The sequence below is a fragment of the Hyaena hyaena genome, unplaced genomic scaffold, assembly GCF_003009895.1.
Source record: "Hyaena hyaena isolate Hyena2069 unplaced genomic scaffold, ASM300989v1 scaffold_927, whole genome shotgun sequence".
Lineage (NCBI taxonomy): Eukaryota > Metazoa > Chordata > Mammalia > Carnivora > Hyaenidae > Hyaena > Hyaena hyaena.
The window spans coordinates 493,651-565,739 of record NW_024081558.1 but is presented as its reverse complement, the minus strand read 5'-3'; the positions used below and the strand labels follow the sequence as shown (position 1 = coordinate 565,739).

Below are 72,089 nucleotides of genomic sequence, written 5' to 3'. Positions count from 1 at the left end.
GGTTCAGATCTATGGTATATGAGTTTATACCATGTTATACCAGTATAATAACCTTGAGCAAGTCATTAAATTTGCTGCACCTCAGTATCCTCACTCTAAAATGGTGATAACAAATAGTATTTAGCTCAACAAGACTATGTGAAGACTATATGATAAGCTATGCAAAGCACTTGGAGCCATAGGTGACAAGAATCAGTTATTATGTATATATTATGTGCATGTATCAGTATACTAATATATCATATCTAATACAGAATATAAAGACATATACAATCATTTTCAAAGCAACTCATAATAATAGGTGTAAAAAGGTTCTAATATTTTCTTTCCTAACCCAGTGGATTTTTTTTTTTTTTGTATGCCTTGAGTGCTATGCACTGTTCTTTGAAGATTTATGATTTTAGGAGCACACTGAGGATAGATTAGGGATTGACATTCTTCATGGCCAGGAAGCTGCTTACTGAAGGCCCCTGTGGAGACAGACTGGGTTCTGTGATTTTGGCAGTTACATCTGGTGGGCCAGCTTCATATTAAGTTCTTTGTTTACACTCCCATCTGCCACCCTAAAGTTTATGTTTAAACATTACATCCTGCTTTTTACCTCTGATCCATGGAAATTAAGGAATTAAGGAAAAGTTCTGTGTCCAAAATTGCATTCAAGAATTTACAAGGTAGATAGAAGCAGAGGTTATTATTCAAATGTTTACCCATTCATCTGACAGACATTTATGAGCATTTAATGTGCCAATCTTGTTATGGAAGTTGAGAATTATCCTGGAATAAAGCATTCAAAAGTGGCTGCCCTCTCAAAGCTTACATTATGGTGACAGAAGAGCACTTCAGGGAAGGAGAGCAACAGGTCAGAGGCTATGATACAGGAACATGCTTAGTGCGTCGGGGAACCACCGAGAAACCATGGTGCCTGGAGCCATGTGAGCTTGAGTAAGAAGAAGGACCAGAGGCTGGAGAAGTGAAGGGTGAGGTGTGGAGGAGGAGGGTCACAGATTGTACAGGGCTATGTTGTCATTATAAGAAATTCAGCTTTTACCTCAAGGGAGTTAGGAAATCATTGAAATATTTTTTTTTTATGTTTTATTTATTTCTAGGAGAGAGAGAGAGAGACAGCATGAGCAGGGGAGGGTCAGAGAGAGAGGGAGTCACAGACTGAAACAGGCTCCATGCTCTGAGCTGGCAGTCAGCACAGAGCCCGACGCGGGGCTCGAATCCACGAACATCGAGATCATGACCTAAGCGAAAGTCGGACGCTTAACCGACTAAGCCACCCAGGCGCCCCGGAAATCATTGAAATATTTTTATCAGACAAATGATACCACCTGAAGGCCCTTTAACTGGATCATTCAGCCTGCTGGGTTCAGAATAGACTGAGGCAAGGGTAGTGTACAAGGGCAGAAGCATGAAGACCAGTCAGGATTCTCCTATAAAGTACTAAAGTAAAATAGTACAAATGAGAGAAATGATGTTGGCCCATGCTACATGGACAGCAATGGTCAAATTCTGTATGTATTTTGGAGGCAATACACTTAGGCTTTGCTAACTAATGAGCCAACTGATATGGCCATTAAGAAAGAGGGAAGTCAAGGATGATGCTAAGACATTTTTTTGACCTGAGCAACTTTTGACCTGACTTTTGAAGAATGGAGCTACCTGCTTTTAAGTAAGAGTGTGACAGAGTGGAATGTCAGGAAGTCAGTTTAGACATGTTAAGTGGAATACGCCATTAGAATCTATAGACAACTAGATATACTTGTCTGGAGTTCAGGACAGAAGACCAGATTAGAGCTCTCAATTTTGGAGTTGATAGCATATGGATAACCTAAAGCCATGGGACTGAATGAGATCACCCAGAAGGGAATATGGATAGGGGAAGAAATCAAGTGAATTCTGTATATATTTTATAGTTAGGGTTAACAGGATTTGCTGGCAATTTAAATGTAGGTATAAAAGATAAGGTTCAAGGATGACTCCAAGGACTTAGGGTGGCAGGAAGTGAAGTTATTGATGGACCGACCCTGGGGCTCTCCAATACTAGAGATAAAGAGGAATCAGCAAACCGAGAAGGAATTGTTAGAAAGGAAGAAATCAAACCAGGGACGTGTGATATCTTAGAAGCCAAGTGAAGACAGTGTTCAGGGAGCAAGTAATGGTCCTTGAAACCTGTGTCAAATGCTACTGGATTAATGTAAAAACTGAGCAATGACAATGGGATTTTACATGATAGAGATCATGGTCAATCATACTTAAAGCAGAGTCCGTTGAGAGGGATGGTAACAAAAGAAAGGTTGGTAAGAGAGTGAATCTTAAAAGTTCTTATCACAAGAAAAAAGGTGTGTTTTTTTTTAACTTTGATGACATAATAAGTTGTGTTGATCATTTTGCAGTATATACAGATATTGTTGCAGGATTTTTTACCTTAACACTCCATTGTCTTGCCACTTCGAAGAATGAAGAGGTGGACACAAAATGAGCAGCAAGCAAAAGTTTATTAGAGTAGAAGATTGGAAAGGAAGAATAGTATTAAAACTCTCTCTACAGAGAGGGGGGCATTTGAAAGTGAATGCCCATCAGTTTTAGGCAAGGGTTCTTGTTTTATAAGGTTCTGGTCATCACTCCCCTCCACAAGGAGGGCAAATCTCAGCTTTCAAGAGTTTAAGTCATTAGGTGTATACTTGAAGGAGAAGGGGTTATTTCTAAACAAAGTTGGTAGGTTTCTACCAAAAGGCTTTTGATCTACTAGTAAGACTGACACTGTAGCAGTCTGTCAAAAATCTTAAGTGATAACCAGTTTGGGGGCCACCACCTCTGAGCTTCTAGGTGCCACTAAAGGCCCTGAGTGTTGCCAGGCAACTGAGCCTGTGTGTTCCCCCAGGCAAGTGGCCCACCCCCTTTCTTGTCTTTCCTCACTTCCTGTCACTGGCCTACTTCCTGTCTCTGGCTAGCTTGGACTCTGAGAGTGGGGTGAAGACCTGGTTGGAGGTGCCCTCAAGCCAGGGTCCAGGCCCCAGGGGCAGGTGGGGCAGTTAGGAGTGGCAGGAACATTCTGGTCCAACTGAAGGACTGTCTCGTGTGATGCCATGAAGAAACTTCTCACCTTCTGGAGAAGGAAGGATGAGCCTCAAAGCTCTTCCTCACACCTACCTGTGGGCCGGGCCAGTACCCATCACCCTGCCCAGTCAGGCTACAATCTTAGAGATAAGGATTTAAAGAAACTTCACAAAGCTGCCTCAGTCGGGGATTTGGAGAAGGTGAAGGAGTACCTTCAGCTCAAGAAACGTGATGTGAATATACGGGACAGACAAAACAGGTGACCAGATGGATGAAGGGCAGTGTGGAGGGATACCAGGGTCCACTGGGTCCTGTAATCAGGAGCAGGACTCGTCTGTGCTTCTTTATGGGTTGTCACTACAGGTTTTCCATAGTGGAGAGGTCAGGTAACCATTGGCAGAGGGTCACACTTCTAAATACAGCTTGTTCTCTCTTTTATTTTTAATGCTTACCTGGGTATTTGAGGGCATTTGTGTCCTCCCTGATTGCCTCCACTCCTCCCACTGCATTAATCTAGTTCTGGCATTTCACCCTTTATGCAAACTGCTGTTTTTTAACTTGATACATATATATTGTCCTAAGCCACCTAAGATTTACCATACTACTAATATACTAATAGGAAAAGAGTAGAGGAGACCTCCCAGAACAGTAGTTGTTAAGATTTTAAGAGTTTGAGACAGCAAAACACTGGACTTTAATGTGGATCTGCTATGATTTTTTTTTCAATTGCAGAGTCTCTTCAAAAAGTCCATCAACAACCACTTACTGCAAAAACAAAATTAATTTTATCTATTAAGAAACATAGAAATTATGCATTTAACTTTAATCACAGAAAATATGTACTATCTGTGCCTGCCTTAAAATCTTTGGGAGAGTTTTCAAGTCATAGGGTATGAAGAACATCAGTTTTCATCATAATTGGCTTACTGGAAACTATGGTTATTAAGAAATTTATGTCAGTTTCCTGATAATGTTATCTTTGACACAAACAGAGTTATCTAAATTTATCCAACTTTTATCCTACAGCACTCCATTCAGTTACTTTACAAAGTCATGGATAACCTCAAAATGACTTTATTCAGTAATCAATTCTTAGTCTTACCTGGCTGGTATCACAGCTAAGTATCTCCATGCCCTATAAGTAGTATTTGAAATATTGACTTTTGAGGACACTTGGTTCACCTGGCACTTCTCCTCCTTCTGTGGTCACTGCTTTTCAGACTCTTTTGCTGATTTCTTTTCTTCTTCCTGCCTGGTAAATATTTGAGGGCTCAGAACTTGAAATGATTCTCTGTCTCTTAATCTTTACTTGCATGGTGGAGAAAGATGATCTTTAAATGTCTATATTCCAATGCCTTCCACCTTTTTATCTCCAGCCAGAGCTCTTCCCTGAACTCTAGACTCCTATATAAATACCTGCACTACAATGTGGATATCTAATAGAATGTGGTGTACTGGTAAATGTTTAAGAGCAAGCTCTTAGGTGAAGGTGGGAGTGGAGCAAAGGGAGGAGAAGCCCAGATTTCAGGCTACCAATGTGATGTCATTTGGCTTGAATAGTTCTTGAAAATTTAGTAAGCGACTTGTGGAGAGCCACTGGCTCCATCATTTCACTCTTTATACATCTCAAACATCCCCCAACTGTGCTTCCAGTTTTCCTCCTCAGATTTGCATCTCTCTTGCTAGAAATCCCAAATCCTTTCTTTCTGTTGTTTGGCCAGAAACATTCTTGCCTCCTGGAGTCATTCTTGACTCCACTCATTCTTTCATATCACCCATCTGATCTTGTTGGCTCCACCTTCAAATCATATTTAAAATCCAACTATTTCTTGCCACCTTCACAGTTACCATTCTAGGCAAAACCTACATCATATCTTAACCAAAATTACTGCAATGGCCTCGTAACTCATTTTCTGTCTTTTAACCTTTTCACTTTATTCTCGACACAGTAGCCAGAATGATCCTATAAAATGTACGTAAAATGAATCATTCATTGCCTTAACAACTTCCATTGGCTTTCCATCTCATTAAGGTTAAAGACCAATGTTCTTCCAATGGCTCATTCAGCCTTACAAGACATTCACCCTCATCCTGTTATCTCTCTCATCTTACATCCTACAATTCTCTGTTTCCTTCATATCCAGCTTCCCTGGCCTTCTTAGTGTTCCTCAGAAATGCCAAGAATGTTAGGGCCTTTGGACTTGCTGTTCCCTGTGCCTCGAGGGTTTCCCCCCCACCCCCCCCATCCCCACCCCCGATATCCACATGGCTTCCTCTCTCACTTCCTTACAGTGTCTATTTAATAATCACCTTATCAATGAGGGCTTCCTTGACTACTCCATCTACAATTGTAAGTTTGCTTCTTGCTGATATTTCCTGTCCTTCTTCCCTGACTGATTTTCTCTTTAGCACTTAATACTGTCTGGCATGCTTTCTATTTTAAGCTTTTTGTTTACCTCTTCCACTAGCATTTATGATCCATAAGAGCAGGTGATTTTGTCTGTTTTGTTTGCTGCTGCATCCTTATCACCTAGAACCCTGCCTAGACATAGTAAATGATTACTAAGACATTTTTTGATGAAGGTATGCATACATACATACATACATACATACATATATATGTATTTTTTAACTCATTATAGTTAAATTTTCCTTGAAGTGAAACCAGTTAAATATTTGATCTTCAAGGCATTTGCACAGCCTTATTCAGTAAAAAGCAATTAATAATAAATTTTATATAAGGATCAATAAGTACCTGAAGCAAATACCTTAAAAGCAAATGATCTGGCATGTTCTTGGGTATCATAACTTCTCAAACTAAGACTTATCTCTAACTTTGTGTTCTGTCATATTGATATAGAACGTCTTTGCACCTGGCCTGTGCTAATGGATATTCAAATATTGTATCTCTCTTAATTGAGAAACAGTGCAAAATAAATGTCTGTGATGGTGAAAATCGATCTCCATTGACTAAGGTGTGTTAATTTTTCCTTTTCAATTGAAATGCAGTTGAGTTCTTCTAGTTAACTTGGGCTGGATTTCATATTTTAAAATATAGTACTACATGTTAGTTTAATATATCCTGAGTAGTATGCTGGCTACTCATCTATTCTGGTTGTGTTGACAGGCAGTACAGTGTGCAAAGGAGGACTGTGCTACTATTCTTCTAGAGCATGGAGCAGACCCAAATATGGTGGATTTTGATGGCAATGCTGCTCTCCATTATGCTGTCTGTGGCCAGAGTGTCTCATTAGTTGAAAAACTGCTTGAACACAAAGCTAATCTTGAAGAGCAAAATAAGGTAGTCTATTAGAAAGCAATGGAAGAAAGTATTATTGCAGATAATTCATATCTGTTGAAACACATATATGAAGCATGAATTTTCCAAAATGAAATTGGGGAAAAGGAAAAGGAAAATGAGATGATCGAATACTGATAAGGTTTTCTTTTTTAAAAAATCTTGGTCCGTTTCCTTTTAGACTATAATGCTGACCTCCAAAACAGTATTATATTTAATAGTGATAACTATTTAAAGGCTTATATCAAATGATGAATATCAGATTTCCCTAGAAGTAGATATTGGTTAAAAGTCATAAGCCTACATTTTTTTCCTGTCTTATTTATATATTCATAGATAATTAAAATAGGGTTGACATAGAAAATCACTTATTATACTAAAAGTAATTCAGTTTTCCTATTGAAATGAGGGGATTTATTTGTTTTTAAAGCTTCTTAACACTTAAGTTCACTAATATTTTGTCTCCATGACAGCCCAAAATAAATGCCAGGCTTGGAGGTTTAAATGAAATTCTATGGAAACTCAAATGTAACAACATTATGACATGTGAATTGATGGTTTGTAATATTTACATTGAATACTAGGTGCTCATTACTTAAATACTCCAGGCTGCTCTTGCCCACAATTTGAATTAAGCCTAAAGTAGTAACTTTAATTTTAATTTTGACTGATTCAACTCCAGTTTATTTTCTTGGTCTCCAAAATCATATTTTGTTATATATCAAAACCTTTTCAAAATTAAAGTATATATTCAGAGGTTTCTCATTAACATACTTATCTTTTATTTTTGTTTGTTTATTTATTTGTGTTTTATTTTATTTATATCCAACTTAGTTAACATTCAGTGTAATAATGGTTTCAGGAATAGAATTTAGTGATTCATCACTTACACATAACACCAAGTACTAATCCCGAGGGCCCTCCATAATGCCCATGATCCATTTAGCCCCTCCCCCACCCTATACCCCTCCAGCAACCCTCAGTTGGTTCTCTGTATTTAAGAGTCTCTTATGGTTTGCCTCCCTCTGTTTTTATCTTATTTTTCCTTCCCTTCCCCTATATTCATCTATTGTGTTTCTTAAATTCCATATGAGTGAAATTATATGATATTTATCTTTGACTGACTTCACTTAGCCTAATAACATTCTAGTTTCATTGATGTTGTTGCAAATGGCAAGATTTCATTCTTTTTGATCACCAGGTAAAATTCCATTGTTTATATACATCATATCTTCTTTATCCAATCATCAGTAAGTGGACATTTAGGCTCTTTCCATAATTCCGCCATTGTTGATAGTGCTGCTATAAACATTGGGGTGCATGTGCCCCTTTGAATCAGCATTTTTTTATCCTTTGGATAAATACCTAGTAGTGCAATTGCTGGATTGTAGGGTAGTTCTATTTTTAATTTTTTGAAGAACCTCCATACTGTTTTCCAGAGTGGCTGCACCAGTTTGCATTCCCACCAGTGGTGCAAAAGAGATGCTCTTTCTCTGCATCCTCGCCAACATCTGTTGTCTGACCTGTTAATTTTAGCCATTCTGACAGGTGTGAGGTGGTAACAGACTTTTCTTTTAAATTGAACCTAAATCTAAAATCCATATAATATTAGTACCATAGTTTAAATAATCATTTTGAAATACATTTTTCAGGATGGGTATACTCCACTTTTACTTGCCATTACTGAAAATAATGCAGAAATGGTAGAATATCTTCTGAAGAGAGGGGCAGATGTGAATGCTTCAGATAAAAATCAAAGGTATAATAAATTCTAAATAAGAACATATAACTCTAGCTACTTAATAAGATGATATATATGTGTGTGTATGTGTGTGTGTTTATATATATAATTGATGCCTATATGTATTTACATTTTGTGATATTGATAAAAGATCTGGCCATTTATTTTGAGCAAATTACCTAGATTCCCAATATCTGTTTTTTCTGTAAAATCAAACAGTTGGGACAGACTGGTAGGTGGTGGTTGTTGTTGTTGTTATTATTATTATTAACATTAGAATTAGAATCCTACACAGAATTCAATCTCTAAATCCCAAGTGCTGTAGTTAAATGAGCCAGAGAACCCAGAACCCCAGAACCCCAAACATGCCCCTTCCTAGCGTTTTGAGATTTTTGAGATTTGGGTTCCAGGGAACAGGGATTGAAAGCCATTGAGCTAGCTGCTTCCTAGAGACTCTTTTATTTTTAGACTCCATGATATAACTGTGATTGATATACCTTTTTGAGTAGTTCTGCCCCACCGTTTACATTCTTGCCCTGGTTCTTTTCCTGATAGACATTCTACATTTGAGCAGTAAATTTAGAAGACTAACTTTTAAAAAATGTACAAGACATGTCTAAGATCCATAAATACATATTGATGTATCTCTCTTGCTCCAGAACAGCCCTTATGATTGCGCTAAGTGATGAACCAACAAATTTAGTCAGTCTTCTTCTTCAGCAAGAAGTGGACTTATCTTGCAAAGATATTTACGGATTTACAGCTGAGGAGTATGCTTCTTTTAATGGTTTTACTGTGTAAGTGGCACTGCATATCTTTTAATAACTGTATGGGATTTGATGATAAGAAAAGAACCGTGGGCCCCCAAAGTACAGAGCTGGAATGGGCTCTGCAGTAGGGGTGACCCTATTAGGAACTCTGGTCCCATGGACCTAGGGATCTTTGATTTCATCTGATTGTGGGATTCAATCAATATAAGAATGGCAGGTGGACCAGTCTATAAATTCACTCCCAGTGGCATGGGAATTTGAAGTATGTCAGGACAGTGATTTCAGCAATTAGTGACATAGCCAATAATAAAACATCTGCATAAAAACATTGGGCAAAAGACGATTAATCTACACAAGCCTCTTTCAATGTTTTTTACACATTAACAAAAATTTTATTCAAGCTTTGAATATTATTGTTAGCTAACTAGTTTGGTAAGTTTTCAGAATTTTCATGAACCTATGTATTCTCATTAATCTAAAAGACAAAACTTTTCAGGTATGAATGTGCATTTCTAATTTTAATAGTCATTAAGAAGGGCACCTGAGTTGCTCAGTCAATTGAGTATCCAACTTGATTTCAGCTAAGGTCTTGATCCCAGGCTTGTGGGATCAAGCCCCATCGCTAAGCTCCGTGCTGAGCATGGAGGCTGCTTTGGATTCTCTCTCTCTTTCTCTCTCTGCCCCTCTCCCAGCTCACACTTTCTCTCCCTTTCTAAAATAGAATTTAAAAAAGTAGTCAATGAGAAAGTAAGATACAATGAACAGAAATTTACTTTATAGCTAATGAAATTAAACAATATATAGGATATTTTCCTTATAATTTCATTTAAGGAAAAATTTTAATTATACATAGACATTTTTTCTAGTTTATTGTTTTCTTATTCTTCCACCTACTTTATTCACATTTAGTAATATGTTTTAATCATTAATTCCATATGAATATCACAGGGGTGTATATATATATATGCATTATATATATATAACATACATCAGATGTTTATTTTTAAAAATAAATTGAACTTTAGAAACTAAATACATGAAATTTAATATATGAACCATAATTGAATATAATTTCTTTGCAATATTGGACATGTGTACTGCATTTTACCATGGTTTAAGCAAACCATTTTCTTTAATAAAGAAAAAAATTACTGATGAGTATCTATACTATGAAAGAATTCTTCATTTTTATAAAAAGAGTCCCTGTTACTTTTAAATAGGGAGTTTTCCTCATCATTTAAAAAGTTTGGGTATATACAACCAGGAGATACATATGTATGTTTAAAATATCCATTAGCCTGGGGCGCCTGGGTGGCTCAGTTGGTTAAGTGTCTGATTTAGGCTCAGGTCATGATCTCACAGTGAGTCCGTGGGTTTGAGCCCCGCTTCGGGCTCTGTGCTGACAACTCAGAGCCTGGAACCTGCTTCAGATTCTTTGTCTCCCTCTCTCTCTGCCCCTCCCCCACTTGCTCTCTGTCTCTGTCTCTCAAAATAAAAAAGATAAAGACATAAAAAAAATTTTTTTAAATATCCATTAGTCTAAAAACAATACTTGTGTATCTATAATAACTTGTTTACATCTATAAATCTTGTGAAGCTCTTATTGCCTAGTTCAATGGGAAGGAAACCTTGTGATCTTCTTTCATCTCCTCCAAATGGTTTTTCAGAGCATTCTTTTTGTAGTTTGCTCCATCATTAATTTAAGAATAAATAGAACCATGTTAACCATGGAATATTTATCTTCTCAATTTTATTTTAATAGTTTCAGTATTTAAAATTCTAAGAGCATTACATTTCTTTTTTTTTCCGGAAGGGTAAAAGGGAAGGGAGGTAATTTCCTAATAACTAAGTAATTACCTTTAGGATGTGGGAACTATGAGCATTTAATAAAAATTGCAAATAACTCTATGCTGTGATCGAATTCTCTCTGGGAACTAACCTTTCTGTAATCGTGACTTTTGTTGCTTAAATAGGTGTTGCCTATCTAGGGTATTTAGCACATGGCTTCTGCTTATTAGCTTCACTTGTTAGCTCTCTTCTTGGTGCACATCTATGGCTTAGTAAAAGTGGAAGCATAGAGAATGTTTTTTATATAGTTTTTTTTTTTAAATAAGTGAATCTGTGTCAAATGAGAGACATATTTAGCTGTTTATTTTACAATTGGCTTTAACTCATATTGGCACATTCATTTCACTGAAATCCTGAAACCATATGTCTATTAATGAATAACTAGATGGGCTCTTTTCAGGCATGGAGAAAAGATTTAATACTTACTGGATATGTTTCAGTCCCTGACTTAGTTGTCTTTACTTTGTCAATTTACTGTTAAGCCCGTCTTATAAATGAATTGTGTCCCACTTCTATCCCCCAAATCATGTGTTAAAGTCCTAACCCCTAGCACCTCACAATCTGGATGATTGTATTTGGAGAGAGGGCTTTCAAAGAAATGTTAGGTTAAAATTGTCATGCAGTAGGGTTAGTCCTAATCCAGTTTGACTGGTGGTCTTATTAGAAAAGGAGATTAGAACATAAAGGCAAGAATGGTGCTTGCTGCCAGAGGAGCAACTTTTAAGTGAAAAGTCAGTAAGAACAGTCATCTGTAACCAAGGAGAGAAGTCTGGAACAGATTCTCCCCTTACAGCCCTCAGAAGAAACAATCCTTGATCTTGGACTTCCAGCTTCCAGAACTGTGAGATAATAATGTAAATACCACCCACTCTGTTTTATTTTGTTACAGCAGCCCTAGAAAACTAATACACCAATAATAACCTAAAGCTACTTTTTATACCTTGCTTGTGATTTATTTGTGAGAGCAGGAAGAAAAGAAGAACTAAAGAATGGGAGTACATGAAATAAAAATGGTGTCTGTTAATGGAATTGGTTTGAAACGAGGCTTGAGGTCAGCACCTTAGGAAGGCATTAGCTAATGTCTAAGGTTTTGATTTGATGATTATGTACTATGACTTTGACTATTTATGAATGCTGGAATTTATATGTATTTTCTCTTTGTGGATAGGTATCATCAATTAATTGCCAATTATGGAAAGGGGAAGAAAGTTGAACAGATATCTAACTCTGAAGATACAACCTTAGGCACTACATTTGATACAAAAGAACTGAAGGAAGGTAAGAAGAAGATACAAACTGAACAAGCAGTTTTCCTTAATGGTTTTTATTTGTTTGCGTTTTAGGAAAGGACACAGCCTTCTCAAATAATATTTAAATTTGAAATAGAAATTCTCTCCTATTTTGAAATACTAAATATTTTTAAAAACTGTTCTTAAGAAAATTTGTAATTAAAATATTCTGACACTGTGTTGACTGAAAATGTAATGTAAAGAGAAACTGAATAATTAAGATGATTTTTATCCATAGTCTAGTTATAAAAAAACAAAATATGATTAGCTGTAATAATGATGATTGGTTATAAAAAACACAAATTTTAATAAATGTAAAGCTGTTAGTAATTTTTTTTATTTTATTCTAAAAACACGACAGGTAAGTACATTTGAAAATGATTAATATAATATATTTAATCATAACATAAAACTTAAAATTAGGTAACAGTATTTGTGAAGAATTGAAAATACCATACATCTATTAAAATAATTTTTGATGCTTATTTAAAAAAAAAACATAGATAGTTTTGGGAGTATTTTGTTTTTTGGGTTTTTTGGTGGATATGTCATACAGTGACATTTTTATTTGATGACATAAAGATTTTTAATTATTCTCTGTATTCACCAATAATCACATCCCCCCCACCCTTCACCTATAATATAAAAAAGAAGAAAAAGAAAACTGAAGGCAGGGAGGGAACCTGATGGCAATAGGAGGTCATATTACTGTCATAATTATTCAAACACTTTTTCTTCATCGCCTCAAATCTGTAGTTATGATACTTAGAGCAGTGCTTGGTCCTACTGCCTCTAGGTGACGGAATTTCCCTGAATTTTTCTTGTAACTTAAAGTCACATGTGCAAGAAATTTTGTTTCTTTGGACTCTTCTTCTTCATCCTAATGTGCTCCTCTCCTACCATCTCTCTGTCTTTTTTATAATGTTCACACAGCTATAAGAAGTAAAAAATTTCTGTGATTTACACTTTATTTCTTTAGGGAAATAAAGCAGTAGAAACTTAGAAATACCACTCTTATATTTTGAGTATCTCCTGAGGCTAAACAACTAAAAACACCCCTACCCCATCCTTTTACTGATGACAATACATGTTACAGTTTCTAGTGAAATGCTAATCTTTATATGTTTTGAAGCATAATGGAAATATTAGGTCAAGAAAATTGCCAAAAGACATTGCAAAAGATGGTGAACTTTTAAGTTTGTATTTCTGTCAGATGCAAAGGGGATCATTTAGTTATGCATTTTTTTCAAATGACCATGTAATGAAGAAATATTATAGCTATAATATTATATAAAGTATAATTGTTTTGTACCTGAGGCATAGAATTTAAGAAATATACTTGGGAGTGAAAATATCTGAACATTAATGAAGACATTACAAATATTACTTGTTTTCTAGATCTGTAACTTCATTTCTACAAATCCTTTGCTGCTGCCTTGAATTAGAAAATCATTTTGAAAGAGTAATTAAATGAAATATCACAGCATTTCACTTACTACTCATTTGAAGAGAAGTTTGTTAAACAGAGAGCAGTTTTCACCTTAGAAGACGTGAAGAGATTTCAAAAGACAAACACCTGTATCATGAACTGTTAATTGAAAGGATATAATTTGTGTTCAGCTTATAGGCAGAAAAATCTTTTTAGTTATAATTTTGAATAGGATATTTATAAGAGGAAGCTTTGTAACACATTGTGTTAGGCATGCAGTGGAGTATTTAAATAAAGCAAAAATGAAGAAATAACTGATATATAAAAATAGAGGAAATTTCAGCTATAGAGGAAGAAATTATAAATAATCCTGTGTAAGTGGAAATTCTCTTCTATTTACAAGTACTTTCATTAACAAAACCTTTTTCCATTTTTGAGAAATACTGCAATAATACATTTCATGAGAATTTGGGTATTATCAAAAGGAAAATAAGAAAATGAATCACCCAAAATGTCATCTCCCAAACAAAACATCTGTTAATTTTTGGCATTCTTTCGTAGTCTTTTAAAATCTGCTTCATTTTTTTTTCTCACAGGGGATTTACAATTTTGCATTTTTGTTTTTAAAAACAATACCTAGTGCATAGTTTTCACTGTGATCCATATCATGCCTTCAACACATCTATCATGGTGTAGCTATAGGATTCTTCCCTGGAAGACTGTTCCTTGAATTGTCTGCTGGGACACTTGTTCACCTCATATGGGATGTCAGTGAAGCCTTCGCTGGCTGCCTGGCCATTCTGTCACTTAACATGCTTTAGTATCTCTTCCTCTCCCCATAGCTTTTTGGATTGCAAGATCTGTGAGACCTTGAACTTTTTGTTCAGAGTTAAATCCTCACCACTTGTAAAATGTCTGGTGATAAGAAATATTCAGTTGCCAAATACAGGCATACCTTATTTTATTGCACTTTGCTTTATTGCACTTGGAGATATTTTTTTTTGCAACTTGAAGATTTGTGGTAACCCTGCACCAAACAAGTCTGTCAGCACCATTTTTCGTGCAGCGTTTGCTCACTTCATGTCTCTGTGTCACATTTTGGTAATTTTCATAATATTTCAAACTGTTTCATTATTATTATATTTGTTATAATGATGTGATCAGTGATTTTTGATGTTACTATTATAATTGGCTTACGCCACAAACCACACCCATATCAGACAGTAAACTTAATTGATAGGCATGTCTGCTTTGACTCCTCCGCCAACCTGCTGTTTCCCTTCTCTCTCCCTCTTCTCAGGCCTCCTTATTCTCAGAGACACAATAGTATTGGCCTTAGGACAATTAATAACTTAATAATGGACTCTTAAGTGATTGAAAGGGAGAGTCTCATGTCATTCACTTTGTTTATTAAAAAAATTATATTTAATTTCTTTTTGAGAGAGAGAGAGATACACAGCATGAGCAGGGGAGGGTCAGAGAGAGGGAGCCACCGAATCCGAAGACAGGCTCCAGGCTCTGAGCTGGCTGTCAGCACAGAGCCTGACTGGGGGCTCTAACTCACGAACCATGAGATCATGACCTGAGCCAAAGTCAGATGCTTAACCAACTGAGCCACCCAGGTGCCCCTCAGGTCATTCACTTTAAATCAGAAGCAGAGGGGCGCCTGGGTGGCTTAGTCGGTTAAGCGTCCGACTTTCGCTTAGGTCATGATCTCGCGGTTTGTGGGTTCGAGCCCCGCGTCGGGCTCTGTGCTGACTGCCAGCTCAGAACCTGGAGCCTGTTTCAGTCTGTGACACCCTCTCTCTCTGACCCTCCCCTGCTCACGCTGTCTCTCTCTCTCTCTCTCCTAGAAATAAATAAAAATATTTAAAAATAAATAAATAAATAAATAAATAAATCAGAAGCAGAAATGATTATGCTTAGAGAGGAAGGCATGGTAAAAGCTGAAGTAGGCCAAAAGCTAGGCCTCTTATGCCAAATAGTTAGCCAAATTGTGAATGCAAAGGAAAAGTCCTTGAAGGAAATAGAAAGTGCTACTCCAGTTAACATATGAATTAAGAAAGCAAAACAGCCTTACTGCTGTTGTGGAGAAAGTTTTGGTGGTCTGGAGAGATCACCAGACACAACATTCCTTTAAGTCAAAGCCTAATCCAGAGCAAGGCCCTAAGTCTCTTCAATTCTATGTAGGCTGAGAAAGGGGAGGAAGCTGCAGAAGGTAAGTTTGAAGCTAGCAAAGGTCAGCATGAGTTTTAGAGAAAGAAGCCATCTCTGTAACATAAAAGTGCAAGGTGAAGCAGCCAGTGCTGATGTAGAAGCTCCAGCAAGTTCTCCAGAAGATCTAGCTAATACTAATTAATAATAATTAGGATAATTAATAAAGGTGGCTACCCTAAACAACAGCTTTTCAATGTAGAATAAAACATTCTTGGAAGAAGATTCCATCTAGTATGTTCATAGCTAGAGAGAAGTCAATGCCTGGCTTCAAAGCTTCAAAGGACAGGTTGACTCCCTTGTTTGCGGCTAATGCTAATGCTAGTGACTTTAAGATGAAACTATTTCTCATTTACCATTCCAAAAATTTTAGGGCCCCTAAGAATTATGCTATGTTTACTCTGTCTGTCCTCTGTACATGGAACAACAAAGCCAGAACATTTCTTTACAACATAGTTTACTCAAAATTTTAAGCCCACTGTTAACACCTGCTGCTCAGACAAAAAGATTCTGTTCAAGATAGGACTGCCCTTGACAATGCACCTGGTCACCCAAGAGCTCTGAAGGAAATGTGCAAGGAGATTAATGCCTGTTTTCATGCTAACACAGCACACATTCAGCAGCCCATGCATCAAGGAGTAATTTTGATCTTCAAGTCTTATTATTTAAGAAATACATTTGTACACTTTTGTAAGGCTAGAGCTGCCATAAGTAGTGATTCATCTAATGGGTCTGAGCAAAGTAAATTGAAAACCTTCTAGAAAAGATTCACCATTTTAGGTGCCATTAGAACATTCGTGATTCATAGGAAGAAGTGGAAATATCAACATTAAGAGACATTTGGAAGAAGTTGATTACAAACCTCATGGATGACTTGGAGGAAAAGAGTTCAAGACTTTAGTGAAGGAAGTAACTGCAGAGGTGATAGAAACAGCAAGAGAACTAGAATGAGAAGTGGAGCCTGAAGATATAACTGAATTGCTGTAATCTCATGATAATGCTTTAATGGATGAGTTGTTGCTACTTATTGATGAGCAAAGAAAGTGGATCTTTGAGATGAAATTTACTACTGGTGAAAATGCTACAAAAATTGCTGAAATGACAATAAAGGATTTAGAATATGGTGTAAACTTAGTTGATAAAGCAGCAGCATGTTTTGAAAAAATTGAAGTTCTACTGTGGGTATAATGCTTTGAAATTGTATCTCATGCTACAGAGAAATCATTTGCAAAAAAGTCCATTGATGTAGCAAACTTCATTGCAGTATTTTAATAAATTGCCATAGCCATCCCAGCCTTCAGCAACCACCACCCTAGTCAGTCAGTAGCCATCAGCACTGAAACAAGACCCTCCATCAGCGAAAAGATTATTACTCGCTGAAAGCCTAGATAATGGTTAGCATGTTTTAGTTAGAAAGTATTTGTGTTTGGTGTTGATTTATTTTTGAGACAGAAAGAGATAGCGCAAGCAGAGGAGGGGCAGAGAGAGAGGCAGACGCAGAATCTGAAGCAAGCTCTGTGCTGACAGCTCAGAGCCCGACGTAGGGCTTGAACTCACAAGCCATAAGATCATGACCTGAGCTGAAGTTGGACACTTAACCAACTGAGCAACCTAGGCGCCCCTAGAAAGTATTTTTAATTAAGGTATGTACATTATGTCTTTAGACACAATGCTATTATACATGTAATAGACTACAGTGTAGTGTAAACATAACCTTGATATGAAGTAGGAAACCAAAACATTCGTCTTAGTTTATTACCAAGCTGAGAATAAATAGCCCAGGAACTCAACATGAAGAGAGCATAATTCAGAGCCAGTGGTGACTCTCCATGTTAGCAAGGAAGCAACAAGCCACTAAAAGCAAGGCACAGAAAGGCTCCATGGGAACTGCACCCAGTTGAAATCGGGATCTGCAGTGACAGGTGATGTAAATCAAAACTTGCTGGCTGATCTAAAAAAACTGCAGAAATAAAGATAACTCATAGAAGCTATTCATTCAGAGATTATAAAAAGGGGATCAGCCATCATCACTTACATTTGATGGAGACTCAAGCGGAAGCGGGAAAGTGACAAAACTCTAATATTGAAAAAAATGAAAGTTCAAGTATGCTCTGTTTAGGCGTGGTTGGCATGGGGAAGCTACAGATTGGTTACTTAGAAATGTTGCATTTTATGTGATTAATTTGAAGAGCATATTTGGCTTTCTCTGGTTTGTGCCCTGTTGAAAGCAGAAGGAGGGAGGAGTGAAATACTGGGAAATTGGCAGTCATTGACAAGGTTTTGACCATTTTGGGGTGATTGTTGCAGAGCTCTATTTTCATATATGATATGGCTATTGTCCATTTGTGTATTTACTCTTTCACATATATTCTCATATTAATTTCTTTACCTCCTCCTTCTCAAGTATTAAGTCTTGAGAAAATATAAGTACTAAATCAACAAGTTATTATTAAGACGTTTAAGATATTTTTCTGCCTTCTATAATCATTACAAAACAAAAATTTGCCAACTTCTACACTTCCTATATATATATTTACCATTTCCATTGAGGTTTCAGTAGCACAGTGGAAAAGATATGGTAGAATTAAAAGCCTACCTAACCACTTAAATGCAGAAGAATTTTCAAGCTTCTTAATGTAATATAAGGATTCCTTCAATGTAACATAAGGATGATACACTAATCACTTTCAAGACCATTCTTAATGAGGCAGATCTTTTCTCCTTTATCCTATGTTTATTCTACACTTAAGCATCATTGCAATCATGAATCTTTGATATAAATTGTGTTGATTTGCTACATGATATTCTAATTCAGACATTCCCTTACTGTGAAGTATTATGTTTTGTGTTGTATTGTTTCTCCCCTTCTCCCCCCCGCCCCCACCACTGCACCCACTGTTAGAGGCTGAAAAGCTTATCTTGCTCTCTATGTTTTCTTCTTTGGAATTATGTCCATTGGAGACATACTTGTACATTGAGATTACTATTTTAAAGTATGAAACTATTTATGTGTCATAAAATACACCACCAATATTTTCCCAAAGTCTTTCAGTGTTTTAAGATCCAATCAAAGGGCCTCTGGGTGGCTCAGTCGGTTAAGCGTCTGACTTTCGGCTCAGGTCATGATCTCATGGTTTGTCGGTTTGAGCCCCGCATCTGGCTCTGTGCTGACAGCTAGCTCAGAGCCTGGAGGCTGTTTCAAATTCTGTATCTCCCTCTCTCTCTGATCCTCCCCTGCTCATGCTGTCTCTCTCTCAAGAAATACATTAAAAAAATTTTTTTTTAAACTAAAAAAAAAGATCCAATCAAAAGTTGACTGAAAAAATCATTTGACTATCTTGAAAAAAATGGACGGGCAGAAACCATAGAAACCGAAGCCAATTTATTCTTTGGCCATCTTGTCATATTTTATAAAAGGGGGAGGAGAGGAACACATTAAATAGATTTATATGAAAGATTTATTTTGAATAATTTTAAAATGAAAATCCTTGACACAAAATCATTTTGCATATAATTACACTATTTCCAAACAAAGTTGATGATGTTAACAGTTCTCTAAAGTTGTGTGAGGAAAAATTTCTTCAAATCTTGTCAGTGCCATCTCGAAGATCAAATTCATGAAACTTATTTGGCATTAGGGATAAAGTTTAAAGGTAAGGTTTTATTGAGTGAGACAGGAGGGGAGGACAGGATGACATGCCTTTTTCTCTTTTGACCTGCTCAGGGTACTTCCCTTTCTCCTCATAGGTTCCCCTTGGGTACGTGTGCTGTCACACTCTGAAACCGTGGCAGGGACAGGGGTTGCTGCGTGAGCTCCCAAATTATCATCCCCACTACCTTCCAGATGTGGGAGTGGAATCAGCTCCAGGAAGGAAGCTTCTGTGACTAGAATCAGTAAGATGATGAAGAAAAAAAAAAAAGTGTAAGTTCCCTGGTGATGTTTTCTGGGTGCAACCCTCATTGCCACAGGCTATTACTACTACTGTCCACAGGCTGTAGTGCCCTCCCGAACACCTGCCCCGCCATTCCTCTAAGTACCACACTATCGAGCGAATGACACAGATGCATGCAATCTTTTCATAGACTGGAGAAGGGCCGATTCAGCGCCTGCTCACTGGGTGCCTGTGGCTAGAACTAATGCACTTGCCCAGAGCTGCTGCCTTACAGTTAGGTTTAGTTTCAAAGGGTCTAGCTCTCTGTTCCTTTCCCTGAAAGTACGAAGTTATAAGAAACAGAGCATTGATGCTGTGGGTTGTGACTGCAGGAACTGCTTCTGTGACATGCTCCTGGATGGGATCAGGTGGCAGCGAGAAACAGGAAACTTGGAGAGCATTAGGATTCCTTTAAGCGATCCTCAATCCACTCCCCAGATGATGAAATAGGTTGTGTTCTTCCTTGGAAAGGAAGGGCAAGTGGCACACCCAGTCCTCCACCCAGAGGAGAGACTGCAGGGCCGTGGGCGTGAGTGGTGACAGGCCTGAGTCCCACTAACAGAGCTCAGGAAATCCACAGGGGTGCTGCGTGGGGAACATGAGGAAGGTGCCCTATAGCTTTTTGATAGGGATTAATAGCCTCACCTGAGAGTCATAAAAGAACAGGTAATAGGGACAGTGTGACTGGAGGTCAATGGAGCACAGCCAGGAAGAAGTGGAGACATTCTAGGAAAGGCCTGTGCGGCCGCCCTGACTCCACCCACCGGAGGAGCCGGACACCATCTGTGAGGCATTGTTTCCCCTTCTAAGACTCCTTAGCAGCTTGGACATTGTAGCATTTGAAACAGTAACTTCATGGGGCACCTGTGTGGCTCAGTTGGTTAAACACTGGACTCTTGATTTTGGCTCACGTCATGATCTCAGGGTTGGTGGGATCGGATCACCATGGGACTCTGCTTCCAAAGCCGGCTTGGGATTCTCTCTCTCCTCTCTCATGCCCCTTCCCCTGCCTGCGTGCATGTGCTCTCCCTCAAAAATAAATAAACATTAAAAAATCATAACCTCACATAGGATCCAAGACAGTGTGTCTGTCAGTTATTCATAAATCAAAGCTTCAATAACAACAACAGAACCAAAAACTTTTAGCTGTATCCTGAATTTTTCATAATTCATTATGGAACTCGTTATTGACAATTTTAAGAAGGGTTAACTAAGTTTAAATAGTAATAGAAAAAATATAAACCACCATTTCCTTTTTCAATACACACATTTTTAAAAATTTTTTTAAAGTGTTTGTTTTTGAAAGAGAGAGACAGAACACGAGCAGAAGGGCAGAGAGAGAGGGAGACACAGAATCCTAAGTAGGCTCCAGGCTCTGAGCTAGCTGTCAGCAGAGAGCCTGACTCAGGGCTTGATCTCACAGACTGAAGGATCATCACCTGAGCCAAAGTTGGATCCTTTACTGACTAAGCCACCCAGGCACCCCTACACATTTTAAAGTATCAAGTATTAGCATATTATAGATAAGTCTGTAATGAGAGAAAAAACCTCTTATAGAAACTTTTGAACTAAAAATATTTTTGAGAAAATAATTTATTTTAAAAATAGACCTTATAATTTAGAGCACTCTGGGGTTCACAACAAAATTGAGCAGAAGGTACAGAAATTTCTCACATGCCTCTGTCACAAATACATACACTGCCTCCTACACTGTCAATGTCACTCACTGAAACTACATTGGTCACAAAGGATGAGCCTACATTGACACATCATAATCACCCCACATCCATAGGTTACATTTACTCTTGGTCTTGTACATTTGCCACCCATCCATTCCACACTCCGTCCAGCCCTTGGCAACCTCTTTTTACTGTCTCCATAGTTTTGCCTTTTCCAGGATGACATTATGGGTGGAATCATGCACTATGTTGCCTTTTCACATTGACTTCTTTCACTTAGTAATACACATTTAAGGTTCCTCTATGTCTTGTCATGACTTGGTAGTGCATTCCGTTTTTTCTTTTTACCTTTGCTTTGCTTTTCTTTTTTTTTTTTTTTTTTTTTGAGAGAGAGAATGAGTTGGAGAGAGTTAGGAGAGAGAAAGAATCTTAAAAGAAAGAATCCAATGCAGGACTCAATCCCACGACCCTGGGATCATGACCTGAGCTAAAATCAAGAGACAGATGCCCCGGCACCCCTGTGCGTTTCTTTCTAGCACTAAAGAATATTCTATTTTCAGGATGTACCTCAGTATCATTTCACCTCCTGAAGGAAATATTGGTTGCTCCCAAGTTTTGGCAATATGGATAAAGCTGCTATAAATGTTCATGTGCAAGACTTTTTGTGCACGTAAGTTTTCAGCTCCTATAGGTAAATACCTAGGAGTGTGATTGCCAGATTGTCTGTAAGATTACGTTTAGTTTTGTGAGAAGGTGACAAACTCTCTTCCAAAATGGTATAGCCACTAGCCATACCACTGACAATGAATGAGTTTCTCTTGCTCCACATCTTCACCAGCATCTGATGTTGTCAATCTTCTAGGTTTGGGCTGTTCTAATGGGTGTGTGGATCTCTTTGTTGTTTTAATCAACATTCTTTATATATGTAGGTAGGTAGATAGAAAGGTATAAACTATATGCTTTACTAGGCCATCTTAGAAAAACCTTTGAAGTGGAGAGGTGCTCCATGTTCTTGAACAAAAAAACTCATTAAAGTGTGTAATTTTTTCTCTTATTATTTTAGTAATTTTTTATAAACCAAGTCAAACATCAAGATTTTAAAAATTGGAATCATTTGCCATGCTCTTCTGGTATACCATTATGATGATATTAAGAAAAGTTTTGGAAAAGATAAAGATATTTATAAATTTCCACTAATTAAAATATTGTCTTATAGAAGCATAGATGGACAAATGAATAGAATAGAAAGCTAGAAACATACCCAAATATATATGAGAATCAATACTTGATCATTATGAAAACTCACATTAGTAGGGAAAGGCTAATTCCTAAGTGCTGGCCCAGATCTTTAGTACTGAACCACACCTGGACTCTTAGAGTACAGCTCTTTTAGCACACACTGAAGTGCTCAGGCATTGTTTACAAAGCATTCCATCATTTCAGTAAGAACTTTATGTGGAGCCCACACCATCACCCAGACTTTCTGCTAGATTCCCTTTTGAGTCCTTCGTTGTTCTTGCCAAGAAATCAGGGCTGGGACTAGGGACTAGAAATCAGGCAGGTGGGACACTTAGGGTGCAAATCCAAGGACTGCTAATAGGGACCGGCTTAAGCCATCAAATTCAAATAGTATTGCAAAGAGGGATTAGTCACCTTTCTTTGCTCCTAGATGGTCTCTGAAGACCTATGTCCCATGTAGCGCCTGTGTCAGACTGTGAAAATTCCTATGTCATCTTCCTCCAGAGCAGTGGGGGACCACTTACCTGAGAGTCCTACTACTAAGGTCAGCTACTCAAGTCAAGTTTGATATAGTAATGAAAACCTCTATGTGACTTGTATGTGTACATTAGTTTTAGGGGATGCTATCATAATTTTCAAGGTTCAGCAGAATTCTCTGAATCTAGAGGAACTGAGTCTCTTAGGGAAAGTTCATTCAAACCCATCTGTATATCACAATCCAAGTCTAAAAGTTAGTTTTCATCTTCTAAAACAATTGAAGATTAACATGGAGATTGAGTATTATTCTCACTAAGATCATCTGGTTTGGAATATTCATAGATAGACTGGGAATAGTATTCCAAATCAGTCTTGACCTCTGTTAGCTGTCTCCCATTAGCATGACTGGCCAGTGTTAATAGAGACCCTAATATCTTTATATGCAATCACATACATGTTATCTAATAACTTATAATGTATGTAACTTTAGTTACAAATGATGCAGTAGCTGGGAGCAAGTTATGAAATTACAAACCACAAGGAAGAAGCCACCTAGTAAGTAACGTTGAGATTTAAAATATTTTGTGAAAAATATTTTTGTATAACTTGGAAACCTTAGCAACTATGTAAAAACAGACAGTAGGATTTATTTAGGGATCCAGAATAGGATAGTAATAAAGTTAATGAGCAGTTTCTTCTGTTGCTTCACTTTCTCACAAAATGTGTATATGTTATCTCATTAAATCCCCACAACACTTGGGGATTAGGAAGGTCAGGCAAGATCCACATCTTAGAGAAGACAGTGGAGCCTAAGAGAAAGTACTTGACCAAGAAAATATAGCTATGTGTCCAAACTGGGAGAAGAGCTCATCTTCAGAACTTTGGAATCTTCTCATCTTATCATGCAACTTATGGTTAATTTAATGAACTGTACTGCCCTCAGTTCAGGACTACTCAATGACAATTTACTTAAATGCTAATATGAAGCTAGTATAGCTCATAAATGTGAAGTGTACAGAAATCATATACCAATTTTATAAAATTAATAGAGTTATGAGCATCTGTTCTATTATCATAAATATGAGTACTATGTAGTATGGTTGGTATATTATATCAGTATTAAAATAGCAATGTTATTCATGACTTTTTCTATATAATAGTCACCATGTGATTTCCCAGAAAGAATAATAAAGGCGATCAAAATATTCTTTATTCAAACATAGCTATCTAGTTAAAACTTCTGATAATGAATTTTCTCTTGGGGTTCCTGCCAAAGACACAGAAAGTAGGATTATGACAGTTTTGATAATAAAAGAGCTATTTAAAAATTGGTATGTAAGTTTTATTGTTTTCCTTTCTTAAAATTCTACAATTTATAATTTTTAAGATGTTAATCGTGGGATTCTGAAATAATAATGTCTAACTTTTTTTCTAAGGAGAAATGTATTTAGTTTCAAAAGTTTACTAAATTCATTAAATCCATACAGTACCATTAAATATATTAGAAAATAATTATCTGTTTCTATACAATTACAAACAAACTGGATTTGTTATAAAATGGATTTATTATTTTTACAAGTTATTTCTAATAAGTGATTAAGTAATGATTATTTATAATAAATAATAAGTAATAATCATTTACAAGAAATGATAGCAATTTATTCATAATAAAAGTACCTGTCTAGTTAAACTGGGATTGTAAACAAACACAAAGCAATAAGAAATGTCAGGTTATATTTTTAATTTACTTTTGCAGATCAGTATGGAAGTTGTAAAAGCAATTCCTTATTGAGGATCACAAGTTCATTTATATGTAACTGTTACATTAACAATCTGTTAATCTTTCTCTTTCATAGGTTGAAGAGAATGAGCTGTTCCCATTAGAACAAAAATATTTTTCTTCCATTTGTTGGCTAATTTGCTGTCTTAATCTATTCAAGCTGCTGTAACAGATTACTATAGACTAGTTTGCTTAAACAACAAACATTTATTTCCCACAATTCTGGAGGCTGGAAGTATGAGATTAATGTGCTGGCGTGGTCTGGTTCTTGGTGAGGGCCCTCTCAGTTGACTTTCTGTGCCCTCAGATGGCTGAACCACCATCTCTGGCCTCTTATGAGGGCACTAATCCCATTTGTGAGGGTTCCCATGACTTAACTTCCTCCTAAAGCCCCCTCCCCCCTCCAAATACCATCACATTGGAATTAGAATCTCAACATATGACTTTTGTGGGGACATAAACATTTACTTTGTAAAATTTACTAATTTTGTTAAAACGAGATATTACCATTAGCCAGATTTGCAGTTGTATAATAAATATATATCCAGCCCATCTCTGGACTTAAAAGTTTCAATAGAAATACAAAGATGTGGGGCGCCTGGGTGGCTTAGTCGGTTAAGCGTCCGACTTTCGCTTAGGTCATGATCTCGCAGATCGTGGGTTCGGGCCCCGCGTCGGGCTCTGTGCTCACTGCCAGCTCAGAGCCTGGAGCCTGTTTCAGAGTCTGTGACTCCCTCTCTCTCTGACCCTCCCCTGCTCACGCTGTCTCTCTCTCTCTCCTAGAAATTAAAAAATATTAAAAAAAAAAAAAAGAAGTACAAAGATGTGTCGTAAAAGCAAAAATACTACAATGTAAGTTGTACCCTTAGTTGTGGTGACTTGTCCAGTGCAGATTTAATCAACTGTATGAAGCTACCTTAGTTTTGTCTAGTTTTGAATGTCTTAGTTTTGAATCAGGCATGTTGCTTCATATCAGAAACACAAACATGAAATAGATGCAGTTCTCATCTTCAAGGTACTCACTATAAAGCAGAATTAATTTCCATGGTTCTTATCTTTTCTAAGGAAAACATTGTTTTCATTCATTCATTCATTCATTCACTCAACAAATAATTGTTTTTGTTGTGTTAGTATTTCTTTTTAATACTGGGGAATGGAAAGTATTTTTCTTACCTCAGTATACATTGAAGATTATTTGCTTTGCTTTGTGTGTTTCCCTATGCTTTTGATGGTAGTATCTATATTGTCTTTGATCTTTATATTCAATTTTCTAGGCAGTTAAGTCATGCTATAACACACTGTAATAGAAGGGTCAGTGATGGTTTTTAATTGGTTAAAAAATAAAAATGCCAAGTTAATGAAAAAGGTTTTTCTTATTCTTTGGCATAGGTCTTGTCATAAGAAAATGACCATCATACTTTATGAGAGTCCAGATTCTCTAGCACTAAAGGAGAGAATCTCTACTGGTCACCACTTACAAACTAGAATCACAGACTTTCCCACAGCCATCTCCTTATTGGAAGCAGAGTCAATACAGAATATAAATGCTGTTTCAAAGGCTTCTCACTGATCCTCTTGAGGGATGAATCTGAAAATAGCCTATTCCACACAATATGGCTTAATTTCTACTAGTTTCTCTGTCATGAAAAGTACTTATAAAAGATGGCACTGTTTTGGCTTACATGCTATAAAAGAATTCTCCCACTAGAGAGGGACACCTGATGTCACACTCTGAGAGCTTGACTGTGTTAATGTAAATTATTTATATATCTGGCAGGATCCACTCTGGAAAATTGCCACCACCTTCTCAGTGGTTCTTCTTAAAGTTACCAACTATAATCTCCAAGTAGTTCAGAGTAGATAAATTCTTAGCATGGGATCTTTTCATTTATTCTTTCAAGAGAGAAGAAATAGACATGTTTGCAAGGCACATAAAGTGGCTAGGACTTAATGTGTTTATTGCCATCTCTCAGAGAACAGGAAGTAAATACACTTGTCTATTTTGTACTCCTCTCCACTGGCTACTAGAAAGATTTTGCAAGGATCATTGTCTCTTACCTGTTTTCTAACATTGCATAGTATAGTCCCTCTAGACCTTATAATGGGTTCTTCATGTTAAACTGAACAGTCTCTACCTACATTTCCTCCTTGAACTAAAGAATTAGCAAAGTAAATATGCTGTCACCTTACTGCTCCCAGTGGAAGAGATGTAGAAAAATTGTGCTACTTAAATTTGTTGTTCAATTGTAATACCAATTCCATTCATGATGCCATTTGTGTTGATTTTTTGGGTTAGGTTACGATTACAACTATAATTCATCTGTATCAAGTTTTGATACATCACGTTGTCCCTTGCATATCATTATTTGTGATAGTGGGGAAAATTTTAATATATCAACTAACTACCAATAGTATAATTAATATTCATTCTGGAATGTTTTCCAGGGGTGTTCCAAAGGAATACTTTGTGGAAAAGCATGAATACTGTATTCATAATATTATTAGATATTTTCCTCTTGCTGATGCAAATTCATTTTGTTTTTTAGTTATGAATGAGAGTTCTGAAGAAGACATTAGCAGGTAGGATTTTTATAGATTCATTTTTTACCTTTTAAATAAGGGAATGAAGAGGGGTGCCTGGGTGGCTTAGTTGGTTAAGCGTCCGACTTCAGCTTGGGTCATGATCTCATGGTTCATGGGTTTGAGCCCTGCATCGGGCTCTGTGCTGACTGCCAGCTCAGAGCCTGGAGCCTGTTTCAGATTTTGTATCTCCCTCTCTCTCTGACCCTCCCTTGCTCATGCTCTCTCTCTCTCTCTCAGAAATAAATAAAACATTAAAAAAATTTTTTTTAATAAATAAATAAGGGAATGAAGAGAAATGGAACTAACATTTATTCAGTTTTATTCTGGGCTAGACAGGACATTATGTGTTTGACATATGTTCTCTGTATAATAATCATAATTGCTCTGCAAAGTTGTCATGCTGTCATTTTCTTCTTTTTATTAATTATAAAACTGTGGTTTAGGGAGCTTGATTAATTGGCCCCAAATCCCATAGTTAATATGGGCTTACCCATAACTTAACTCTAAGCCTACCAGGCTTTCAAACCAATTCCTCTCCCCATAGTACCTTTGCACCCATGGTATCAAGAGACAGGATCCAGTTAAGATCTACCTCAAGGGGTGCCTGGGTGGCTCAGTCAATTAAGTGTCCAATTTCAGCTCAGGTCATGATCTCACAGTTTGTGGTTTGGAGCCCCACATTGGCCTCTGTACTGATAGACAGCTCAGAGCCTAGAGCCTGTTTTGGATTCTGTGTCTTTCCCTCTCTGTCTCTCCCCCACTCATACTCTTTCTCTTTTTGAAAAATAAACATTAAAAACAAAAAAAATTTTTTTTAAAAAGATCTACTTCAAGAAGTCAGATATTAATTGTTTGCTTTGGCTTAATTTTTTCTTTTTCTGAGAAGCCTGATTAGGCCTAGAATGTGTTTGTTCTAATGTGTTTGATAGGTAAAGCAGTAATCAATACCTTATTTTTGCCATCAAGAGTTTGAGGGCAGAGCTCAGTTAGCTGTGGCTTTAAGACTGTAGATCATTTGCCTTCTCTTCCCTCAGATTAAAATCAGCAAAGGAAAGAGATACTTTGGATGAAACAAACAACAACAACAACAAAACCAGGTACAAGTTTCCAGTAGTCCTCTCCCAGTGGAGTTGTACAGATAGCATCTAATTGTCCCAGCAGTATTGTTTGATGACACGTGCGAAAAGTATTGCTAACTTGAGAAGCTTACCCAAGCCTTGGTGTTTGGGGTTTTTAACAGGGCTCAGTGAACACTGTTTAGAGATACAGATAGATATGCAGCTCCCACATGACTTACCTTAGTTACTGCATCTCCAACCCCCTGTTAAACCGAAACCAGCATGGCCAAGCACTTCAGGCATATGAAAGCTCTCTTTTCAAGAAGGATATTCCAAGGGCTCAGAGATTACCTTCCCAGAAGATAGGTCAGGCTCAGTTCTTTCTTTGGAGTATGCAGGATTAGAGCTTTTACTGCACAGATTATCAGTCTATTCCTTATTACCCAAGGAATTATTATACAGCTTGCTCATTCTGGCCTTTGTGTCTACCAATGTGGAAAGCTTTCTCAACCATTTATGCAAAGCCTTACTATTCTTTAGGATCCAGCACAAATCTATCCATTTCCATGAATTCTCCTCCTTGCTGTCCCACATCTCTGCACATTTACAAACTCTGTCGTACATTGGGCACGTTTATGTATTGCCTTCAAATATCATTTTATTGGTGATATCTCTCAGTGTAGGTTCTCATAGTAAATTCTGAAGAAGTGAAGTTTTATTGATGAATTGCTTGGGTTTGTTATTCATTCTTTAATGTAGAATTTTATTTGCCCTAAACTCTTACTGGAAGGTAAACTTACAATATTATAAGATACTTAGTTTTAACATACCAAATTAAATATGCAAGTTCTTATCATTCTTAATTTCAGAATTCTAGCATATTCCCATTTCCCATCTATTTTTTCCTGCTAAAGAGATCTAATTTTTTTGACTTCTAATCACTTTGACTTGAATTGCTTTTCTCTGTTACTTTCTCTACCTGTAGCATTTAAAAAAGTGGTGACCAAAACTTATTGCCTTTAAGGGAAAGATACTTTTACTTCCAATTAACTTATAGCTCTGTACAGAATTTTACTAGTAGTTTTTCCATCAAAAAACTTTATTAAGAAATGTTCTTAATTACTTTTGAGTACATTTCTTAGATCATAATAGACAACTTGGGAGTCCTTCATTCACTATTAGGATATACGTTAGGTGTTATTAACATGGGCACATTACTTTGTTTCAGGCAGTATTCTAAGTGTTTATTATCTTAATCTTTCTAACAACTCAAGAAGGAGGTTGTTCCATTTTTATTAGAGTATCCAAGACATGGGAAGATTAATTTGCTACAAGTGAGGTCTGATTCCCTTCCAGGACATGCTACACGGGCCTCACCTGACTCTTAATTTAAAAATTCCTAAAAATTACACCTCCTACTTATCTTTAGTGTCTCTGGTCCTTTTCTACATAATTACAGTAGAGTTTACCCAAGTCAGGCTGAGAGATCTAAATACTTTTTAAAATAAAATTTTAACTTTTAAGATAAAATTAATTTAAAAAATTTTAACTATCATTATGATGTCATTAAGGACATTATTTTTAAGATGTTATATAAGCCATTAATGCAGTACTTTCTGGAAGCTTATATTAGCTTACAAATTCACCCTTTGTAGAGTGTAATTTATTATAATCTATGATTTTCTTGATATAAGACAAATTAAATGAAACAAAAGATATATTGTGCATATTTTCAGACATCAAATAGAACATTATTTTCCTGTCTGCTCCCCAGTACACACAATATACACACACGTTTTTCATACATGAAGTAAGTTATGTATCCCCTGGAGATATGTGCCCCCCCATTCCCCTGCTCCTGAGTTATTTTGCTTTTAATATATTTCAAATATACTAGCAATTTGGTACCTTTTCATTATTTGGTATTTGTGAAGCCAGCACAGAGGGAAAAGAAAACAAAAACCAAAATTTACAGTTATATGAAAATTACCCTAATGAGAAGAGAGAAGCCATATCACATATTTGGAAAAACACTGGGGTAGAGATAATAGGATGGGATTTGGATCCTAGCTGTAGCAATACTTTGCCAGTGCCACTTCTGGCAAGTAATACATCGAGAAGATAAAAAGATGTTTAAAAAAGAAATATGTACAAAAAAGATGGAAGTAAATGTGTAACAAAGAATTAATACAGAAAGTGGATGTTTAAAAAAATTTAATGCTGCACCTAAGATCTGAAAAATGTCTTGCAGAATCATTCTCAACTCCTCCATTCGCCAAATAATGATCGTGGGCAGCAGATGGTATTCTGTTAACTAAGGAGAGAAAATGGCTGCTGAAGTCCTCTTCTGCCTTTATCCTTATCGTTACACAACTACAGAGACTGCAATCTTAAAACACGAAAAGAGTTGGGAAAATGATTAATGCAAATTATATCCACTTAAAAAGACAGTTTCTAGTTGCTTTAAATGAATATAAGCCCTAAAAGTTACATCCCAAAGCACTGAAGGAATTTAAATAACCCATAATTTGGACAGTAAACCTTTGAGCCAAGATGATTTGGCTGAGATGCTAACGACAGATACAAGCTTCACAAGGACAAAAACTTGTTAATATCATTCCCTGGTATATCCACAGTTGAAAGCATGGTACCTGGTGTGCCTTAATGGCTTTACAAATGTCTCTGATAAAATTCCAAAGTACTGTGTATTTTTCAGTTTGTGGAAATATGGAAAAGGAAGTAGTGATCACTAGGAGGCAGCATTGATTCACGAAGACCGAATATGCCCGCGTCATATAGTTTCCCTGGTAAAAGAGAAATGAAGATCACTGAAAAGCATTTGACCAAATTTCACATAAACACTCCCTATACACAAGATGGAGAAGAGACTAATTATCTTATATTTAAACAAATTTGTAGCTGGTTGAACGGGAACACTATGCTGTTTAATGGATCAATAGCAACCTGAGTGGAGAGAGCTCTGGCTTGTCAACATTGTGCTTTTCAGCCTTACACGTAAATAGAATTTTTACCAAACTTGACAATGACTTAAATACTGAGAATAATATCCCAAGGTAAACAAAACAAACAAAAAGGCCAAATCAGTAAAATAGAATATTAAAATGAATAAATTTATAAAAGGAGGTATACAACTATGCAAGTTCAGAATGGATATCCTAGTTTATATATGAAAAACTTGTGTTTTCATTTAAACTCTATCAATCAAGGGTGCCGGCGTGGCTCAGTCGGTTAAGCGTCTGACTTCGGCTCAGGTCATGATCCCACAGCTCGTGGGTTCGAGCCCCGCCTTGGGCTCTGTGACAGCTAGCTCAGAGCATGGAGCCTGCTTCAGATTCTGTGTCTCCCTCTCTCTGGCCCTCTCCTGCTCATGCTGTCTCTCTCTCAAAAATACATTTTAAATAAATAAATAAATACACTCTATCAATCAAGAGTATATGATTGCCATAAAACAAATTTAATTATACTGCATATTTGCTAAATAATATAAACTTGTTATACCTTCCACCCACTTCACCTTAAATCATCAGAATTTAAATATTCCAGTCTCTTACAGAGAAATATGGTAGCCAATGGGACTCTGAAAAATGAAGGTACAAGACACCCATTTCCAGTTTGGCCTTTGAATACCTAGAATAAGCTGTTTACTCTTAAATCCCATGTCATAACCAAATTTTGTAAAGGGAGTCTGATTTTATTGGTCACAATGCCAAAAGATCCATATTGTTATCCATGTCTTAAAGGTAAGGATTTTGAAGCATCATTATAGGCTCATCCAGGCATAGTAGGTCTTTAATAATTCTACCACACTTTCCTTACTTAGGTATTTATTGAGTATTCCTTTTTGCCCCATTCCAGATCTACTGAGCCTTATCGGTGAGGGTGGAGCCTGATAATATTTAAAGCAACTCAGGTAATTATGAAAATGACCCACTACACACCTTTGCAAACTGCCTTAGATCATCTAAATATTTCTTTCAGTCAGGCTTCAGGAATTTGATATCATACTCTACTCATAAGCAGTTTATAAAAATACAAAGACCTGGTCAAATTAGAGCCCTGTTACTCATTAAGTGTGACCTCTCATAAGGCACTTAACCCTGCTGAGTGTCAATGACCCCATGTGTAAAATGGTCACTGTTCTAAGTTTTTCGCATATGCACTTAAAAAATGCTACCTACTAAATCTTGAATGTGAAGTCCCCAAATACACTGTATGGCCAGCTAAAGATTGCTTTATAATTCTGGGTAGCACCCTTGCAGGTTGACATGCCACTGTGAAGACACTGTATACTTGCTCATCCACATGAATCCTTTGTTACATGTCTGAGGAACATGTTGACATGGATAGCCTACATTTATATTAAATACTACTTAAAAAGTTTTTTACCTATCTCACATTAGGTTAAAAATTCGGAATGATTTTATAAAGGTGTTAAACAAGATGTTTAAGTAAAACACATATTAATGAATTATCTTTAATTATTCTTTTCATATCACGATTTGTAATATTTAAACTAAAACTGTCAGCATGTAAGGCCATTTGATTTAGTAAAGTATTTTAGCCTAAATGCAAGGCCATTTGATTTAGTATTTTAGCCTAAACACAATGTTTTAAATTATTGCTTTAGGTGGTAGGTTTTCAGTTAAAAAGGAACAAATTAAGTCCTTTTGCAGTTAATTGCCCTTTACAAAAAAGTTTAGTATAAATATCTTGCCAAGAAAAATTTGATTAAGTTGAACTTAGATAGTGCATGGAGTTAATTATGGGTTAAAATTTATTTGAGGCTCTTTATAAATAAGAAAAGTGATTATAAGTCTCATTAAAGAACATAAAAACTTGATACTGCATAAGAATCAATTGCCACTCATAGTTGTGGTTCCTTTACAAGGCTCATGCAAAAAAATATCCAATTTGACTGGTTAAAAGCACAAAAAACCTACCATATGCACCCAGGAATAAAGAATCGCTTATACCATTAGTTTTTTGTTTTATTTTTTTGTTAAGGTTTATTTATTTTGAAGGAGACAGAATGCAAGCAGAGGAGGGGCAGAGAAAGGAGACACAATCTGAAGCAGGTCCTGACTGAGCTGTCAGCACAGAGCCCGATGCAGGACTCAAAATCACGAGCCAGGAGATCGTGACCTTAGCCGAAGTTGGACAGTTAACTAAGCCACCCAGATGCCCCAAGAATTGCTTATTCCATTTGGTGTGCTTTCATTTTCACTACCGTTAATAGAAATATTCAATTCATATTTGAGGAATGATTTTTCTGACATCAATCAGGTAAATGCATCACCTGATTTCAGGATACATATTAGAAATTCATTACTGTGGGGGCGAGGACTGTGATTTGTTTACTACTTTGTGTGTAATTTGTATTATATTAAGTATGTTGGCAAAGTATCTGACTTGGACTTCATTTGTACTGTTAGAACACATTTCACTTATCAAATGAATGATCTGCATTCCTTATTTGATTTTTAGAAGTAGTTTATCCATTTAAAATACTATTTACTTAAACAGCACATTTGGTTTATAGTCCTAATTAAATTACCTGTTTGCTTTACTCACTTTGCATTATTTTCATTATATTATTAATTATAAAACCTTATACTACAAAAGCAAAATATGTCTTATTTATTCAGGAGAGAGCAAGCATGTGGGCACACACGGGCTAATGGGCGATGAGAAGGAAAGAGAGAATCCCAAGCAGGTTCTGCACGGTCAGCAGTGTCCCAGGTGGGGCTTAAACTCATAAACTGTGAGATCATGACAGGAGCCGAAATCAAGAGTCAGATGCCACTCAGGCGCCCCTAAAAGCCAAATATTTATGATAACCAACACTAGCTAAACTTCCTCTAATCCCGAGGCAGATCAGAACGTCAACCAAGATATGTGGGTGATGGTGCCTGAAGACCAGTGAGGGAAGACGACTATCTCAACAGTTCTCTTTATAAGTCTTGTTTCTGTGCAAGAGTGAAGATAGTTTCCTCTGGAAAATGTTTTATTTGTGAAAAAAAGAAAAAAGATCATATCTAACAAGCAGTTTTAAATATTAAAAAGTACAAATGAAATCTACCTCTAAACTCTGAAAGGATCTATTCCAGAAGCTCTTTTCAGACTTTATATAAATTAGCCCTCATCTTTTCTTACTGAGCTTGTATTATTTTCAGCCAAAGGTCAGGAAACTATGGCCTACAGGCCAAATCCAGCCTGCCACCTGTTATTATAAGTGAAGTTTATTGGAATACAGCCACAACTATTCATTTATGTGTATCTATGGTTGTTTTCATGTGACAATAGAATTGAGTAGTTGTGACAGAGACCATATGGCCCTCAAAGCTTAAAATATTTGCTATGTGCATTTTTACAAAAATGCCAACCAACCCTTAAAAACTTTCATTTTTTAAAAAAGAAAAACTATTTAAATTTTGTTTGAATTACAAGAATGTAAGTATTTTTTTTATTTTCTCCTCACCACAAAGTTACACACTTTGGCCCTCAGTGAGTTGATGAGAATTTCTGTGGACCAGCAGAGAGATCGCAACAGTATCTGTAACATTGTTTCTATGGATTCTTTAAAAAGTCCACAATCAACTGGGGTGCCTGGATGGCTTAGTTGGTTGAGCGCCTGACTTCTGCTCAGGTCATGATCTCATAGTGCTCTCTCTCTAAAAAAGAAATAAAATATTAAAATAAAAAGTTCAATCAACTGTACAAGGGGTGTTAGAAAACAGCCTATCTGTAAGAGGAGGGACATTATCCACTTAACTGATTCACTCAAATAGCCTATTCTGTTGATTATTGCTCTGAGAAACCATGTTTAGTTCATTTGAAAATAGGTTTATGGAGCCAAGGAGTCATAAAGTTCTGACAATAATAGCGAGCAGTGACTCAATATAAACATAAGGTTTATTTACTCACATTTATAAACAACAAAAACTCCATTAATACTAAAAATTCCCCAATTTTTAAGATTAAAAACTAAGATGACTTTTAAGATGATATGGAATGATTTTTCTTTTCAGATAATATGCAACTTTGTTAGCATTCCTCCTTTTCTTAACCAAACACAATTTCACCCAGACTTCTAAAAGGCTAGAGAGACACCAACCAGCAGGGCAGTGTGGTAAACGGGATGGTTCAGACAAGACTTACCTTTCTGTGACCTTCTTAAAAATCAGAATCACATGGATCTTGCACTATTGATGGTATTTGTATGCTTGATTTAACATAGCACACAACACTCTCTTTTTAACTAGTTTTCTATAAATATTAAAATATCAAATATTTTTTCCAAAAGTTCTCACAGTATACACATCAGATTTTGATACTATTCAAGAGAAAAATTAAACTAAGCTACCAAACCTGATTTAGGCAAAATAAATAAAAATAATAAAAAATTTTCAATGAAATGTAGAAATATTTTAATTTACATATCATACTACAATGAATCAATATGGAGTCAAAGTCCACAATTACACATCCATAAAAATTCCATACATCATCCTCAGAATAATCAGTTTCTATACAAAGATTTACAGATGTCCAATGCATGTAGTTTTTCCTCAGTGTGCTACAGAGTTTAGAGGTTCTGCTCGAATATTCCCCAAATCAAGCGCAGAATCTGTCTCTTCATCAATTTCTCCAATGACTGCACTGTAGTTATTTAAGGAGAAAAAAAAAACAGTTAAAATAATCTCATTTCTAAATAAAACTGAAAGGACACAGTAAAAACTACTTAAGGTGAAAAGCAAATACAATTTTCATGAGGTAGTGAATTGCAATTTAAGTCACAAAACTCAAGAAGCAATTTAAAGGCAACATTATTGCAGGAACCAATATTAAAAGACGGATTGTATACAGTGTGATTGGATCATGGGTCTTTAAAAGAAAAAGACATATATCAGATACATATGGTACAAAACTCCAAAACTGGGGCACCTAGGTGATTCAGTCAGTTAAGAATCCGATTAGGCTCAGGTCATGATTTCATGGCTTGTTTTGTGAATTCAAGCCCCACATCAGGCTCCGTGCTGACAGCTCTCCCTCTCTCTCTGCCCCTTACCCACTTGTGCTCTCTCTCTCGCAAAATTAAACAAACATTAAAAGAAAAAAGAAAGTAAAGTTCTTCACATCCAAAGATACTAGTAGCAACCAGTACTCAGGTATCTTAACAAATAACTTTTTATATGATTGGCTAAGGTTAAAGCCAGCAAAACTTTTCTCGATTCAACACCACCATAACATCTATAACATTATTTTCATTAATACCCAGCTGAACATCAAGCCATGGCTCTCCAGCTGGGTACGGCTGTTGTTATATTCAGACCACATGTGACTTTCTTAAGATAATTTATGGATGAAGTATTCCCTCATCTTCTATATCCTATTTGCCTTCCAAAATAATGTTTACACATTATTACTGCATCTTTTGCTGCCTTCCACATGTTTTAATTCTATACTCACTAGAAATGGATTCAATAATTTTATAGCCTCTATAACTACACTGTCTAATACAATAGCTACTAGCCACATGAGACTATTAAAAGTAATTAAACTAAATTTAAAATTCAATTCCCGTTACACTAGTTTTCAAGTACTCAACAGCCACACCTGGTTACACCTTACTACAGTGGACAACGCAGACCTACATTTCCATCACTGCCACAAGTTCTACTGGACAGTATTGCTTTATCTGTTGTAGATTTTCTTAAATTGCTACCTTTAAAGTATATTTTCTCAAACTGTCATATCAGTATGTTGTAAATTAACTGAGGCTACAGCATAAACATGGGGCATCTTAGGTGATTATACTAATTATACTAAATTAGTATACCAATTATACTAAAAAATTTAAAGAAAAAAGTAATGGATAAGTACTTATTCATAGATTCAACTGTTATAGAGCATGAATTATTTAAAATTATTCATGCAAGAGGTTTCAAAGGCATTTTCAAACCCTGCCTTGGGCCCTAGAAGTATATTTATGTTCCTCTAAAATTAACGTTATTTTGGAAGAGCATTTTAACTATCAGAAATATGACCAATCTCAGTAGATAAAAACCCCTTCTCCATACAGCAAGGCAGTACACCTATAGTAGATTTGACCTGCCTTAAAAAGAAGACCTATGTTACTTACACATTGTCACCTCTTACGATGTACAGCCCTAGCACCACCTGTTCTACTCCCTGTGAAGAACTGAATACTCGTTCATGGCTTTCATCCAAAATCAAATTAATGGTCTGGTCAAAACCTTTCAGTGTTCCCTGTAAAGAAAATGAAAAATATTCTGTTTACCTGAATGTATACATTAAATGACACAAAAATTTTAGTTCCAGGGACACTAATGGAAGTACTGATTTTAAACATAAGTCCACTGAAAATAGAATACCTCTTTATAACAAACATTACCTAGCGGCACAAAACTTACCTTTTGGTTTTTTAAGAGGAAAAACCACACCACCCATCTAACTAGTGTGCAGAGTCGTTCAGAATTACAAAGGACACCCATGAACCAGTGTAAGGAAGCAGCCTAAAAGCCCAGGTAGTGTAGCAGCTAACATTAGACACAGACTACTACAAATAAAATCTAAGAGAAAACTATACAAATATACAAAAAGAGGAAGTCTATACATACCAGCCATAGCTGGTCACGCAACAGTATCACTTCATTCTATGCACTAGTAGGAAGCTCTGTGCTAAACACACTGCACTCATTATCTCAAATAATTTTCATCCTTTGAGGAAATACGTTATTCTCACTTGAGAGAAGAAACACTGAGGCATAGAGAGGTTAAGTCCTCTCGCAAGGTTTCCTGAGTAGAAAGTAGCATTGCTAGGAGTTGAACCACAAAAGTCTAGCTTCAGGGCCACACCACTGAACTACTTACTATATTATACTACTACGAATAGGCAAATATAATTTACCATTCTTCCGAGATTCAAATCAGTTCCATAAATATACTCAAACTTCAACTGGTGGTGACAGCTAACATTTAATGAGTACTTACTATCTGTCAGTGTTCTACAGGCCTCACATCTATTTATTTAATCTTCCCCAAACCCGGTAAGGTAGCTACAAATAGGAGTGTAATTAGTAGAACCAGAACTTGAAAGAAATATTCAGAGAAAATTTTATGGAAGAATCCTGGTTTTGAGTAAAGGAAGACAACACAATAACTCAGATGCTTTTTAAGTTTCTGAAGAAATGTCAACTTATATTAGTTTTAGTTGGTTAGTTCTCTCAAGCTCACTATTAAACTGTTTCATGTTTTGAAAATCAAAATATGTAAAATCAGAATATAAAAGGAGAAAATGATAACCTAGAATTTGGAAGAGAAAGAAAATCTGGACTATTTATAAACTAATTAATATGTAGCTTTTACCACACAGACATAGCCTCTTGACTTCATTTTACATGTAAGTATTCTATCAAGTGAGCCAGGTGTCAAAAAAAAATACAAAATTACTGAACTTCAGTATTCAAAATGCTCTTTTAACAAAGCTGTCCTTTTTTCTTTAAATTTTTTAGTGTTCATTTTTGAGAAAGAGAAAGAGTCAGAGAGTGAGCAGCAGGGTAGACAGAGAGAGAGGGAGACAAAGAATCAGAAACAGGCTCCAGGCTCTGAGATGTCAGCACAGAGCCCGATGTGGGGACTTGAGCCCACGAGCTGAGAGATCACGGACTCAGCCAGAATTAAGCTGGGTGGTTTAACCAACTGAGGCACCCAGGTACCCCTAACTTTCCTTCTTCTATAAAATCAAAATATTTCTCAAACATATCTATCCTAGTAACAAAAATAGGAAAATTTAAATGAGGGTTTTTTTTTTTTTTTTACAAAATAAAAAAACTATTTGCAAGTATTTAATAGCAATAGATTTCTTGAAGTGTTAAGATGAGATAAAAATGTTTCAAACTGTTCTTACTGACAAAATACAATGAAGTGCCTAAAAAACAAAAAGACTTCTCTTTGGAAGCAAGACAGGGGTGCCTGGGTGGCTCAGTTGATTAAGCATCTTGACGCTGGGTTTCAGCTCAGGTCATGTTGTGTTTCATGAATTTCAGCCCTACATCAGGCTGTGTGCTGACAGCGTGGAGCCCACTTGGGATTCTCTCTCCTATCTCTGCCCCTCCCCTACTCACACTGTCTCTGACTCTCTCAAAATAAATACATAAACTTAAAAAAAATTTTTTTAAAGAAGGAAATAAGGCACTGGCCTTAGCTTTAGAGTCAAGTTGAATTTATTTACTTATTTTTTTAGAGTCAAGTTGAATTTAAATCTCAGTTTGGTTTTGCCACTTATTATCCAAGTGACTCTGGGAAAGTGACTCACTTTTTCTGAACTTGGTTCCTAACTGAGAATTCAAGGATACTTCTTCAGAGTTGGATTGAAGATTAAGTGATATAACAGATGTAAAGTGCCTGGTACATGATATGCCTCTAAATAACTGGCTAAGTTTAACACTTTGGCAAGTCACTTAGGGACTCACTTGGAAAAATCACAAGGATGAAAAAGAAAGCAAAGACACAATTGCAAAATGAAAAAATAAGCAATTAAATTATATGAATTACATAGTTAGAAAACAGAAAGTTTAGCAGCTTTAAAACTTTTTTTAAGGGGCATCTGGGTGGCTTAGTCGGTTAAGCGTCCAACTTTCGCTTAGGTCATGATCTCGCGGTTCGTGGTTCGAGCCCCGTGTCGGGCTCTGTGCTGACTGCCAGCTCAGAGCCTGGAGCCAATTTCAGAGTCTGTATCTCCCTCTCTCTCTGACCCTCCCCTGCTCATGCTGTCTCTCTCTCTCCCTCCTAGAAATAAATAAAAAATATTAAAAAAAAACAACAAAACAAAAAACTTTTTTTAAACCAACAATGTATGATTTATAAGTGAAGAAATAATTAAGTAGCCAAAAATCATGAGATAAATTCCTCAGATCAAGGAACAGAACAAGGAGAGAATCCAAGAATTTTCTGGAATTAAAAAGGAGATACTGTGATAAAAGTTCAAATGAAATAAAAGAGTCAATTATAATTTGCCCTACAAAAACGAGAGGTCATACAACCTACAGATACTAAAAACATATTAACAACTATACAAGCCTTAAATGTTCATTAGTCTATATATGTAGTATCTAAATCATAAAGAAGTTTCTAAGAAGCATATGCAAATTTCAAAAAACCCCACCTATGATTCATGTCGTGGATGTCAGAGCATTGCATGGGGGAAGGAAATAAAAAATGTTAGAGGAAGATAAATATAAAATACACAGATATCTTAAGACTAGACTAGAAGCTCTCTGAGGACAGAATCTTTTATTCATCCTGGCTCCTAGAAGCTTTGTATATAAATTACTCCCAGTGTTTATTAATGAAGAAAATATGGATCAGCAGGTATTTACGATAAAGAGTTGAATCATAACAAAACTGCAATGCAGGTGTACTGTGGTGCTTAGGCATTAGAGATCGGAAGTTTGACGTAAAACTTTACAACCAAGAAGCTTACAAGGAGAGAATGAATATGCTAAACACTTACCACAATCATTCTCCCATCAGAAGTAATAACTGCAACAGTTCCTGATAACTGAATTAAGGAAAGCATTCTCAAGGAATGAAAATAAAAATGTTAGAATCTGGTAAGGAAATGGTTTGAATTACTAGGAAAAAGTTGGACAGAATTAGGATACAACTATTCAACACAGCTACTACATTCACAATATAACTTTAAAGATCTAAATTCCTCAATTAAATTACACAACCTAAACATGGAAAAAAGAATCCCTTTCTGTTTGTGATCAGTTGCTTCCCATCTCAAAACAGCTGAAAAGTTTGGTACTCCTTTTTACTGGGGAATGTTGCCAGTTGGACTTTGAGCAAGACGTTTCCCCCTTTACTCAACCTGTTCCTCGATCTCTAAAAGGAAAACTGAATTAGTGCTAAATTAACCAATGCTGACTGTTTTCAAACGCATTAAGACACTTTCTTCTAGGACTTGGCCTCTGGAATTCAAAAAAGAAGCTATAATCAATGTCACAAGGTGCCAGTGGGCTTGCGTTATTAAGTATTTAGTATTTCACTTTTGTCCAAATTTGTACAGGAGAGCAATGTAGTGTTTCTGTCCTGAGATTTTAAAATGGTAACACCTATATAGGGTACATTAAGCCTTCCCATGGAGTTTTAGAAGTTATTTGCCCTTCGTGACAACAAGCGTTATTTTCACTCTACCAACAAAGTTGAGACTTCAAGTGGTAAAGGGCCAGAAACTCAATCTGTGCACCATCTTTAAAGTTTCAGGTATCTTTGAACAATGAGCAAAGACAATGAAATAAAACAAATTCAAGGATTTACCTCCTCGCCAAACGTGAACGTATAGGCCCTAGGGAAGTAGCATGGAGGTACAGATGGCTGATTACTACTATACAGACAGGGATTTCTAGAGACAGTTTGGAATATTTCGGGCATTTTAGATTAAATTTAGGAGGCGCCCTGATCCCCATGAATAGTGGGCTCCAGCCCTGGGATCGGGATTGGCGGGTCTCAAGTCCTTAAGCCCCTCACCCGCAGCCCAGGCCGCGCAGTGGCCCGACATCCCAACCGCCCGCCGATCCCGACTCCCGATCTCTCCAGCACCAGCCGTCCCGGTGCGAACGCGGGCTTCGCCATGGCCCCGGCTGATGGCTGCAGGAGCCGGCCCGAGGATACGGTTGATGTAGTTCTCCAAGGCGGACGTCATGATGCTCTGCCCGGCCGCTCTGAACAAAACAGCAGCCGAGGCTACAAGCGGAGCTAAAAAGGCCCGCCAGCGACCGGCAACGGCTCCCGCCGAGTGGCGGAAGCAAATATCGCGAGAATTGCGGCTCCGCGGGATGAGAGAGGGTCGGAAATTTAAAGAAACCGGCCAACCACACTTGAGAGGCAAAGAGGCGATGAGTTAGTGCGCCTGCGCAGTGTGTTTCCGCTGTTTTTCCGGTCGGCGAGCTCAGGAGCCAAAAATGACAAAAGCGAGCTGCAGGCGGAAGAGAGGAAGAAACCACTTGAAGGTGGGGTAGGAGGGAGACGGTGGGAGAGCGAATCTTCTAGAGAAAGCGGTGTGGCAGAAGTCACTGGGGGAGAATGTTCAGAGAAGACAGGGAAGGCGGGAGAAAACGAACTTGTTTTCATCGCAAGTAGAGAGATGAACGTGTTCTCGTTTGAAATGTAAATGCGGGGAAGTGGAAAGATCCCTAGTTTTCTGCCACAGGGGCCGAAAATTAGCCTTTTAGAAGCTCAGGGGCCCAGGACAAAGTTGTGCACGTTGTGACCGTATAGTATACATCTCTGGAGAACACTACAGTAAAAAGCATGTTCGCGCATTCCACATTTCCCTCTAAAAGTGCTCCAGCGTGAAGGCGTTGTTACTCATTTATTTAAGAAACTGAATACAAACACAAAGATTTGTGAGCCTCCGAAAACTGCCTCGCTTTTACCACGCCACAAGGTCTTTCTGTCCTCGGGGTGAAATTAGCAAATATAAGGCAGACCAGCCACTGCCTGCGAAAGAACGGACTCAGGAAGAGGCTTCCAGATAAGCACCAGACTAGATTTTAGACGTGGCTCTGCTAACGAGTTCTGCTTGTGTCCTTGCATAGGTAACCCCAACTTACCTGGGTCTCAGTTTGCTTATGTCCTGACACAGGTATTATTTTGGGTATCACCATATATTACTAGAAAACGTCAATCCGATTTTACTGTAACTTACAACTTGAAGTTAGAAAACTATATACAAAATACTGACGAGAGCTGTTTTTAGAAAATTTCTTCATGGTTTTAGTTAGGCTTGTGATTTCTTAACTGAAGTATTGTGGGTTTGAAATCACTTGCATTTTCATCCTTTTTCTTCTGAGAAGTGAAGCATGTTTTCATTACAGCATACTCACAAAATTACCTACAGATCACTCCCAAATGGTTAATATTTTATATACTGAAAGGTACTCTCACCTGTTTGATACTCCATATAGTCAGGAATTAGGTGATGAGTGTCCCGTTATTTTTAGGGGGAAAATGAAAGTATCTTCCATCCATGAAAACATGAAGATATTTTGCGATTTGCAAATGTTAGACATTGAAATAAAAAACAGTGCTGATTAATGATAAATGAGATATTGTTAGTAAGGAGTTTAAAAAAATAATGTCCTATATTTTTAAAGTGAATAATCCATGTAAGTTTTTCCTCTAGAGTGCTTATGTTTGAAAATATTTCTTAGCATTATATAGTAACATTTTTTATCATAAATACATTACAACTTTATGACCCTGTGTGGTTTCCAGGAAATTTTATGCCAGATAAATAGCAGATGTATAGTGTTTATGTAGCACCACAAAATCCCTTTGGTTTGAATTTTTTTTAACACAGGTCCTTTTTTTTTTAATGTTTATTTTGAGAGACAGAAAAAGATAGAGCATGAGTGGGAAGGGACAGAGAAAGAGGGAGACACAGAATCTGAAGCAGGCTCCAGGCTCTGAGCTGTCAGCACAGAGCCCTATGCAGGGCTCAAACTCAGCAGGGCTCAAAGTCACAGACTATGAGATCATGACCTGAGGCAAAGTCGGATTCTTAACTGACTGAGCCACCCAGGTGCCCCTACACAAGTCTTAAAACTGCTGTATTTTCTGTAATCCCTAAGGGTCACAAATTCTCAGAGAGAGAGCCTATGGATAAAGAAAAGCCCAGTTAGTAAGACAAAAAAAAAAAATATTTGGATGACCTTGGGATTATATGGACAGAGAGTTCAGCGCCTCATAAAGGAAAATTATGTTCCATCAGGGGAAAAGGATAAATATAAACATCTGACAACTGAAAAAACAAGGTGTACAATGAGACCTTTAGTTTTAATCAAAACCTCTCAAAGTGCTACACATTTAAATGACACTCTATTACTGTTAAAAAGAGTCAACCAAAGTATGCTGGAATAGATACTGATTTTATTCCATTAGTCCTGAAGGAGAAAACTAAATTTTGCTTTCATATTTAGTTCATTTAAGACTAGCCTAGGGTCGCCTGAGTGGCTCAGTCAGTTAATCAACCGACTCATGATTTAGGCTCAGGTCATGATCTCATGATCTCATGCTTCATGAGCGTGAGCCCTGCACCACTGATGGTGCAGAGCCTGCTTGGGATTCTCTGTCTCCCTCTCTCTCTCTGCTCCTCTCCCACTCATATTCTCCCTCTCTCTCTCTCTCTCAAAAATAAATAAACATTAAAAAAAAGACTAGCCTAAAATTTTTATATCTCCCAGCCCAATCATGAGCCTCCCCCTCATTAGTAATCCAGTCACCTATATCCAGAACAACAGATAAGATTAATCAAGAATAGGACAGAGAAGAGAAAGGAGAATCCCTACACATCTGACATGCTGGGAGTTAGTTTTTTGTTAGTAGAAATCAATGTGTATAAAATGAGTCTCTCTGGAAACACTGCTCAGGATGATCTTAATGATCATCCCGATTCTCAGGACATAACTCATTTCCCTTTGTATTCTGTATTCTTTTGTTAATCTGAAGAATCAGACTCCTACTAGGATCTGACTGAATTTGCACTTTCCTGTGAACGGCCCAAGGAAAATATTGCTTTTAACCTAATATGATATGAACTTCTGTTTACTTTTTTTTTCTTATTGATTTACATTCTTGAGTTCCAAAAGTGTCAACCAATTAGCAGTATATATTGAATAGATCGTTCTAGGGTTTTCCAAGACAAAAAAGGACATAAATCATGTTCTCTCCTTACAAGTAAATTACTGAATAGGAACAGAGCTTTAATTATAAACCTGAAATACTTAGTACATGGAAAAACAATAAATATTCCAAATTATAAAGAAAGATAATTGATGTTGAAGTATTAGTTCATTTAACACTATAAACTACAAAGTGTTCTTTTAAGGTATTAAGACAGGCATTATAAACTCCCATTCGTTAAGGGATGCGGGAGAAATCACATACAACTGACTTGTTTAGGATCAAGATTAAGAACACTGAGCTAGGAACTAGTCTGTCTAGATTTGGATACTGTGGGGAGGGGATCCAAACCAAGTGGATTGCATAAACTTAACTCAGTTTCCCCAAGTGTAACATTGAGAAAATGTTAGTACTTACCTCATCAGATTTTGGGGGAACTAAAAATAATTCTTGTAAAGCTTTTCATAAAATAAGCACTTATTATATGTTAGTTATTATTACTCAAAGGCCTATATCACAGGTAACCTTTCTCTCAGTCCTGAAGCTTGTTCACTGCCCTTTTTTCTAATTGGCCAAATTGAAGGGTTACACATTTTAAGTGCTTGAGGAAGAGGAAGAGGGATATGTATTAGAATCTTGGAAGGTCTTATGAAAAGCATAAGACTTAAACTGGGGCTTGAGAAAAAGTACAAATGCACTTTAGGAAAATGAATCTGACCTTATTTATTTAGTGGTGGTAGGAACTAAGGATAAGAAGGCTAACAAGAATCCAGGTGTGAATTTCTGATTTATAGTAGTAGGAATGGTAAAGCAGAAGAAATATCATTCAAAGATAATGGTTAAGAAAGGCAGTGGGGCAGGGGTACCTGGGGGGCTCAGTCAGTTAAGCATCCGACTTTGGCTCAGGGCATGATCTTGTGGTCTGTGAGTTCGAGCCCCCTGTCAGGCTCTGTGCTGACAGCTCAGAGCCTGGAGCCTGCTTCATATTTTGTGTCTCTCTCTCCCTTTGCCACTCTCCCGTTGACTCTGTCTCTCTCTCAAAAATAAATAAACTTAAAAAAAAAGCAGCATATCGTGGACTGCACTGTGATAGTGGTTGGTGAATTGGAAAGATGGCAAGCATAGGGAGACCCAGGAAAAGACAGGACTGGTATTAAAGTAGATGGGCCCAGTCTGTAAAACTGTGAACATGTAACACTTGTTGCTTACCAGCTAGTAGTGAAGCTACAGAACTTACTGGTTACATTTAAAATGACATTCACTTTACCTTAAAGGTCCAGTGGAGAACCAGTCTATCTCAGGAGGTTCACTGTTTGCCTTTATAAAGGATAATGTACATTAACAAAATACTTCTGTATACTTTTATGCATTCTTTACATTATTTTTATTTTGAAAACCCAAATAGTAATGAAACATTTTAGCTACAGTGTGCTATGTATATTCCTGTAAATACTATATTTAAAAAATAATAGCTCACTTGGAGCGCCTGGGTGGCTCAGTCCATTACATGTCTGACTTCTGCTCAGGTAATGATCTCATGATTCATGAGTTTGAGCCCCTCGTTGGGGTCTGTGCTGACAGCTCAAAGCCTGGAGCCCGCTTCAGATTCTGTGTCTCCCTCCCTCCCTCTCTTTCTCTCTGCCCTTCCCCTGCTCACATGTGCTCTCTTACAAAAGTAAATAAACATTTAAAAAATTTTTTTAAAAACTCTCTCTTACTGTACCAGCTTAAGGAAAAAATAGAAATGGAAGGGACTACTCATCAGAACTACTGATGAGTAATAGTTCCCTGACTTTGCTCTCACTGAAATCACCTGGGGATCTTTGAAAACTGATGCCCTGGTCCCACCCCCAGCCATTCCGAATTAAACGGTTTGAAGGGAGAGGCTGGGGATCCAGCCTCCCCCCAAAACTCCTCAGGTAACTGCAACATGAAACACAGTTTGCGAACTACTGAACTGCAGCATTAACGGGGACAATTCCTAACAAAGAAAAGCTGTCATTACTTATTTTCCTTTTAAAAAGAGTTGAAGGTAGCTTGAAAAATGAGTTTATGGAAGAATTGACACTGCTGAGTGATTGGAACAAGAGCAGAGGACCATTATCATGTGAGGTTGCAGGCGGAGAAGCAGTCGCAGACTTTGTACAAAATGTAGCGATGCCAGAGACTGGTAGCTCTGATTAATTGTCCTCTGTGGCTTTTGCACAAAGATCTGAGAGAACTGCAAACTAAGCACAATCAAAATGGAGACCAGGGCTGAGCTAAGCCAAAGGAAGAATGGGGTGCCACACAATGAAAGAAGTCATTTGTGTACTGTCTTCCTCCAGGCCTGGCGTGATCATGGTGGAGTCAGCTGCGTACTTTGCGTTCAGCTGTTGTTTCTTGGTAGCATAAGACATAAAGTGCTAGAAAAAGTTAAGTATGAACTAACCCGCCTTCCATGTTATTATAATATTTTCTCCTATTTAATAATCGCGTGAGCTGATTTGTATTATACAGAACGGCTTTCTAGCACAACAGACTGTTATTCTACTCAGAACATGGGCTTTAAATATGGTTAATCTGACCCTGTTTACTTCTCCTCTTCTGTGGTTCACCCTCCGATTTAGCAGCAGGTAGCTTTTTGGATAGGAAGGTCTACAGCCCCTGACTCTGTCCTAAGAGGATGTTTGAATTTGTACAGTGGGTGGCTTTATTTAAATAGCAAGTAAAGAGGAGGATTAATCCAAATGGAGCACCCATACCTGAGCTGTTCAGTATCTTTTTTTTTTTTTTTTTGGTATAAATTACCATCTATGTGTTCTCACTATCACAAAGCAAGTTAAGAAACACTCTTTTAAGCTGAATGCATTTACTTACAGTTTAACTTGCTGGTATCTAAAGCTTAGTGTCTTTAGTGGCTTGGATTGCATTTTAGGTAAAATTTTATTGTCTCTTTCATTGGGATTTAGCATGACAGAATTAAAAAATCGTATTGAAGGCAAACGTTACTTTGAGTTAGGTGTCTAGAATCTTTCACCTGAACTCATTCCTGAATGGTATAATCCACACTGAAGGAATAGATTGATTTAGATTTGTTGTGACATTATATTGCAAGAGAGATCAAATTTAGAGGCTCCTGGCTGGCTCAGTTTGTAGAGCATGCCACTCTTGATCTTGGGGTTGTGAGTTTGAGCTACATGTTGGGTGAACAGATTACTTAGAAATAAAATCTTAAAAAGGAAAGAGAGATCAAATTTGATATATTGGTATCCTTAGGGAAAAATACTGAAGTTAGGCTATGAGGGATGAATAATATCAGAAAGTACAAAAGATAAATGGAGTGGTAGAGTGGAGTATTTGAATTATATTGACAAAAATTGAGCATTGAGTAACCTCCGGTTACTTTTGGGAAGCAAATGCTGAAATTACATTAAAATATGTATTGGATAGGGGCACTTGGGTGGCTCAGTTAAGTATCCGACTTTGGTTTCAGCTCAGGTCATGACCTCCTTTCATGAATTTGAGCTGTGCCACCTGCTCTGTGCTGACAGCATGGAGCCTGCCTGGGATGCTCACTCTCTCTCTGTCTGCACTTCCCTTGCTTGTGTTCCCTCTCTTTCTCAAAAATAAATAAACATTAAAAAAAAGTATGTATTGGGTAGAGGCACGCCTGGGTGGCTCAGTCGGGTAAGCATCCAACTTTGACTCAGATCATGATCTCATGGTTTGTTGGTTCAAGCCCCGTGTTATGCTCTGTGCTAACAGCTCAGAGCCTGGAGCCTACTTCGGATTTTGCGTTTTCTTCTCTCTTTGCCCTCCCCCACTTGTACTCTGTCTGTCTCTCTGTCTTTATCTCTCAAAAATAAACATTAAAAAAATATTTTTAAATATGTTTTGCTGGGGCACCTGGGTGACTCAATCAGTTAAGCATCTGACTTCAGTTCAGGTCATGATACCTGGTTTGTAAGTCTGAGCCCCGTGTCAGGCTCTGTGCTAAAAGTGCAGAGCCTGGAGTCTGCTTCAGATTCTGTATCTCCCTGTCTGCCCCTCCCCCATTCATGTTCTGTCTCTCTCTTTCTCTCTCTCAAAAGTAAACAAACAGTAAAAAAAAATTTAATACAAAAAAGTGTAGAAAAAAATGAAACAAAATCAAAGCTTTCTTACTATTTTTGAAAAGTTCTCATTATTTTTATACCTAAGCTATATTACTCTTCCACCTCATCCCCACCTTTTTTTCAGAGCATGGATCTAGATTTTTTGAACTGGAAAGAAATTTAGGAATTTCCAAGTCCATGTTATCTCTTATGGACAAGGAAACAGTCCCAAAGAAGCTCAGTGACTCAGGGTTACATAGCAGGGCTTACAGAGAGCTTTCTAGATTCTAGGTCAGTATTGTGACAATAATTAGTAATTAGTTGTTTTACTCACCAGACAAGATTTGAGTCTGCACAATGGATTGTCAGCACATATCCATAAATATGTCATTGTCTGCCTTTGTATGTAGACTTTTTTAAACATCGAAAGGAACAGATATCCAAGAGTACTCAAAGGCAGTCTGACATTTTTGAGATACCAGTACCACTGGGAAGGCTGAGAAGGACAAATAGGATATTGTATTAGGCAGAATAATCCTCACTCCACCCCAAAGATGTCCACTTCCTAGTTCCTGGAATGTGTGATTATGTTATCTTGTATGACAAAAGAGTCTTCTCAGATGTGGGCAAGGTTCAGGACCTTGAGATGGGGAGAATATCCTGGATTATCCAGGTGGGCCCACTCTAATCACTCGAGCCCTTAAAAGTGGAACATCGAGGCAAGGGAGTGGGTCTGAGAGATGTATGTGAGGACTGGCTTCACTGCTCATGGTTTTGAAGTTGGAGAAAGGGGGCCGTGAACCAAGGAATGTGATCATCTTGAGCTGGGCACAGCCCTTAGTTTATATAGCCAGCAGGAAAACAGGGACCTTGGTCCCACAAAGGCAAGGAGCTAAAATCTTCCAGCAGGCCTGTTGGGAAGGAAATGGATTCTTCCTCAGAGCCTCCAATAAGGAGCACATTCTGCCAACACCTTGATTCAGTCCAGTCATCTCCATACCAGACTTCCGACCTGTAGAACTGTGAGATAATAGTTCTATTGTTTAAGCCACTAAGTTTGTGGTAATTGTTATATCAGCAATAGAAACTAAGGGAGATATGCAGTGTCTTAATTTATTATCTTCCTGGATTTTGACTAACCAAAGTTATTAGGAAAAATCAACTGTACTATATGTTAGAGATTTGGAACATATTTGATTTTGGAGAACTTATAAACAACTTAGCTACTCTGGTTCGTGACTATCTTTTTCTATGGTACAAAGTTCCTTTAAATTCTAAACTTCTCCCCAGAATTTCCTCCACAGTGGAATTAAGTAAAACATGAGTTTCTTCAACCCCAATTACTATTTACTCATGTGCGTATTTCTGACTCATCATATTGTCGTTATCGTAAGGTGGAGGGCAAGAAGTAGCTCATGCTCAGCCTTTACTGAAATCTTTTTTTTTTAAATATTTTTTTATTTATTTATAGGAGAGAGAGAGACAGCGTGAGCAGGGGAGGGTCAGAGAGAGAGGGAGTCACAGACAGAAACAGGCTCCAGGCTCCGAGCTGGCAGTCAGCACAGAGCCCAACGCGAGGCTCGAACCCGTGAACCGCGAGATCATGACCTAAGCGAAAGTCGGACGCTTAACCGACTAAGCCACCCAGGCGCCCCAACCTTTACTGAAATCTTAAGTCTTCTCAATCAGACACTCAGCTGTCTTCCCAGCCTCCATCTCTCTTGTGAACATGTTCCATGGTTTTAGTTTCTTTGGGTTTTGTCTTGCCCAAGGTCATTTTGTTAGTAAATCAGAGCCAGTTTTTGAACCTAGGCAGTCAGGCTCTACTGTACAACACTACAGTTTTAATGTTGTCCAAAGGAATGCCCAATAGAATGAAGAAATATGATATAAACAAAAGGTCATTTAAGGTTAATGGCTCAGATGTGGGCACTTGAGACTCTTCCTTCAAATTTTTGGCTAGGACACTTACAAAAAAATTAATCAACAATAAGTTCTTCTGCATTTATTATATATATTTTTCTATATTCATCTATTTCTATTCAACTCATCTGTATTGTTACTATGAAACTTTTCTAACAGTGGGTAGCAAGTTATAGCTCTCAGACCAAATGTTTCTGTAAATAAAGTTTTATTGGGACAGCCATACCTACTGATTTATATGTCTGTGGCTGTTCTTCAGGGACAATGGCAAAGTTGAGTGATCGTGAAAGACCATATAGCTCACAGAGTCAAAATATTTGTTCTCTATCTCTTTTGCAGAAAGTTTGCAGATCTCTGTCTGTAATGTCAACAAATGAGATTTCTAAAGTTTTTATATCAATATTACCTAATTGTCCTTTTACAAAGTTCACACACTTCCCAACAGGAAAATGAGATGATTCATCATCATCCTAACCAGTTGTAGGTATCCCCGTGATGCCCAGTTTGACCAACTTTAAGATATGATTCCTCCATTTTTCTGAATTTAATAATTTCTACCATGAATAACAAGAAACAAACAAAACTCAGATTAGACTTCAGAAATCTGTGTTTTTTCATCTTTTCACCCTTCCTTCCTATTGTTGGAGTTTCAGCAGAATTGCAGAAACATTTTCTGAGTCATTACCCCATGTGATAATAACGCATGTAATGGGATTTTTCTTGCATGAGAAATAGAAAATAATAGAAAATAAAGAATGATCTTTATTTTAACACATATATTAGAAACCAAATTAAAAACCACAGACATTGTAATGCAGTAGGTTAAAGGAAATTATCAGCAGAGAGGTTTTTTTTGGAAACCAAAAGTAGTAATTCAAATTAAACACAACTTTGCATTAGAGATATTAATCTTTGTGGGTTTTTTTTTTGTTTTGTTTTGGTTTGGTTTGGTTTTTTTGGCTATTCAACATCAGAAGGTGTTAGGTAGAGCTCAGTATAACAGGTACTTTTTCCCCCTTGGTCTTTGATTTGGCATAAGAGCCCGAGTCTCTGCTTATAATTACCTCACACTTTGAATCGGGACTTACAGAGAATTCACTCTTGAGATCACATCAGTTGCAGCAAGAACAAGTTCATAAAGGAGCCATACCACTGGTGCTACTGGGAGCATCAGCTTCAGTTTGTAATGTTTGCCAGTAGTGTCCACAGGACTCTAACTGACCCAGCTCTGCCGCAGCCTTAGGACACGCCGCACAGCTGTGTAATTTCCGAATCTTTTCCTCCAGCCTGTCTCACAATTATGTTGCTACTGAATATCCTTTAATAACCCTTTGCTGCTTAAATCAGCTTATGTTGATTTCTGGTTTCAAGCTGACAACTAAGAATTCTGACTTTTGAGGTGTTCTTGAAGTGTAATGTTAGCAGTGAGCTGCAGAGACCTTCAAACATTCTTTTACTTATTTCTACCTTTTTTAAAGGTTATTTATTTACTTTAGTAATCTTTACACTCAATGTGTGGGGCTCGAACCCACGACCCCAAGATCAAGAGTCACATGCTCCACCAACTGAGCCAGCCAGGTACCCTTCTACATTTTTTTAAACTAAAAAAAAATAATTTAACTAAAACCTGTTCATACAAGCTTACTTTAAAACTCTAAATTTTTGTATCATAAGTTTATTAATTACAAAGAATGTTATTTCTGCCACATAGTATTTTGTGTATGTGATTTAAATATTGTTTCTTAAATTTTTCTTTAAGTTTATTCATTTTGTGAGAGACAGAGAAACGGACAGAGCAGAGGAGGAGCAGAGAGAGAGAGAGAGAGAGAGAGAGAATCCTAAGCAGGTCCACACTGTTAGCATGGAGCTTGATGCGGGGCTCAAACCCACGAAATGCAAGATCATGACCTGAGCCAAAACCAAAAGTTGGTCGCTCAGCCAACTGAGCCACCTAGGCACCCCTAAATATATTTTCATTCAAACCTTGGTGCTGCAGATTTGACTTGTAAGTTTACAGCAAAATCCATTACCAGACCCATCAGCTGACTTTCTTTTCAATTTAAGTAAATATGTTGCCATGAATTCTGTGAGAACTGAACATCCCTGCATATCCTTTGTTGTTATGCTGTGGATCCTGGTCACTCTAGCTAGACCAATTTTATGTCACTTCTAGCTCAATTTCTAGATTCATAAGTGCATAATAACCATTTTCCAGTTCTCTCAAAATTATTTCAGTATGCTCCAGTGACTTTCAGTTGTTGATATGTGCATCACTGTGGTTGAGGGCTTTTGATGGAACCTTGTCTGTATGGTGGTAGGTTGGAAATGCTAGGAACTTAGCATTGTCAGTCCATGACTGACGAGGTGGGCTTATAATACCTCAGCACCTGCATCAAGTTGGGATAATTTGGTTGGTGTATCGCCTGGCATTCAATACAGTATCTGGATTAACAGTGCACCTTTCATAGCTGCCTTCCTTTTCTTTTCCACCCCCTTACTGGTCTTCCCTAAATAAACTACTTGCACTTGAATTCATGCCTCAGGATCTGCATTTGGGAACACCCAAACTGAGATCATAAATACTTCTTCCTTTCAAAGGAGTCTATATCTTACTTGAGCTTGAGAATAGCTGTAGCCTAACCATAGTCCTTGTCATCATCAGATTTCACCTGATTATCTTTTAGATGATGCAAAGGACAGGATTGGGCTTCTCTGCAGACCTCTTTAAATATCCCTAGATATGGGGGTACATCACTGAAAACTCAGGCTCAGTGATGTATTAAGAAATGAGTGCAGAAATCACTCAGTTATTTGAGTATGGCTTAGGAAAAATGTATGGTATTAGACTCTTGAGTTCGGAATATCCCTCCCTCATCAAGCCGGAAATGGGGGCGGGGGGGGGGAAGGTGGAGAATGAGCTGACGATTCACAGCTGCTCTGACTTGCTGATTCCTTCCTTGGGGAGAGTGATATTTCCAGAGTCTAGATGTGCCTCCTGATTGCCACTGTGGCTAATCTCTATCCTAATCTCATGTATATCCTTTGCTCCTCTTGCTTACTGGTTCAAAGGCAAACCAAAGTGAAAGCACCATTGAGGAGAGCCCAAGTGGCTCATTCAGTTGAGCAGCCAACTCTTGATTTCAGCTCAGGTCGTGGTCACAGGGCCAGGAGATTGAGCCCCTTATTGGTCTCTGTACTGATCGTGGAGCCTGCTTAAGATTCTCTCTCTGGCTGTCTGTCTCTCTCTGTCTCTCTATCTCTGTCTCAAAAATAAAAAAATAATTAAAAAAAATACCAAATTGAAAGCACCATTGAGTGAATCTGACTGGCCATAGGTAGAATGCCACCAATATGCCTGTGTATCTCCCAAACATTGGGCTCTTCAGGTAAACATTAGGCATATCTGAGCTCACCTTCCTCCTCAGCACCACGGTGAACTAGTTATGACATTGAGAAGCTTGAGCCAGACTTACAATTTGACAATTTAGGTGGTGGAGATGAAGGTTTGAGCTACCCATGCCTCTTTCCTGGAATAACTGGGTGTGAGATAGGGTTTGCAAAAGGCTCGTCAGGTTTTTGTTTCAACAGTGACAGTGATGAGACTTGCCTTGTTACATTCCTCGTCTGAGTCCTGAGATCTCTTTACAGACCTTTCCAATCAGAAGAATGTCTTAGGATGGAGTCTCCACAAGCAAAACTTGAAGCAAGGATTTATTTACATGTCATTGGTTTATTGAGGAAGTGTTCCTAAGAGGAATCTATAAGGAAGTGAGGGAAGCAGGAGAGGAGGCAGAGGAAACCCAAGCACAGGTACATTTGCAGGCCAGTTCTCACCAAAAGTGGTGTCAGTCTGACTCCGCTGGGAAATGTTGGTGTGTGAGTTGTCACTGTACAGTTTTATTCTCATCCTAGGAAAGGGACCTGGGCTTCTACAACTCCCTGTCTAGTCCTTAGGAAGGGCTGCCTGGAGTGGGGGCGGCAGACTTCCAGCTCACTGTAAGTGAAGGCAAAAACCAGCCAAGCCCAAGGGTAGGCAGTATTCTGGAAAGGAGTACAGGTCCTGACCTCTGGAAGTAAATGGTTTTGAAGCCAGTAGAGAGGTGCCCAGTAAGTATGAAAGCAATCCAGGTCAACTCCCTAAAGCTCCCACAGAAGAGCAAGGAAACTTTATTCATAGGACTCCTCATTAAGTCACATTTCATTGGTCAAAATGTGATGCATGTCCCTCCCTGAACCATTCAGTGCGGTCAGGTGCACTGACCTTAACCAACTGCTGAACTTAACCAACCTGGGGGTGTCCTCCCACCACATGGCTGCTTTGTACTGGGATGGGTGAGTTCTGTGATAGAAAATGTTTGGACAAAAGGAGAAATGAATCCTGAGGAAGCAGCCAACAAGTATCCTCTTTTCCCTAAAAGCTATTTGAAGCTAATCCAACAAAGCCCCAAAGCTCTAAGCAGCTCATAAATTCAGTTACATTGAGTTGAATCATATTCCCTGTGTATAATATCTATAGTATCTAAAATGATATTAATATGTCTTATTTTTTTTCCTTTTGCATTTGCTTGAAGTTTTTAATATAACCATGAACCTAAATTTGGAAATAAAGATTTAAACATGAGCATTTATAATTGCTGTCCCTTTGGTGAGAAGTCCCAAAAACCTTACAGCTCAGAATACATTTATCTTTTTCTAGGGACTCCTGGTCACAAAACTTCTGGACAGAAAGCATAACACAGGGCCTCTGCTAACTTTGGATAGAGAAGTTTTTCTGAGGCTTTTCCTTCTGTGTTGTCTGCACCTAATTAGCTCCCCTATACATTTTCAAATAGCCTCTGAAAATACACTCTTTGTACCTTTCCCTTAATTCCTTATTATTCTGTTTTCCTAAATAATTACTTTAAAACATTTTTGCAGTGCCTGGGTGGCTCAGTCAAGCGTCTCACTTCAGCTCGGGTCATGATCTTACAGTTTGTGGGTTCAAGCCCCACGTCGGGCTCTGGGCTGACAGCTCAGAGCCTGGAGCCTGCTTCGGATTCAGTATCTCCCTCTCTCTCTGCCCCTGCCCCGCTCATAGCTCTGTCTCTCTCTCAAAAAAAAAAATAAACTTAAAAAAAAAATTAATAAAAGATAATTACTTTAAAACATTTTTCCATGTCTTAAGGTGATAAACACATTGAATAGAATGAGCTGTGCAAAATTAGCATTTTGTTGTAGGTCCAAAAGAACTGTACCATTTTATGTCTGAGAAAATATTTTAAAACTTACCACCTATCTAGCAATAAATCATTTAATGATAGTCCTTTAAGTGTACCATTAGAACTCTTCTAAAATTTCATGAAAGACCTGCCAGATTATTTCCATGGAAATTGGTCTCATTTTAGAGATATTATCCTAAGGAGCATTACATACTTTTAAAAAAAACTTAGTCAATTGAGTAAGTTTAAAGGTCTAATTGGCATTATTCAATGATTCATGAATCAGGCGGCATCCCATCTAGCAAACAGAAGAGAGCTCTGAGTTATGTGAAATGGAAAGTTTTTATAGACAGGAAAGTAGGACCAGAAAGTCAAAAGAGTGTATTATTTCAGGTAGTTACCTTCCCTTAGGAGGAGGCCAGCAGGTCTTATCAGGCAGATTACCACCTCCCTAGTGCCAACCAGGAAACTCCAGACTGTTTGCAAATTCCACTCCTGGAAGAGGCTGTAACTGTAGTTAGGTATTACATTGTGGGGCTAGCAGGTGACTCCACTTTGGGCTTGTTGTTTCTTTTTAACAATATAAACAATTCATATTTGCTACAATTTTTTAAAAGGTTTTTTTTTTTTTTTTAATGTTGAACTAGCATTCATATCAGGGTCTGCTGAATCAGAACAGTGCTGATGTTATGCGTGGGCTGTATTAGACCTTACATAAGATACAAAACTATGTCCTGTTTTAATAGCTGTGACAGTAAGTGGGGGCATATATAGATGTACTAGTGAAACAAATTATTGAAGAATTTTTATTTTTTATTCTTTCATTACTGGTTATTTTTCCTTATGTCGAGTATAGCCTGGGTTGCTAATTAATGGTAATAATATAAAATATCTTTTGCAAATAAGTTTAGGTAATAATGGGAGTTTGAAGAAAAATAAAATAATGAAAGTATATGTCATTAGATGTTTTATATATATAATACATATATATTAGTATGTTCTCACGTGTAGTAACATTCATTGAAGGTGGTGTAAGTATGACTGAAACTTAGGGAGTTTCAACTTTCCCCTTCAGCATACACTAATGGACTTGTAAATGCAGATGAAATGTTATTTTCTTTTTGGTGGTGATTAATAAAAAGTGTAGTGCATTCAGTGCAAAGAAAAGCAGAATCAGTTTATGGAGATCTATCTCCTCCTGGGCAGAAAGGTATCAGCATTGTAAGGAATGGGATATGCAGCTTAGAAGCAGGATGTTTAGAAGTAAAGGTGCAGTAAAGGAAATTTGCCAGAGCAGGCTTCACCTAGAGAAAGAATGTTCTCTGAGGCTGGTGTAAGAAGCCACTTGACAAAGATGTTGCTATTGTCACCTGGAAGGTGGCTTTCATTACCCATTCCAGTAACTTACGTCCTTGTTCAGACTGATCTATCTAGATTGCTTAGCTTATAATAAGGAAAGTGGCTCAAACAGTAGTCTGCAGTGAGCTTTGTTAGGATGGATCAGCTTCTTAAGAAGCTAATTATATTCCCATTGATGAAATTAAGCTTCTAAATCTGAAAGGTTCAAGGCCAGCCTTGAACTAGACTGGGTGATTACATGAACATGTGTGCTCACTTTGTGAGGATCTGGGTGAGCTCCACATCTGGAAAATCCCTACATCTCAAGGCTTACCTGTTTAACTTTTTCAACTCTGCTGTTCATGCTACTTGTGATTTGAATCAAATTTTTAATGTTATTTTATGCCATATTAACATATGAGATAATTTGCAGATATTCTCTTAAGGAAAAAAGACTTACTTCTGTCTCTCATTTTTGAAAATGTAAGGACTCAGTGTTTTGCAAAAAATGTTGAGTTATTTGATTATCCACCTGCCTGAAATTGAAGCATCAGACACATTAAATATTTCTCATTCAAACTGCTGTATATCTTTCTCTTTCTTCATTGCCAAGTCTTTTGAATGAGCCATTTGCTCTCACTGCCTCCACTTCTTTGGTGCCAAGCCTCCTCTCTCCACCCCCCACCATCTGGCTCCCACCTCCATTATTCTGCTGAAACTCTGCAAGGTTTCTGACTGATAGAGCTGCTTAATCCTCATGTCACTTGACTTCTCTGCAGAGTTGGATGGTCTGTTTTATTTTATGCTTTGAAACATATCTCCTTTCCTTTCTGACGTCCAAGACCTACTGTCTCCTCTTAATTTTCCTCCTGACAGTGTATACTCCTTTCCCTCTTTCGGTGTATTTTACTGTAAGCTTTTTTTTTTTTTTTTTTTTTTTTATTTTTTTTTTTTTTTTTTTTTTTTTTTTTTTTTTTAGAGAGACTGAAACAGGCTCCAGGCTCTGAGCTGGCAGTCAGCACAGAGCCCGANCGCGGGGCTCGAACCCACGAACCGCGAGATCATGACCTAAGCGAAAGTCGGACGCTTAACCGACTAAGCCACCCAGGCGCCCCTACTGTAAGCTTTTTTTTGAAACAGAAATAAAACATGGCAAACGAAGCTAATCTTTTTCCTATTCTTTCCCTCCACTCTGTTCTCCTATTCTGAAGTTGTATTACCATTAATATGCTTTCCTAGATTTGTGTGTCCACATAGAGTATATGTTATGTTATGTTTTAAAATTTCACATACACAGAATCAGGATCGTAGCTTGCTGTCACTGAACATATTTGAGATTTACCTATTTTGATATATCTAGATTCAGTTAATTCACTTTAATATCTCTGTAATCTTTTGTTTATGAATTAATGACAGTTTTAACAACCTTTAAACACAGACTTTTTAAATTAAGACTTTATTATTTAGGGCAAAATTGAGGGTTCACAGCAAAATTGAGGGGAATGTACAGAGATTTCCCATACACTCTTTACTCCTACACTTGTATAACCTGCCTCCTTATCAACATCTCCACCAGAGCGTACATTTGTTACAATTGATGAACCTATATTGATACATCACACTCACACAAAATCCATAGTTTCACTATTGACTTTTGGTGTTGTATGTTCTGTGAGTTTAGACAGATGTATACTGATATGTATCTACCATATAGTATCTTGTAAAATAGTTTCACTGCCCTAAAAATACTCTGTGTTCTGCCTATTCATCCCTTCCTCCCCCACCAATGCCTGGCAACCACTGACCTTTTTATTGTCTCCATAGTTTTGTCTTTGCCAGAATGTTATATAGTTGGAATTATACAGTATGTAGCCTTTTCAGATTGGCTTCTTTTACTTAGTTAATATACATGTAAGGTTCCTCCATGTCTTTGATGGTTTAATATCTCATTCTGATTTAGTGCTGAATAATACTTCATTTTTGGAATACACTACAGTTTATTTATCCATTCACCTACTGAAGGACATCCAGCTTTCAACTTTTGGCAATTGTGAATAAAGCTTCTATAAACATCTGTGTGCAAATTTTTGTGTGGACATAAGTTTTCAACTCCTGAATTCAAACTTCTAAGAGATTTGGTATTGTTTTACATATTTTTAAGTGATTTCATCCATTCTCATTGCACCAGCTACCAGTTATAGACCCATAACTTCCATAACTCCATTAGCCTTAGAGATCAATTTGGGGATAATTTCAGCAAGCTCCATGTTTATATTTCTTGTAGGTATTCAACATGTCCAGAAATGACCATTGTTATTCCTGAAAGCTTTTACTTCTCTCACCCCTTTTCTCCTACCACAGTTGAGAAAACTACTACTCTCCCAGTCACCAAAAATAGAAACCACGTGGGGTCGTTTTTTTTTTTTAACCTATTTCTGTTGTGTTTTTTCTCATGTCTAATTGTTTATCTAGTCCTGACTCTATACACAATATGCCTCCTTTTTTTTTTCTTTTCTGTGTCCACTTCCATTGGCTTCAACCAAGCCTTTATTACTCTTCCTGACCTAACACAATTTGCTTCCAAATATTTCCCATGCGTTTAATTTCCCCCATTATTATTTATCCTTCATTATGCTGCCAGAGTTCTCTTTCTATAAGGAAGCTGGTCAATTTTTCTGGAAAGGGATAGTAAATATTATAGTCATCGTGGGTTATATGGTCTCTGTGGCAACTATTAATCCTACCATTGTAGCACTAGTCACAGACAGGAATACATAAATGACTAGATATGACCGTGCTCCAATAATACTTATAGAAACATTAAGCTAGATTTGGCCCAGGGCTGTAGTTTGCTGATGCCTATTCTACAACATAACTTGGATCATGAGTTTTCCCACCAAAGCCTTTCCATTTTCTATGAAACATAGAAATATTCAGTATCCTTCTAAATTACTAGCTTAACCACTTGTGATCAATTGCCTCAAACTCTGAAGTTTCCATCTATATTCTGATATGTTCCTTGATATCCTGATCTTGTGGCAATGGGAAAAATGGTTCGGTGGCTGTAGGCCTGGGGATCTGCATAGTCTCAATAAATGATGGGCAAGGATACCTGCTAAGAGATAAAGGTGGAAGAGGTGGGGTAGAAGATAAATGAAAGAGGATCCAGATCAATATGATCATCCTGGGGAGCAGAAAAGTAAAATTATTAGAGAAACTTGGCAAGATTTCTAGGTCATAGGCAAGAATAAAACTGTGGCCTGAGATTATGAATTTAAAGTGAAACTAGTTACATGATTATGTAATCTGTGGTCACTAACATTTCCATGCAAACAAAGGAGAAAGTCTGAAGCCACAAGAGTTCATACGTGGATTAGGGTTTTTGTAGGGTGAGCTCAGTTGAGGGAAAGAAAGAACTAAGAGCTGGAAGTATTTACAGAGAGTCATTATGTTGATAATGGAATCTATGCTAAACTAGATGGCAAGTGATGACAGGAAGGGGGGATGAGAGATCAGATGTCCCCACATCATTGAAGAACTGTGCAATTGTATGGAAGTACTTGTGCCCACTGAATACATAGGAAGCTGCCGTAGGAAAGGTCAGTGTTTCCATAGGAAAGTTTTAAAAAGGTTTATATTTTTTAAGAGATGTAAAGATCCAGGGTGTGACTACATAAAGTGAGTGACTGAAGTCAAAAAGAAAAATGTCAATGGAATATAGAAGTCAGGAAACTGAGAAGCGGAGGTGTTTTGATGGATCACCCACTTATGTATTGAAATAACCAAATATAAAGAAAGGAAACCAGAATTGGAACAGTGCCAGGAACCGAAGGCTGGTGGAAGAGGAGGTGTGACTGGGAGGTTGAGAAGAGTGTAAGAAAGTGTAGGAAACAGTGATACATCCAAATGACATTAGCATTAAAAGAACCGTGATTCTTGCAGGTGGGAAAGGGTGACATCATTTGGAAGTAGCAAGGGAAGCAAGATATACACCTACCTCAGTCAACTCAATAAATCATCTCCTGGCCCTGTGATTTGCTAAGGGCCCAGGTAGGTTTCAAGTAAGGCAAGGAGGTGAAGGGAACACATTTTTGAAGAAAAGGAACTGTTGATTTCAGATTGGGGTCACAGGAGACACTGGAAGAGTTTGTTTGATAAGAGAGAGAAGTGGAGAGGATATACAACTTGTGGGTTAAGAGTTTGTGAGAGGGGCGCCTGGGTGGCTTAGTCGGTTAAGCGTTCGACTTTCGCTTAGGCCATGATCTCGCAGTTCGTGGGTTCGAGCCCTGCTTCGGGCTCTGTGCTGACTGCCAGCTCAGAGCCTGGAGACTGTTTCAGTCTGTGACTCCCTCTCTCTCTGACCCTCCCCTGCTCACGCTGTCTCTCTCTCTCTCTCCTAGAAATAAATAAAAACATTTAAAAAAAAAAAAAAAGTTTGTGAGAAAGAATGACTTAGGCTGGACTCCTGCAGATTAGTGAAGCATGATGGCATTAGTCCTGAGAGGTTCACCTTGTAATACTCTTGATGGTGTGTTGGCCTCAGGACTAGTGGTTATTCTCAGTAACTGAAAGTTCTAGATTCATCTGCTACAATTAGCTCAGTTAGCTTGGGCAAGGCTCTAAACCACTCAGAACCTCAATTTTCCTTCTATGCAGTGAGGAGTTAGTCTAAATAATCTCTTGAACTTAAGGTATCTTATAATAAATTTTTTAATTAAATTTTTAAATAAATTTAATTTATTTATTTGGGCTGGCCGAGGGAGAGGGAACGAGCAAGGGAGGGGTAGAGAGAGAGGAAGAGGGAAAATCCCAAGCAAGCAGGCTCCATGCTCTGTGCTTAGTCAGACACTGGGCTAAATCTCCGGACCCTGAGATCATATCCTGAGCCGAAATCAAGAGTCGGGTGCTTGACTGACTGAGCTACTCAGGTGCCCCAACCTTCAGGCATTTTAAATATTTGAAAGCTAAGAAATAGGGTCATGCCACTCATGGGCTTGCAGTATTAGAAATATTTATCCTCCAAATCAGTGGTGTATCAAGAGTTAATATTGGGAAGAAAGAAATATTGGAGAATTTATACATCTGCTACATTTGGCTTCAAAGTATGTTAATGATTTGAACAAACTAGAGATAAGTGACAGAACAATTCAGCATATTTTAGAGCTATTTGGTAATGCCTTCCTGCTAAAGCAAATATACTTTGTTAACTCATAAATATGAAATAGTAATAGATTTATGATATCTCAAATGCTAAGTAGTAATTAAAGTTGGAACTGAATTGCCAACCCTTATCTCTCATCCGCTTCCCATTTTTATTCCCCTCCCCATTCAATTTGTGTTATTAGTTAACCATATTATTGTTATTACTAGAATAATGTATGATTGAGACAGTTGAAAGTATACATTCATAACTGGTGAAGCAGTGAGGTAGTGAGGAGGTTTATTCAATCAAGAATAAAAATGTTTCTTTGCAAGTTTTTAATTTTTAGACTAATTTCCTATAATGGAATTGATGGATCAATTCAGTCAACCCTGTAACCATGCTAATAGCCTACTGGTTAAAAACAATATTTCAGTCCATAATGGAGAACAACTTTGGGTCCAGTTAGATGACGGAATTTATCAGCGAGGACTTTGTCCTGCTGTCCTGATATTTAGCTGAGTTTGGTGTCCTGGTATGTATTTTGTTGAATGGCTTAGACTCTTCAAAGAGAGAGGTCTCTTAGAGAACAACCAACAAAGTTTGAGCTTGGTTGGGAAAGGACATTGCATAAGATCAAAGATGTGTAATGTGGACATTACATATTCCTTATTTGCAAATAAAAAATGATATATATTGGAGCTATAAACCTAATGTGAACTAATTTCAGTCAGAGGCAAAATGTTAAGAATTGGAATTTTTCATTAGTTGAAAAGTGTATATGTATAAAAGTGGTATAGAAGTTTCTTTATCTTATATTGAATATAATTTAAATGTTTGTAAGCATATTTGCATATTTCATACTAGGTATTGCACCTACAATTTGGGTAATTGGCCACTAGATGGCAGAACTGTGATGTCCAAGTAGATCAGAAGACACTATAAAGGGGCATGCTATTGGCTCTGATAATTTAAAGAGCCAGCACTTGGAATTCCTTGAAATGTAGTTTTAAATGCATAAGTTAAGCAAATACTGGTAGGATTTTTGTAAGTGAATATTATATGACCTATGTCATCAAAGAGGTGATAGTTCAAGATAGGTGTGAGGTTTTTGTGTTTTTTAAAGCATTGTAATAGAATATGATAAATACCATTACAGATTTTTTATTTCAAAGTATAATGGGAACATGGGGACTACTAGAATTAATTCTACCTGTAATGATGATGTTGAGACAAGGAGTTCTTGGAAAGGTATAGAGAGTGTAAAAGTCAGAGAGGAGCATGTCTTCTAAAAAGCAAAACAAAAAACATAAACTAAAACAAAGTACAAAGATAACATCAATTTTGGATAAAGTGGCAATATAAAATTTAAAATAAGATTTAAAAAAACCCCAAAAGCTAATTCCTATGTAATCTTTACTTCTAATCCAGTGGTTACAACCAGGGATAATTTCGCCTCCCATAGCACATTTGGCAATGTTTATAGACATTCTTGGTTGTCACAGTTGGAGAGGCAGTGCTAGTGGAATAAAGTGTATAGAGGTCAGGGATGCGGCTAAACAGCCTACTCTGCACAGGACAGGCTCCACAAGAAAAAAATTACCTGGCCCAAAACATGAACAGCGCCAAGGTATTGTGAATATAGGTAAGTGAATCCAGAGGTTTAAAATAGGACAGGAGAACACAGGTAAAATTCAGTATTTAGGAACAAATTCAGTTTGGAACATGAAAACTAGAATTTTTATTTCAAGAACAAGAGCAGATGAGTTCTGGTGTTTGGGGAAGAGAGGAGGGAAGGCTGGAAACAGCCCCTTAGATTAAAGATACTTGGGCAAGCCCTCTCAACAACATTTGAGTATGCACAGTTGGAGCTAGGACGACATAAGCTTGGTTTTGCCTTGGCAAATAAAGGCTAGAGGGTGGAGTGGCCAAAGTCAGCACCGTGGAACATGCACAGCAGGGTTCGGATCTCAGCTTTGGCATTTATTAGCTGGGCAACTCATTTTACTTTCTAAGTTTCCATTACTTTAAAATGGGGAAACTTATGGAAAAGATTAAAAACGTATGTTAAGCACCTACGACATAAAAGGTGCTGCATAAATGGTATTTAACGTTATCAAAATACCATACCAGCTCTGTCTCCCCTTCCACAGTTTGCTCTTCACCCCTTTTGGAAAATTACTCAGGATACAACTCTATTTCATAACATCAAAAATAGAAAAACATATGAATTGTGGGATGGGAAGAAGAGTAAATGACAAAACACAAAACTTTTGCAAGACATCACTGGGAGAAGTACTGAAAGCTGAGTCAGAATCACTAAGCTCTCTGAACAGTATTGTTTTCTGTTAGGAAAGAAATAGCTAATGTTTCCATGAGGAAAGGGGGTTCAGGGGTGGAGGTGGAGGGAGATGAAGCTGTGATTAGCCAAACACAGCCTGGCTAAATCCAACTCTGCTCTTGCTGCACCTACACAGCTGAGTGGTATGAAGCCCACAACAGTGCTGACTGCTGTCACTTGCTGTCACTACCGCTGTTCCTAAGGGTGACATTGCCTTGCAGTGATACCGTATATCCCCAATCCATACTCTTCCTTGTTGATTACTTCCTACTTTCTGCACCCCTCTTCAAAGCTCCAAGGCCTTCTCCACCATAATCACTCTTAGCTGATGACCCTGGTTCCTATTTCACTGGCAAAATAGAAACCTTTATAGGAGAGCTTTCATGAACTCTCACACCTCATCTACTTACCTCCTGCACCTGGGTCCATTCACTCTACCTTCCTTTTCTGTTACTAACCATGAGCTTGAATTGTCTGTATTTTTAGCTAAGGCCAGTTTCTCACTAATGTACTATATTCCATCCCTTTTCACCACTAAAGGCATGATTCCATCAATTCTGACCCCATTCTCTTGGATCATAGTTATGCCTTCTCTTTTGGGTTATTCCCATCACCATACCAACTGCTGTAATTTCCCCCATTAATTTTTTTTTTTTTACTATGCCAACTTCATTTTGTTTCATATATATTTGAAAACTTTAGAATTCTCTATATTGGCTGCTGACTTTCTCTACTTCCATATACTCTTGAACTCAGTCCATTAGGCTTTTATCATCACTGCTTCACAAAAACTGTTTTTCACCAGTACAATTTGTATTGCTAAATTTGATAACAAGCTCTCACGTCTCATCTCCCCTGAACTATTAGCAGCATTTTTGATATGGTCAGTTATGTTTTCCTCCTTAAAACATTTTCTTGGTTTTCTAGCTACCACACCTTGCTGGCTTTCTGCTTTACTTGTTCCTTCTCAGTCTCTTGTGTTCCCTCTACATGCTCCCTTTCCCAACTTCTGTATCTTGGAATGCCCTGTAGTTAGTCTTGAGACCTCTTCCTTGTCTGCCTGTATTCAGTCTCTTCATAATTTTATTCAGTGTTATAGCTTTAAATACCATATGCTGATGACTCCCATATTTATATCTCTGGCTTGAACCTCTATCCTGAATTCAGGCTTCTTGCTCAGACTTCTTCCTCAACCTCTTGAGTTGCAGGTTTAATATCCATCTCAAAGGTAATGTGTCTAACACTGAACTCTATATACAAACTCCCAAACATCCTCATCTCAGTTAATGGAGATGTAATTCTTCATTTGCTGAGGCCAAAACTTTGGAATAATGCCTAACACCCTTCTCATTTCTTAAAAACATCTCATATCTGAAGTGTCAGCAGATTCCATTGTCTGACTCTATTTTCACTTATATCCCAAATCTTTCCAGTCGGTTCATTTCTCCCTGCCCCCCCCACCCCCCTGTACCCCATACTGTTACCATTCTGGTACAAGTCCTTCTTCTCTCACCTGGTATTGCAGTGCAGTGAATGGTTGGTTTTCCTGAGTACTTTTTCATCCTCTTTTCCCAATCTGTTTTCAATACAGAAGACAGAATAATCCTCTTAAATGTAGTCAGATCATAGTACCCCTCTGCTCAAATTCTCCACTCACTTCCAAAAGATTCTATGTGATCTAGTCCCCTATTAACTCTTAACACCTTTAGTGCTATTCCCTTGCTCACCCAGCTCCAGCCTCATCATTGTTTCTTGAATGCTTCAGTAACAGCCTTGCCTCAGCTTCTTTGTACTTGCTGTTCTCTCTGCTCTTCTCTTAGATTCCCTTGTGGTTCCCCCTTTACCTAAGGGACATTATTCAAATGCCAACTTATCACTGAGGCCATCTTTGGTTACTCAATCTAAAATTTGACCCCTGTTTTTAAACATTTTCCCTATTCTCCTTTTCTACTTTAATTTTTCTCCTTAACACTTAGTACTCCCTATTTACTATATATTTCCATTCTATGTATTTATTCTGCTCACTGTCACTCTCCCCTCTCCAAGGGGAAAGGGTTTCTTACCTATTTTATTCATTACTGTAATAGCAGTGCCTAGAACAGAGCCTGCCACATAGTAGGTACTCAATAAATATTTGTTAAGTTTTAGATGACTGTTGACTGAGCATCAAATGACTCTGGTGACCCTGTAACCATCCACACTGGGGAGGAAGGTTAGAGTAGACATGAAAAATTTTCACACATAATTTGGCAAAAAATATCAAAAACATTTCCTCTCAGAATCAGTGAAATTACTCAGAATCCTTCAGAGCCATAACTAATGGTCAGAAATATGATAAGTGTTGCCATATGGCTTGGTGAGGAGTGGGCAAAACTAGGAAAATTCAGCTCTATGGATGTCATGGAAGACAAAGCCATCTCTCTTAGGGACATAGACAATCCTATTTGTGTTAAGGTTTCTTGGCCGATACCTTAATTCTTGATTGCTGAATAAAATAAGTGACATAAAATGTTAGGGCATAAAATTCTTAATTGCTGAATAAAATAAGTAACGTAAAATGTTATGGCTTATAATTTCATGGCTTCACTGGGCAATTCTTCCTGGCATAGTATTATCCAAGGTCACTGGGACAGCATCAGTCATCTGAAGGCTTGACCAGGAGCTCAGCCAGACCTCTCAGCCAGATCTCAGTTCTTTTCACATGGTCCTCTACCTTGAACTTTTAGTTACTGTGACCAGATTCCAAGAGCAAGCATTCTGAGAAGTAAGAAGCAGAAGCTGCCGGATCAGTTGAGGACTAGACCCAGAATAGGCACAGCATCAGTTCTCTTTCATCCTTCTAGAGCAGTCACAAGCCCAGCCCAGAGACTGTGGAAGGGGGACTGCACAAGATGTGTGAGTCATTAACTATCTCCCACATTTGGGTACTTCTGAAACACTGAAGCTCATTCCTTGTGCCCACCTCTGGTTTTTTATCTGAAGCTAAAGTGTATACTTCTGTGCAAACTCAGGCTGACTGCACTTCTCACTTCAAGTGAGAGGCAGATTTTTCAGTTTTCTGCCCCAAATCTTTCTCTGATACCAGGGAGCCTGAAAGTACAGGTGAGGTAACTTCTAGGACAACTTAATATCAATGGGAGATGGAAGCTCCAGCCTCTTGTGTCTTGGGAAGATGATTCTGGGAAGCATGATGTACACGTCAGGACACGCAGGTGAATTGAGCCCCTTTTGTCTACAGAACTTTGGTTGTGGGCATTTATATTGATTTTTCTACTTTATAAAAATGTTTATTTACTTTTGAGAGAGGGAGAGTGAGGGTTGGGGGAAGGCACAGAGAGAGAGGGAGACAGAGGATCCAAGCAGGCTCTGCGCTGTCCACACATAACCTGATGCAGGGCTTGAACTCACAGACTGCAAGATCATGACCTGAGCTGAAGTTGGACGCTCAACCCCTGAGCCACACAGATGCCTGGCTTTTTCTTTTTCTTTTCTTTTTTTTTTTTTTTAACTCACTTTCCCTGGTCCCTGATTCCTATGTCCTAGCATCACCACCCAAATAAACTACCTGCATGCAAGAAATTCTTCTGACTCTTTTTTGGGAAACAAACTTAGGTATTTTATGTAATAATGAGAAAAATCCTTTCATCTTTCATTTGAAGAACAAAGTTAGGACTTCTGAAAATGGTTGCACTTATGACTATAAATGCTAGTCTTTCCATTTTAGTAAAAAGGTTTATAGTCTGAGGGCTGGAGATGTGTTTCAGTAAAGCTAACTGAAGTGTTGGGGGAGAGGTTTAGTCCTTTGTCAAATGGAGGACCAACTGGAGAGGATGACTCATTCTGTCTTGGCCATTCCTGTGAAGAAGTTGGAGGTCTCCAGAATTAGAAATAATGCATGTAAATGTGCATGCAACTTTTCTTTTTTCAAGATAGATTAAGCCTTATTGGAAGGATAATACTGTCTCCTTAGGGAAGGTGACAGTTGGAAAAATTTCCTGTTTTAGGAAAAGAAAATATTCAGTACAAAGCCTTTAAATGTGGTTTATAAGCTAAGATCTGGCACCTTTATTCATTCAGTAAGTAATTCAGTTCAACTGAAAGAAGTTTCTTTGCAAACTTTGGAAGAGTTTCAATGTGTGTATGTGTGTATTTACACTACTCATTGAATTTATATTTGAAGATGTATATTTGAAGTAATATACTTAAATTATATTTCTTTCACAATTTATTTCTCATCTTCAAAAAAATGATTTATAGCAACTTTTAATGAGAAATAAATGTGACTGGATAGGAAGCGTTAGAATTAAAATAGAAGAAAGAGTAACGAGGTGGGACACAAAGCAGATATATATCCAAATATATGTGCTTCTGTGCTGGCCTTTGTCATGTCTGTTCTTCTTGAGATGAATATAGAAGAATATACCTGCAGAAGGCTGAAGTTCTCTCCAAAATATAGCTTGAATCTCTTCTAGCGTACAGATAAACATAAATGAAATCCAAAAGTGTAGCATGGCAATGATTAATTTAGCTTGAAAATACTTTAAAACAGCTACAATCAGATACTTGTTTCAGGTGAAAAACTACAAAAACAGAATTCTTAAGTCTCCCCGCCCCGCACCTATAGAATAGCTGACCTTGAGGAGAGCTGTTTCCTCACACATCCTCCATGTTCTATTCAGTGTTCACCAAGATTCACTAAGATAACTGAGATGGCTTGTTGTCTATAAATTAGTTAAAAACTCTGGGACATCCTCCAAAAGCAACTATTTTCACACTTAAAAAGTTAGTCTGTAACTCTTCTGGCAATAATGAGCTTGCAGAACCTGTTGTTTGTTCAGGCCACTCATGATTTGAGATAATAATATAACCGCATCGTTAGCCTATAAAACATTGTTCATCTTTGTGTTATCTGCGGGACTGTGTCCAACTCATCTGAAACAGCATCTGATCATTAAGAATCAAGTTATAAAGAGGGTGGGGGGATAATAACTTTGCTTTACCCTTGTGGAAAATTTCGGCTCTTATATCAGATCTCTATTTTTGATAAATTTAAGGATTATTCTAGGTTGCTGTTCTAGTTAAATAACTTTAATTCATTTTGCTGTTACATGATTTAATTATGAAATTATTATTATTAATATTATTAATTACTATTAATTATCTGGGCAGCCCCAGGATGACATTCACAAACCCATAGGACTTTCCAAAATTCCAGTTTATCTAGGTTGAACCCACAATTTTCCTTTGATGCCAACCCAAGAATGTTGATATTAGCTCTTTTTTGTTTTTTCCTTTTATTCACCTAGCCCTGCCACTAACTCCCCAAAACCCTCATTCCCCAACTCTAGAACTTTGCTTTTTCCTTTAGGCTATGCTTTGTAATAATACTGTCTTTAGCTAAACCACTTAGCCTTCCCATGTCCCAGATTCCTCAGCTGAAAGCACTTACCTCATGGGGTTGTGATTAAATGAGTTAATACACACAAACTGTAGGGGAAGAAAATATAATTTTTTTCTTCTAACCTCTGAAGGTTCTCTGGCTGGGGCCCTGTAAATTGGCTGACAAAAAGACAGATTAAATTGAAAACAGTTTATTCACGTACATTGCATACCTGAGAGCACTCGGCGATGAGACACTCAAAGGACTGGTTAGAATTTGGGGACTATATACCTAACTTAGCAGGGGAAGGGATAGCAAAGGACACTTAGGGAAGAGCAAATGGCTTTTTGGAAGGATAAATGGATCCTTGGAGGGCTACATGAGAGAGATGATGGTTTGTGACTGTGTGTGACTGGGTGTGGTGCCGACTTCTTGTCTCCCAGAAGCTATTAGAGTGGCTCCCGGGAGAGGATTTGTGGCACTTGAGTTCTTTTGGGAGGCCCTGCTTTTAGGCAGATAAGGGATTTTCAAGAACTCAAATGCCTTCAGCTCAAAATAATCCTGTCATAGTGGCATATTTGGGGATGGCATATTCTGATCCCCTTCAATATGTAAGACCATGTAATACTCTTAGAAATTCCTGACAAGTAACGAACACTCTCTGAATGCATGTTGCTGTTACTGTGGTGCTTGCTATGACTAAATTCTGTTGGAGCATCGATAAGTGAACGTTTGAGCTGAGCTGTGCTCGTACCAGAGCTTGTGCCCATCCAGTTAAAGGTGAGGAGGATCTAATCCCTCACTTCTGCTTTCTTCAAGATTCTGAACCAGTTAAGAACAGACATAAGAACACAGTAGTGCTGAAGGTCAGTTGGTTAAGCATCTGACTTCAGTTCAGGTCATGACTTCTCAGTTTGTGAGTTTAAGCCCCGGGTCAGGCTCCGTTCTGACAGCATGGAGTCTGGAGCCTGCTTCAGATTCTGTTTCTGCCTCTCTCCCTGCCCCTCCCCTGCTTGTGCTGTGTCTCTCAAAATTAAATAAACATTAAAAAAAAAAAGTCAGTAGTGCTGGATGGCTCAGAGACAGTGTGGATAGGAGCAGACCTCTGAGCCCCTGCTGTCTGTAAGGTGGGCATTTGAGGCAGCAACAGCCTGCCATGAGCCAAGAACTGCAGGGTCTGGGTGCCTTGCTGAGAGTGTAGATGTTTGCTTCACATTTTAAAAATTAAAACCAACAGTGCTCCTGCTACCACCATAAAAGGTGGGCTTTTTCTTTCCTACTGACAACTATGGTTGTCTAACTGTGCGTGAGCTAAATCACACTGCTGAAATATTTGTTGCAGAACTGTCCTATGAGGTTGTGACTCATGTTTGCTCTTTTGTTTTAAAGTTCCATCTGAATGTCAGTTACTTACCCCAGCTGGTGCAGGGCAAGCGGAAGCAGGCCTCTGGGACCGCGAATGGGATCCTGCGGGCCTGCCAACCACGGGCAGGTGTGGGCATACACAGATGATCAGCTCCACCAGGCGTTCATGGAATTAGCTAAAACACACACATACA

The 72,089-nt window shown here is 37.7% G+C and overlaps 2 protein-coding genes across 3 annotated transcripts; one reads left to right on the top strand and one right to left on the bottom strand.

Moving 5' to 3' along the window:
- The first annotated feature begins 2,940 nt into the window (after positions 1-2,940).
- ANKRD7 (ankyrin repeat domain 7) lies at positions 2,941-13,717 on the top strand. 2 transcript variants are annotated; one of them, XM_039220942.1, is made up of 7 exons: positions 2,941-3,322; positions 5,924-6,038; positions 6,191-6,364; positions 8,014-8,120; positions 8,762-8,899; positions 11,889-11,998; positions 13,408-13,717. In XM_039220942.1, the coding sequence occupies exons 1-7, from the start codon at positions 3,093-3,095 to the stop codon at positions 13,413-13,415; spliced, it is 882 nt and encodes a 293-aa protein (XP_039076873.1). In that variant the 5' UTR covers positions 2,941-3,092; the 3' UTR covers positions 13,416-13,717. The 2 variants fall into 2 exon arrangements, with proteins under 2 accessions (XP_039076873.1, XP_039076874.1); XM_039220943.1 differs by lacking the exon at positions 8,762-8,899.
- A 22,107-nt stretch (positions 13,718-35,824) lies between these two features.
- On the bottom strand, positions 35,825-58,033 carry LSM8 (LSM8 homolog, U6 small nuclear RNA associated). The gene is made up of 5 exons (XM_039220941.1): positions 58,004-58,033; positions 42,123-42,327; positions 40,957-40,997; positions 37,564-37,691; positions 35,825-36,080 (listed from the first exon to the last, which is right to left on the bottom strand). Exons 1-5 carry the CDS (start codon positions 58,031-58,033, stop codon positions 35,990-35,992), a joined length of 495 nt encoding a protein of 164 aa, XP_039076872.1. The 3' UTR covers positions 35,825-35,989.
- Positions 58,034-72,089: the final 14,056 nt, after the last annotated feature.

Excerpts from the sequence above, each read along its gene's own strand:
- ANKRD7 (XM_039220942.1), top strand. The coding sequence starts at position 3,093 with ATGAAGAAACTTCTCACCTTCTGGAGAAGGAAGGATGAGCCTCAAAGC. Across the intron at positions 6,039-6,190 it reads ATCGATCTCCATTGACTAAG|GCAGTACAGTGTGCAAAGGA; the intron begins GTGTGTTAATTT and ends TTGTGTTGACAG. Across the intron at positions 8,900-11,888 it reads TCTTTTAATGGTTTTACTGT|GTATCATCAATTAATTGCCA; the intron begins GTAAGTGGCACT and ends CTTTGTGGATAG.
- LSM8 (XM_039220941.1), bottom strand. The coding sequence starts at position 58,033 with ATGAACAGCAGAGTTGAAAAAGTTAAACAG. Across the intron at positions 42,328-58,003 it reads GAGTTGAAAAAGTTAAACAG|TGTGGTTGGCCGGTTTCTTT; the intron begins GTAAGCCTTGAG and ends TTGCCTCTCAAG. Across the intron at positions 40,998-42,122 it reads CTTGGAGAACTACATCAACC|GAACTGTTGCAGTTATTACT; the intron begins GTATCCTCGGGC and ends TTCAGTTATCAG.